Genomic DNA, 72,089 nt, shown 5'->3' with positions numbered 1-72,089 from the left:
TAATATGCCACAATTTGTTTAGTCATTACCAAGTTGATGAGCATCCACTTTGTTTCTAATTTTTAGCTATCATAAAAATGCTGCTATAAATATTTTGGAATATATGGGGACCTTTTCTTTTTGACATCTTCTTTGGGGGTATAAGCTTAGTAATAGCATCTCCAGTTCAAAGGATATTGACATTTCAGTTACTTTGTTTGCCTAATTCCAAATTGCATTTTGAAATAGTTGGATCATTTCACAGCTCCACCAACAGTGTATTAATGTGCCTCTCTTTCCACAACCCATCTAGCATTGGCTATTGTAATTTGGGGGTCATTTTTGCCAATTTCAAAATGTGAGGTGAAACATCAGGGTTGTTTTGATTTGTATTTCTCTTATTATTAATGATTTGGAGCATTATTTATCATGTCATTGTTCCAACAACCCCCGTCCCAGGACTCAGAGACTTTTCAAGCACCAAATCTTTCAGGCCTTATCCAGCATAAGTTCCTTATCTCCCTTCACCAACTATCTCTCTTCACTCATTATAGCATCCATAAGTAGAACTGCTTCTAACCCCAAAGTAAGGCCTTCTTCCTATCTTTCCCTTTCTAATATTTTCCCCCTTCTTACCCACTCTCCTGGAGGTTCTTCTCTTTCTGAGACCACAGAGGTCACTTTCCTTTCACTTCTAGTCCTTGATTTGACCCCAGTACACCACTCACTACTCTATCCCTCTGCTCTCCTTTCCCCTGCTTTTCCATAATATAATATATTTCCTCTAAAGAAACATTCACTTATAGGCAGGGTGTTGTCAGGTTCCATCTGTACTACCCCGTCCACCTCTTCACTTTTACCTCTATCAGGTTTTCCCCTATACTGTTGTCTCCTTGTGTACATCTAGAAAGAAGTTTCTTACTCATCTCTCTCTATTGTCACTTTGTTGCCATTACTGTCTTTGCCTGTGGCATTTATTCCTATTCCATTCTGTTGTTTGGGGTGTTCAAGAGGCAAGTAATCTCTTCAGTTAAGTTTTTCTCTCTAAAACTATTTCAAATTATTCTTATTGTTGAATGTTCATCTTTTATCCTGTATGGTTTATCTCAGGTTTGTGGGATATATCACTCTGGTCTGCATCCTGAGCTCCATTGCTTTTTAGAAGACATTATTCCATTTCCTCCTCCTTTTTCTAGTGGATTTTGGGGAGTAGTCTTTCATTATTTAAATTTCTTTTCCTTTGTATTTAAAGATCTTTCTCCTGATGGCTTGCAGAACTTATTGTTTCTACAATGAATTCTTAAATTTATCCACTATAGGTCTTGGAGATTGCAGTCTTTTCTTCTGGAGATGATCTGTGAATTCTTTCAATTGGAATTTCATTTTGTATGTTTAGAAGTTCTGAGCTGTTCTATTATTTCCTTCATTCTTTATTTATTATGTCCTTCATCATTTTAGGATCTTTTGTTTTTGTTTTTGTTTCTGTTGTGTTCTTCTGGGAAACTTATGATCCTTAAGTTGCCTTTGCACATCCTGTCTTAGAATTCAGTATGCTATCAGAGTGGCTCGTATGACCTAAAATGGAAAATGTTGAATATTGGTGGGAGGTGGGAAAATTGGGACACTAATAAATTATTGGTGGAGTTGTGAAATGATCCAACCATTTTGGAGAGCAATCTGCAACTATGCCCAAAGGGCTATAAAACTCTGCATACCCTTTGACCCAGCAATACCAGTGCTAGGTCTATATTCCAAAGACATCCAAAAAAGAAAAAAGGGGGAAAGAATCTATTTGTACAAAAATATTTATAGCAGCATGTTTGTGGTGGCTAAGAATTGGAAATCAAAGGGATGCCCATCAGTTGTGGTATATGATTGTAATGCAATATTATTGTGCTATAAGAAATAACAAACAGCATGATTTCAGAAAAACCTAGAAAGACTTATATGAACTGAGGCATAGTGAAGTGAACACAGCCAGGAAAACACTACACAGTAACAGCAATATTGTTTGATGAAAAATTGTGAATAACTTAGCTATTATTAGCAATACAATGATACAAGATAGTCCTGAAGGATGAATAATGAAGCATATTATCCACCTCCAGAGAAAGAACTGATATTGATTGAATATAGACAGAATTATGCTATTTTTCATTTTCTTTCTTTTTTCTTTTATTCAAGTCTTCTACAACAAAATGACTAATAGGGAAATATTTTATATATTGCACATGTATAACCTATATCTGATTGCTTACACTTTCATGGAGGGGGGAGAGAAAGAAAGAGGGAGGATATAATTTGGAACTTAAAACTGTAAGCAAAAATTAAAAAAAAAAGAAAGAATCCAGTATGTTTTGCTTGTATAGTGAGCATATTTTCCTTTAATATTGTTATTTTTTGGTTCTCTTGCTCTAGATTGTCCATCATTTTGGTGCATTTTCATTCCCAATATGCCATTCTCTCTTTTGTTTCTCTGGTAAGGCTTGCTACGATCCAGAATTCAGTTTTTAAAAGTTGCCAGCGTTGTGCAGCCACAGTGTGGATTAAAGAGGCTTTGTGGGCCAGACTCAGAATTTTGCCACCATTTGTTTCCATGAGGACATGTGCTTCTAGTTACAAATAAGTGACTTATAAGCCAACTGTAGGAATAGAACCCATTTGTAAGGTAGGTGATGATCCAATATTATCTAGGATGCATAGCACATGAATTCATTGGTACCACATTAGCATTGGTTAGTGGATTAGTTAATGTGAGCTTTGGACCTGAGAGATAAAAGTTAGATATGTTTTTATGGGGAAATGCTTAAGGAAAGGCCCAAAGCACATTTTATGCCTGGAGAGGATATGCCCTGGTTCAGTCCTACATTTAGAGCTTTTAATTACTTGGGATAGGATCTATAGTGTCACTTTGCCTACATCATAATTTTGTCTAGTGCCAGGCTTGTCAAAGATAGTAACTGCCAGAACAGATCAGATTTAAATCAGTATCATTTATAGCCCCCATTTTAAATTTAAATTTTTATAGGAAAACTCAGGAATCATATGTAATTCGGTCTTATTATTTAGAAGCAAATACAAGAACCTAGTGAGAAAACTCACAAACATCCCAGAGTAAAATAATCTAACTTCAATAGTTTTGTTTTGAGATTCTACTTTGTTGTGTGTGTTGAAAGGACAACTAACCACACAAACAGAAAACATTAAAATACTTGTCCAGCTAAGCTGAATGGACACCATTATTTTCTATATGTGGCCATCATCAACAGCAAAATTTTTGTCTTAACCTAACTTAACCACATTCCTTCAAATGTCCAGGCGACTTGCCTCTACTATTAGTTGGTGGGTACTCATCTAATGCAAAGTAATTTTAATATTTGCCCAACCTCAACATAATTTAGAAGATAAATTTGCAAGAAAAAATACATAGCTATCCTCAAATCAAATTTATATAAGCTTTGCCAATGTGACATTGCAGTTCTCCTCCATCCGTGTAGATAATTGACAATTGAGAAGAATGCACTAAGCCTGAGTGAGAGCTTCTTTTTTCCTTCTTTCTAGAGTTAGAGCGATCACCCATTTAATTATGTAGACATCATTAATCTGAAAATGTATACCATTAATTCAGTGATCATATTTCCCATCTTAATCAAACTTTTTATTTAGTGATTACCATTTGGGTGATTTCTGGGGATGGCTACCTGTTGAAGTTGATTACCAATGCCCAATACCTATACTTTCCTGAAACCCAGAAGCTTTTAAATTTCCAATAAGCAATGAGCAATAAGCAATTTTTCCCCTCCTGGAAGCCTCCACAACCTACTGATGGTGTTGTGGAAAAGCAAATGGGGGGAAAGCCTAAGTGGTAGGCTGTTTGGGTGGAAGTAAATGTGGCTAGGTGGGAGCCTTATTGTGACTATTCCTAGAAGCCTCCTACAGTAGGTACCATCATGCCAGCAATTCTTTTACTACCTCTCCTTGCCTCTTTTTTCTTATCTTGAAAATTGGTGTTACTTCTCTCCTTGTATAAGAGCATTTTTGAAATTTTATTGCATTTTTGGAAGGCAGAGTGGCATCCCTCAATGGGAATTGCTTTAGCAGTGCAAAGGACTATTACTATTTATTTATCACAACAGTCCTCATGATCACTCCCCCAGGGAAGCACTAGAAATATCTAACTCATTACCACCATATAAAATAGTATGAGATATTTTGAGCATGAATGAGACTAAAGCGAAACAAATTCTAGGTATTCCTATCTAGATGTCCAAAGAAAAAGGCTTCCTGTCAGGGACCCATGGAAGCTGCAAATGTTGGGGTGGATGACTGGGTGGAGCAGTATAAATGTGGCCCAGCACAGTTTTCTTCTGCAGTACTTATTTAATTGTTTGTTGTGCTTTTCCAATTAAAGTCTTCAGCCCATTGGACATTCCCAGACATGTTGATGAGAGATAACTGACTGAGAAGGAGTCAGAGACAACTGATTCAGCTGGAAGTTGATCCCAGTTGCTAATTTAAATCTACAGCAGAAGCATCAGTGTATCTGTGGCATTCATTAAGATGGTGGGGGAGGCCAGATGTATGGGGCAAAGCATTCTTCTCCTTTCTCTAACTAATGTTGGATCATCAATGTTTATAAACAGCTGTTACAATAGCCCTAAGCTCCAGAGAAAAATGCAATACACCCAAGAATTTGACAAGCAAAACTGAGCATTTGTTCAGAGGAAGATAGCCTCTTTCTGTGGTTTGGGGTAACAAGAGCCATAGCACTCATGGCATTTGTCACATTTGGAGCAGCTGCATCATGAGAGTGGTGACAGTGACACCATTACATACCCCACTACTACTTTAGGCATACATCAACATTTTGGCGGTCCTGGCAGTAGCCCAGCTGTGACAACTGGACCAGTAAAGACAATGTCAATCCATGGGAATTTGTCACAAGAGCAGAAGCAGCCAGTGAGTCTCTGGGTACAGAGAACCATCTAAGGTGCTGAAATGGGGGCACATCCCTAACCAACCACATTTGGATTGTGGTGTCAGTAGTAACAATCGTATTTATAGAATCATGGGATCTCAAACTTGGAAGGAGTTTGAGAGCTCATCCAGTCCAGCCCTTGGATGAAATATAAACTCCCTCTTCCACATTCCCATCTTAGCTTCTTCTCAGATAACTGCAGCAGTGGGGAGCTCACTAGCTCACAAAATGATCCTTTGCATTTTTGTTGTTGTGTTGTTGTTCAGTCACTTCAGTCATGTCTGACTCTTTGTGACCCCTTTGGAGGATTTCTTGGCAAAGATACTGGAATTTCCTTCTCCAGCTCATTTGACAGATGAGGAAACTGAGGCAGATAGGGTTAAGTGATTTGCCCAGGGTCACACAGCTAGTAATGACTGTGGCTGGAAATTAACTCAGGTCTTCCTGATTCCAGGCCCAGAAAGTCTATCCATTGCACCACACATTTCTAAATATTCCTAAGCTTTTTCCTTATATTGAGTCCTTTCTCTGACTTACCTATTCATACAAGATTTGCCCTCTGGGCCACATAGAATGAGTCTACTTTGTCTTCCATTTAACAGCAATTAAAAAAGGGTAAATAAAACTATCATATCCCAGTTCTCATCTGCTAAAAACCCTCATTCTTATGACTAATCTTCATGTGACGTACTTTTGAGCCTTCTGCCTGATTCTAGTTTTTCTTCTTTTGAAAATGGTTCCATTTTTTCCTATTGTTCCTTTTGTGAATAATACTTAAGCAAAACAAATCTCTTTGAGATGGTGGATAGTTCTTTTATGTCTGAAAAGAATGTCTATCATAGAAGGTGTATTTTGAGTATCAAGATCAATGTAGTGAATTATAAAATTGATAATAGATGAACCAAATAAGCATTCTTTAGCCTGGCATGCTTGTTTATTTACAGATTGAGGGAAATACCTTCATTTAGGCTATTTTTATGCTGTCAAAAATGTTTGCAAAATTCCAATGATTTTTTCCTTCAAACAGAATGGTATTATTGTAAATATATTGCAAAATTAATGTAATTTCATCTATAGGCTTAAAGTTGAAAGGGACTTCAGCTATTATCAATTGAAGTCTTTCATTTTTGAGGCCCAGAGGGATTAGGTGATTTTCTTAGGGTTGTGCAGGTGATAAATAGCAGAGTTGGGTTTGAACAAAATTCTTTTGGATGCTCAATCTAGGGCCTTCTTCAAAATATCACAAATGCCTGCCCAACTCCGCCAGGGCTGGAGTCAGATACCACTGGAGGACAGATTTATTCAGAGCAATATGAAATAGAGGGTTAGGAATTATCTGGTGCACTTTATTTCTGTAGGAAGTGAAGGCCAATTAATCACGTGGAAGTCAGCCATATCCCATTGAATTAAACAAGTTGATGTTGACAGGCTCATCAAATGCTCAATTGTCCCCTTCAATTTGATTGGGTGACTCTAAAGATTTTGCTGGTATCTGCATTGCAAAATTCAGATGTCTGTCATCATGTTTCCTCATCACATGAAATCTCACTACATTTTCAACTCTAGGTGTATAGAATCACCTGTGTTGAAAAACAATTCTCTAGTTAGTAAGAGATATTAGCAGATGATTAGAATCATTGCTGCTTACCTGAAGTCCAGAAAAAATGTACAACAGAAAAAAAATACACACATACATTTTGGAACCCGACTGAAAATCACTGTAGTAATGCACTGTTAACTTAGGTCACTTCATCAGATCAAAACGTCATCCCTCTACCACCCCACCCTGTTAATAATTACATAATATGGCAGGAATATTCTAACCAAGGCTGAGAATCATACTAGCCTGTTGGCTAATGTTTAGGACAGAATGATTCATTTATAACTCTTGTCAACTCTTTTTTATCACAGTTACTTAGTGAAATACTTAGGGTTCTCAGGATATGAGAAATTACAATTAGGCCTAGAATACTGTTTCAACGATGGGCTTGATCTAGAATGAACCACTGAAATGAATTGAATGAACTTAGAACCTAACTACTTTTAGTACAAATTCTCTTTCCTCCTCCACTCTCTGGTCTGCCTTCTCCCTTCCTGTACTTTTCTTTCTATCCTTTTCCCCACTTTTGGTTGCCCTTCCTCTCCCTTCCCTTCTCTTGTTTCCCTTTCCTTTTCTTTTTTTCCTTTTTCTTCCTCTTCTCTCCTTTCCCTTTTGTAAATCTTTACTCTAGTAGCCAGATTTATTATTCTCTCCATCAAAACATGATTTATTGTTGCTGTTCTTGAGTTGTTTCAGTCATGTCCAACTCTTCATGACCCAATTTCGGATTTTCTTGGCAAAGATACTGGAGTGGTTTGCCATTTCCTTCTCCAGCTCATTTTACAGATGAGGAAACTGAGGTAAATAGGGTTAAATGATTTGCCCAGGGTTACACAGCTAGCAAGTGTCTGAGGCCAAATTTGAACTTCTTTTTTTTCCTCTGACTCCAGGTCCTGCTCTCTAACCACTATGACACCAGCTGCCTCTTCAAAGCATGGTAGGGAATACATTATTTTATGTAAAAAAATAATCTAGTGACCTTTCATAGCTTATTATTTTTTAAAGAAAGATGCCATATACTAGTACTTCTGTTCATGAAAATCTAGTTAGCCCTCAGTCTCTTAGCCATGCCATCAACAATGCTAGCTCTGACTGGTAATAATTTCTAACAATGATAGAATTGAAGCATCCTCACTATATTTTACTATATTTCTCTGCACTTATTTGAAATCAAGCCAGAACAGGAATATTCCTGTGTACATAGCTGTGCTGAATGGTGAAGAAATACTTGTTATTTACACAGAAAGAAAAACAGCCTTTTGTTATCAATACCTTACTTTTTTTTTTAAATATGGGATTATCTTATTTAAAAAAAATGTTACAAATAGAACTAGTGTGGCACAGAGTAATCAAGAAAACCTGGTTTTAAGCCCTACCTAGCATATACTGCCTACGAAACTATAACCTCTCAGAGTCTCACAAAACTCTCTAAGAGTATAAGTTACAGATTGGTAGCTGACTTGTATCAGGGAATTTCTAGTCTGGGAGTTCCCCTTACCAAAGACCAACCGACCAAATAATTACAAAGAAAGAATAGAACTAGAATTCTTATGAATTAGTATTTTTTATATAAGGCGATTGTTGACAACTATATCATACACACACACACACACACACACACACACACACACACACACACATTATAAAAGGGAATCTAAATGAAATTTAGAAAGATATCAGAAAATATTTATTTAGCACTTATTATGTACTAGATACTGTCCTTGGCACATGCTGTACAAAAACAAAAACAAAAATGAACCATATCATGTTCTCTGGGGGCTTATATTAGGGGAGACAACATGTACATCTATAGATATACAGAGAAGAAACACAAAATAAATAAACATAGTTTAGGGAGGGGACATTAGCAGTTTGGAGGAGGGAAGGCTTCATATAGAAGGTAGTGCTTGAGTTTAGTTTGAGATAAATAAATCAATGAGGCAGACATGAGAGGAGGGCAGCACATTCCAGGTATGGTGATTGGCCAATGCAAATGTAGGGAAATGGGAGATAGAGTGCTGTGTGTAAGAAACAGCAAGATAACCTATTTGGATAGATCATAGAGGGTGAGAAGAAATGTATAAGGAGGCTAGAAAGGTAGGTTGGAATCATGTTGGGAAAGACTTTAAAGTCCAAGAGAAGTTTTTATTTTATTCTAGAGACAATAGAGAGTTATTGGAATTTATTGAGTACCAGTGTGCCAATGTCAGACTTTCATTTAAGGAAAATTACTGTCAGCTATGGATCATAGATTGGAGTGGGGAAGATATTTGAATCAAGGAGATCGATTAGGAGATCAAGGCAACATTCCAGGTGATAGGTAATGAGCACCTGAACTAAGGAAATAGCTGTGTAAGTAGATTGAGTGGGCACCCATGTGAAAGCCATTGTGGTAGTAAAAATGACAGGATTTGGCAACTGTTTGGATAAAAGTGGAAAGTCAAGGAAAATGCTGAGTTCTGGAACATGACTTACTGGAGCAAAGGATGGTGATGTCCTTAAAAACAATAGGGAAGTTAAGAAAAAGGGTGGGTTGGAGGAAAATAAAGTGAGTTATGTTTTAGACATGTTTATGTTGGGACATCCACTTAAAATGTCCAGTAGACAAGATAGTGATGTAGAACTCAATATATTTATGGGAATCATTTGGATAGAGATGACAGTTTTACCCATGCAAGCTGTTGAGGTTACAAAGTGACTGAATATAAGGATAGAAGAAAAGAGGGCCTATGACAGAGCCTTAGGGTATACCTACATTTAAGGAACGAGGTACAGATGATGAATCCAGCAGATGAGACTGAGGAGTATACAACAGAGGGTAGATACGAAAGACAATGTTATAGAAAATACACGACGAAAGTACTATGAAAAGAGCATCAGATTTGGCAATGAAGAAATCACTCTATGCGTACATAACTAATGCTATAAAATGTCTATCTCTGTCTATCTGTATACACACACACACACACACACACACACATACAGAACTTATACATTCTTGACAGGGGGAAAATAATAAGCGTTTATTAAATGCCTGATATGTGTCAAGCACTGTGCTAAGCACTTTACAAATATCTCATTTGAAATCATCTGCAGTGTTGGTACCTATACATACAGTTAGTAAGAATCACTAAAGAATATAAGAAAGTAGGTGACAAAAATTATTTCTTCCCCAAAAGATGATATTTACTTATATTAATAGAAATGGCTTTATTTAATTGTTCATGACATGCTTAATATAATTACAGAAATTAAAATTCTATATAGGGCTATGTAAATTATGTGGAGTTATAGTTATATTTATGTATGTATCTTATGATCTATTATAACATAATATAATTTCATGCTCCCTGTTTTTATTTTTTTTAAATTATGAAATATTTGAGATTTGTGATAACATCTCAATTGGTAATCTTACAAAAGTACACTAGTACCGGGCTGTCAATTTTTTCCTTCTTAAATTAAAAAAAAATACACCTAGTGAATGAGTTTGAAATAGCAACTGAAACTACATTTTCTGAAACTATCTAACTCGAACAAAACCAGAACACTAAGAGGGTCTTTCAGCAGGTTTTACACAGAACTGATATTCTATTCCCTTTGAATTCTCCTTTACTGTGTAGGTGAATAACAGACCACAATAATTTCAAAAAGGCATGAGCGTCTCCCTATGTGTCCTGGTGGGTAGTTTGGGAAGTTAGTGAGGAATTTTTCCAAAGAATTTCCCCTATCAATGCCTGATGCTGATATCTTCAGAGGATGCAAACCCATTTTGTATTGTATTGAACTCAAGATGGCCAGCCGTACTTCATATCACATTCAATTTAATTTAAAACATTTATTGAATGTTTATTTTGCATTTAATAAGTCATTATGGTAGGTATTCGGTGAAATACAAATTACAGATAAGACAGTCAATTCAATGAAACCAAATAAGTATTTATTAAACATCTAGTAAATGCTAAATGTGCTAGATACTTGTGATACACAATTGAAAAATGACACTTTCTGCCCTTTAGGCATTACAGTCAATAGAGAGGATGCTGAATGCATGCCAATAAGAATGATGAAAGGTAGACAGTGATAAGAATAAAAGGCAAGTCTCTGCCCTAAGGGAATTTCTAGTTTATACTACAAGATAAAGTACACCAGAGTGGTACAAGCCCAATACCCCATGTGAGGTTCAAAAAAGAAAGGGAAAATGACAATGAATGTATGTATGTGTGTGTGTGTGTGTGTGTGTGTGGTGGGGATGTGGTTAGAAATGTCTTCCTGGGGGGAATGGAATTTGAGGTTCCTGTATAGAATAAGTAGGAATTCCAATTAGGGGAAGTCTGGAGGGCAGGGAAAACAGGGTAAGACATTCTAGACGTAGGGTATGGTGTGGCCAAAGACATGAAAACAAATGTGGGGTGTTTAGTTATTGTTGTTGTTCAGTCATGCTGGATGCTTTATGACCCCATTTGGAGTTTTCTTGGCAGAGATACTGGAGTGGTTTGCTGTTTCCTGCTCCAGCTCATTTTACAGATGAAGAAACTGAGGGAAACAGGGTTAAGTTACTTGTCAAGGGTCCCAGACAGCTGGTAAGTGTCTGAGGCCAGATCTCAACTCAGGAAGATGTTTTTTTTTTGACTCTAAGCTCAGCACTCTGTCCACTATGACACCTGGCTGCCATGGGATGTTTATGAATGTTGGTAAATAGAACAATTATACTACAGTATAATAAATATGTGGAGGAAATATAAGATAAGGTTAGGGAGATTGTGAAATATCTATCAGATTCCAGAGAACCTTGAATACCAGACAAAGGGGTTCGATGGTTAGATTGACCATCTGAGCGAAAGGCATTGACCAAAGATTCCTCTTTTTAAAAATGGTCTTAAATATAGATACTACAGGTGAAATGTTTTCTATGCTTGCTACCCATTAATCTGGGGTTTGGTGGATTCCTTCATGTAGATCTGTAATTTTCTCTGCCTGGGCAGCCTATTAAAAAAAAAAGTAAATGTATCTTTGATTTTATCTACAGATTTGATAGATGTTTCTTGTTTACATTCCCCCCCACCCCAACATCTCTCTAATTCTAGCCTTAAGTTTCTCAATGGGTGTGGTTCTTTTCAGATTTATACCTTGTTCTTTGTTATTTTTCTGTTCATGTGCAATGACATTTTTGTTTTGATTTTGGCATTCACATTTTCTGAATTTTAAAATAAATTCTTTCTACTGTACTTTGTTCCTCTTTTGAGATTTGTTGCAAAATTCCAATTAACAGATTGAATAACAAAAAAGCCCACTGAACACCCACCAGATGATGTTTTGAGGTGGGGGGGAGTTCTATAAAAATCACCGAGCAGTGTAAGACACACACTGATAAACACCCACTTCTTAATGAATCTCATTGCCTCCTAAATTACATTCCTCCCTCTGCTTTTCACTCTCTTGTCCCCATCTTATGCCTGCCCCCCACCTCTGTTAAAAAAATACCACAGAACTCGGGGGGGGGTGGAGCCCAGTTTTGATTCTGAAGAAAATGCAACAAAATGTTTTCAAGAGTGAATTTCTACAGGGAAATACCTAGATACCCATTTACTTAGAAAATACAGTGAGATTTCAGGTGTCTCAATTTGCATTTCTGCTGCCATAACTGGAAGTCTTGCTGTGGATTTAAGCCATTCAACTTAAGGATCATATTTTGACTATTCTATCATTTCCAAAATTTATAAATTCAGACATGCTAGTATTCTTTTTCTTTTTAGTTAAACAATTAAGCAGATTATCTCGTAGGAGGGAGGAGAAATAGAGAAGCTTCCTAAATTGGAATGATCTGCAGCATACTACAGAGAAGAAAAATATGGATCAAAATTATTGTTTCCACAACAACTTATCTGACAGGATGTTCAATCACTTGGGAATGCAAGTCCTAGAATGTGCTAACTTTGGATGAAAGTTTTAAACTAGAGGATTAAAGCTCAGTTGCCTGTGGCTTTCTTTCCTTCTATACGACCACCCTTCGAAGATGGAGAAAGCAGATGCCTAGCATTTTTGACATAAGTGAAGTTTAGTCCACAAGGCTGTCAGAAATATCTTTTTTTCTTCTATCCAGTTAAACATAACAGGCTTTATCAGTTTTCTGAATACTTATGAATAGCTCAGAAATTCATATAAGTACATATGATTCGTAGAGCATCTGTTATAGAAAATAAAGCATTATTTTACATCTAATTCCTTTTTTCATTATTTAAAATGCTTTAATAAAGCAACAATTCTATATGAGAACATAATGCTCTAAAGGAATAAAGCAAATCAATTTTCCCCAGTGAGATTTAAAAAAATATGACAGGAATTCCTATTGGTAGAAGAATGAACTTAGAGTTTCTCTTACAAGATTTAAATCATTGAACTAGTTGGTCTTTGTTTTATTGCACTTTTACCACAGGTGTATACCTGATGTATATATGTAATTTGGTAGCACATCTCTTTTAAAAATGTCTTTTAAAAATGAGATACTAAGCCCCTCTTTTATAAATAAGAGAAGCAAAAAAAAAAAATTAGGAATAGCTTCTACTTGAAAATCACCTTTTTCACATTTCAATATTTACCGGTTGTGCTAAATGGAAATATTAGCAGTGTCATCTATTTTTAAGGCAACCTTAATTTTTTTTTTCCTTTTGATTCAGAGTTCACTTAATATGCCCTCTCCCCCAAACAGGAATATAATCAAATTGGCAGAAAGTTATGCATGTCGTTTCTAAGGGTAGACCTCAGCCAGCAAAATATAAAATGAAATGCAGGAAAAAAAAGGTGGGGGGAGAGTGAAGTAAAGAGAAAGTTTGCGGATTTTTCCTTTTTTAAAAATTTTCATATTTGATAGATTTTTATATATTTCTTACCACTGCTGTCAGGTCATTTCTCTTAGCTATACTGAAGAGACTGCCGTCAGTCTGGAGGAGGCCACCATGTGTCCACAAGTGCCTATTTAGTATGGCAAGGACAGATGGCCTGGAAGCACTGAAGAAGACCTTAAGATATATTTAAAAGTATAAAGGAAAGAGAACGTTAAGGGAGAAAAGAAATTAGAGAAGAAAAGAATCTGATGTAGAGAATTAGTCTAGAGTAAAACCAGAAAGATTAAAAAAAAGAAAAAAGAAAAAGAAAAAAAAACATGATAATCAGTCCTAACTTTTAGATGTTGATTTTGCTAAAACTCTGATTTTCATCATGCTTAACTTTTAAGTAAAATGTTTACATAAACTCAGAGTCAGATGTTTCTGTCACCCCAAATCATTTTTAGAAATTTACAAACTACAATCTAATTTATTTCTTTCTCAGACATCTTTGTATCCTTTATTCTGAGAAAGCTTAAGAAGAATTTTCAAATAATCAGAAACCATTGCAGGAGTATTATGATGACTTTCATTTGCATATTGTTCATTCCTTAAAAAGTGTGCTTCAGTGCTGATGAAAACAATGACACCAGGTGGCTTTCTTTCTTTTGTTTCCTTTCCAACCTACTCAAGCCCCAAGTCTCTGCTTCTATCTGATACATCATACTGAGACAAGGCAGTAACTTAGCCACCATCAGGGCACTGTTTGTCTCAATCTCCAGTTTTCTGTTGCTTGGAAGAGAAACATTAAAGTTCCAAATTTCTTCTTATTGCTTTCTGAGTTGTCATGGTTATCAAATGTCAGTCTCTCTAAACTCTCTCCTGATTTAATTCTTTTTTAGTGCTCTGTATGAGAAGGCTGCTTGGAATGACAAGAAGAAAAATTGCCAATTTTTATATGTTATGTAGAAGTAAAGAGGCAAGAGACAATTTTGACCACCAGTTAAAAAAAAGACACAAAACTAAAATGTGGACTAATAGAACTTGTGCAGGAACAGCAAAGTCACTAAATTTAAGGTGTCTAACCAATACCTGCCTCATATAATGGGTCTCTCAACAAAATTTTGGCAGCCAATTGACCACTTTTTTACATTGTGGTCGGGTCATTTTTTCCCCTAGGAGGAAAAGGAGGTGAGGGAATCTGAATGGTTCAAAAGTAAATAGAAAAGACATTTTTTTAATTTTTTTTTTTAGGTTTGAGGATGTTCAAAAATAGAAGAGCACGAAGATTCATAACCAGACTCCTTGAAAATATATGAAGTTTTGGCCTCATTAAAGCATCTGTTTCTGAGATGAGCATTCCCAATAGAGAGTGCTTCAGAAGGTGTGTTGGGCGGCTGTCTGCTTAGCTGGCCACAGCACAGTCCAGCCCGACTCCTCTCCCTGTTAGCTCAGCAATTTCCCAGTGGTCAGCCTGTCTTGCCATAATCACATGCTGGCGCCACAAGTGTGTTTCTTAACTGTACATTGTACCTTGTAATGAAAGCATACAAAAATACACTCAACCACTCAAATTCTGGGGTAGCCATGACCTCAGACTCAGCAGCTCAACACATGGTGTTTGCTTAGACAGGCTACCTGATAAAAAGGATACCTGCCATAATGAATGAAACATTTTCTTCCTCCCTGGTAATTTTGTGTTATATGGGGTATGAATCATTTTAGCCCTTCATTCATTCCTTTCTTTAAATGGACTCTGAAACTCTTTGACTTGCAACTGGTTATGAAATTAACTCTACATGCAATGTGACAAGCCACTGAAGTTGGCACTAAAAAAAGAAAAATAAAAAGACAGAGGGCAAAGGAAGCTTCAACCATGCTCAGTTTTTAAAACAGGCCACTCAACCTGAATCAAAATAGAGGGGATATGCATTACATCGGACCTTGGCTAGATGGACCTGTCAAATTTCACTATAGAGCTTAAATAAGCCAATGCAAACTTTAAGGACTTCAAAGAGAAATTAAAGATATCTCAACTGAAAAGAAATTTATTTCAGCTCATAGGGTGCTTCTTCCAACTCTCTGCTCTTAGCTAGTCTTTAGGTGAAAAAATATGATGAGTTAATATTTCATTACAATGTGATGTCCTTCTTTTAAAAAAAATCAACTTTAAAGCCTATAAAAGAAAAGGCAAGCACAAATATTGAGCTCAACCTGATGAATCAGATGTTGTTTTGCCACATTTTGCATACATTTTTGCAAGCTCTGGACCCACTTTTCATAGTAATGTTCATAGATTCACTGTCATAATCCTTGAAATTTGATTCTTAAAAGTATGCTGCACTTTGAATAAATCAGTTAGAGTAATTATTAAAGTAAGTAGTTCTTTGGAATCAAGTTTTTTCCCATCTTTTCAAAAGGAAAAATGATTTTTCACAGTCAAAAATGATCATCTAAAAGTAAATTTATTTTAGTTTGTCTCTAATTCTTAAATTTCACTGTCAATATTCCTTTGAATTCTTTTATGCTTTGTAATTTATCTTGTATATTGGCAATGAGATGGTGCAGTGGATAGAGAGAATTCTGGACCAGGAGTTAAGGAAGAGCTGAGTTCAAATCCAGTTTCAAATGCTTAACCACTATTTGCCTTAGTTTTCTGTAAAATGGGGATAGTAATAGCATATACCTCCTCAGGGTTGTTGTGAAGATAAAATGAGACAATATTAGTAAAGCACTTCCCAAACGTTGTACGTGTGTTACCTGTTATAATTATTAGAGCTAAAATTAGCTTTGCCCGTAGTGTGTGACTTTGCCCACACGTGTGTTTTTTTTCAAAGATCAATATGTAATTGAATCATATAATCCACTGGTTGCTTTTTAACTATTTCTTTGGGATAAAGATTATTAATTGCTTCAGCCTTGGAGAACCACTATTACTTCCAGGAATATTAGAGCCCTGAATCATTCAGAATGGCAGTGAGCAAATTGCAAGGCAACAACATGCTAACATCATGAGATCGATTTTACTTCCCTAAATACAGCTTTGGGACAATCTTGTTCCCCCATCAATTTGTTAATAATGAAATATTATGGGACTCAATTCTAAGATCATGAGTAACAGAAGCAAATAATCCCCCTGCCCGAAATTCAGAAGACTAAGATTATCTGGCACCATTCATTGCTGAGAAGCAAAAATATTTTCCAGACCTAAGTTAAACAACTTCCAGACCTAGCAAAGGACAGCCAACTTCTGTTATCTATGAACATTTTGGGCCTCGGCTGTTTTGTTGTTTCTATTCCTTCATTGGGAGAAATAGCTGTAACTGATTCCCAGACACCTGCTATATAGTCACAAACTGTGGGAACTTCAAGTTAGGCTCAGGGTCCCACTGGCAGTTCTCAGTCTTGGCCTCTCTTCTTTCCATACTGCGGCTATTTAACTGGAGAATTTTTGTTTTAAATTTCTTTAAAGAATCAGTACATTCTTTTTAAGATCAGCTCCATCCATCCCACCCACACCCCAACCTGCACCTTTACCTCCAACCCTGGAGAAATCCCTCTGTGTCCTCCCTGAAGAAACCTGTGGGCTGAGCTGTCTTTTCTTTCAATTATCTTCATTCACTTTGGGAATGGTAGTTACACCTTAAGGGTAAGCATGGCAGTTAGAGCCTAAAGGTCAAGTGTGCCCTATAATTTAGCTCCAGAAATTACTACAGAAGGAGAGGAGAAGGGAAAAAGAAGGAGGGGGAGAGGAATGAGTAGGTAGAGGAGTTGATGAGTATAGAGGAGAGAAGCGAAAATTTAGCCTTTGGTTTCTTAGATTCAGACGAGACATTTTCATTAGCATTAGCAATAGGGAACATAAATTGTTACCAAGTAATACTTATTTGGGGGATAATTGAGAACAGCATTAGGTCAATTCTTAAGGAATATGATCTCCAAATAAGTTTAAGCACTTAATAAATGCTCACTGACTGAATGAATGGCTTTAAAAATTTGCTTAAAATATCAGGAGAAGCTAAAGAAGTAAAAAGGAATGAACAAATCTGGCTGATAGCTTTAGAACTATGTGTGACACATAGCAAACACTTAACAAATATTTTCATTCATTCATTCATTAATTCATAATAACACCATCATTATGCCAAATAAATGAATGGGTGGACAAAGCTGTCCAAAGCTTGTGCCTAAGTTCCAGTTCTAGGATTAGTAGCACAACAATGGTCCTTTTATAAGCATCAAAAATATTAAAGTATAACAGATTTTGTTATATTAACAGATATGCATCTTAAAAAAATTTGAGAGAAAAAGATTTAAATTAATGAGTTTTTAAAGAGGGTAGAACCGATGTTTGGAAGTTGGAGGGTTTTATTTTTTGAAAAACAGGTAGATAGTTTCATTAGCTAAAAACAAAAGAGGATTTAAAAGATATGGAAGTACTACACACTTGTTTTTTTTTCTTTCCTTCCTCCCTTCCTTCCTTCTTCCTCCCTTTATTCTGCCATCCTTCCTTCCTTTCTTCCTTTCTTCTTTCCTTCTTTTCTTCCTTTTAAAAAAAATTACTAACCTGCTGTGTGTGAGAGTACAGCAGGGAGATTTACAATAAATAAATAAATGACATAGGATTCCTGCCTTCAGGGAACTTACACCCTAATAGAAGACAAGATATATGCATGCATAATTATATGTTACATAACACATGTAATAATTATTCTGTGATATTTCCTATTATACTTGATGAAAGTAAGCTTCTCTCCTGGATGCTGGGTACATAGGAAGGGTAATCTCAGGTAGGGAGATAATAGGTAGAAAAGAAAAGACTCATGAGTAGGGCATCTGAACCACATTTTCAGCTGGGCTTTTGTTTTACACATATGCAAATTTGTACACTACTTCATTTGAATATTTATTTACCACATTTGTAAGGGAAATTGGGGGATTATAGCCTCTTCCCAGCTGTGTTTTAGTTAATGACTGGTCACAGTGGTCATTCTATTACCCTGTTCCACTAAGCCGATTCACTGCAAAAGCAATACCTTTTTTTTCCCCACTGACTGCGAAGTGTTCATATAAACAACAGAAGAAACCACCAGCTAGCTAGTACCAGTCAGAATCACTAAAAAGTGAGGTGAATAATCTCCCCCAAATCAGAATGCCAGTTATTTGATGACAGAGGCTTTCATATTCATATATCACACAAAGTAGAAGCTTTGTTACAAATGTTGTAGGAACAAAGTGTGGTCAATTTAAAAAAAATTCCTTCAGTATGAATTGATTCATGTTGTCTCCTCCCCATACACCTCTTCACCCCCTAGGTGATCTCTCTCTTATGCTAGCTGTAATCTAGCTCCTAAATCTTCAAATTGAATGAAAGGGGCAGTGTTTTGGTTTTTTTCCCCCTCACCTTTTCAAGTGTGAATTCTCATCATTCTGGAAATGAAGCAGAGATTTCATCTCCTTTTTCAAATTCAGCAGGAGCAACAAATAATATCCATATATCCACTGACCCCAGGGGATTGCATTCACTCAATTCCATTTAATTTAGGCACATCAGTTCTGGTCACTAAGCTTTAGATTTACTCAATTGTAGTGGGAAAGACCACAACTGGGGGTTAGAACACTCGATTTCACATTCTGCTTCTGCTACTTAGTATGTGTGGGTCCTGAAGTGAATCATTTAATTTCTCATGGCCTCAGTTTCTTCATCTCTCAAAAGTAGGGGGTGTATTAAGCCAGGAGTTCTTAATCTGTTTTGCGTCATGGATGCTTTTGACAATATGGTGAAATTCATAGAGTCTTCAGAACTTTTTTTTAAGTGCTTGAAATAAAACACAAGATTACAAAAGAAACCAATTATACACACACACACACACACACACACACACACACACACACACACACACACATACACATTCCATATAATTTGACCAATGCCTTGAAATTTATCCATGGATGCCATTTCACCAAACCTCACCATTGATGATCTGAGGCCCCTTCTAGCATTAAATCTGTGATTTTATGATGTTTTAAAAATGAAATAAACATTATGTACCTACTATATGCCAGGAACTATGCTGATTGCTTTACAAATATCTCACTTTATCCTCATAATAATCCTGGGAAGTAGATGTTATTATTATTCCCGCTTTATTGTTGAGGAAGCTGAGGCAGAGGTTGTAACTTGTCCAGGGTCTCACAGACGTTTCTTGAGGCCAGATTTGAACTCAAATCTTTACGAATTCAGATCCAGCAGTCTATTCACTGCGCCTAAGATATGAATTGTAAAATATATAAGAGAGGCTTCATCTACTTCTAAATCTTGAATTTGTATGATTTTATTAATAGTTGTAGTATCGTCTTTAACCTAGATCTCAAACCCCTTCCAAATTTAGAATACAGACTTTGAGAGTTCTGAGGCTAAAAATTCATCACCCAGCAGAAAACCTAGTGATAAATCTCTATGCATTTAGCGACGCTTGCAATCATATTTACTGGAGACACAGTTTTTCCTGGGTCTGTACTCAAAGCCTTTTGTGCTTGGTAGAAACTTTCAGAGCCTGAATTCCTTTGGCATAGCTCTGGAGAACCTAGGCTCACTTGGTAAGTCACCAGAATAGAACTTTTTGTTAAGGATCTAAGCAAAAGTACTTATTACTCATGTCATTCATTAGTAATAATAAAAATAACATAAATTGTCTTCAATGGTAATAACAACTAATTCATGTTCTTAGAAATACGGTTCCTTTCAAAGGTCATGTTGTTCCCCCTCCCCCGCGTTGGTCTCTCTCTTCCTATCCCTTTCAGTGGCATTGACACTTGTAAGCAAGAGAAGACCACATATACTGATTCAAATGCATGTTCAAGGCTAAGCTGCAGCCATGAGAGAAAGCCAATATTTAACCACGAAATCTCTGGCTTTATTTTCATCAGTCTTGGAATAAACCTGAATTCCATATTTGGTTGTAGCAAAGGTGATCTTTACAGAAAAAAATGCAAATAAGTAGCTCATTTACCCAAACTTTTTAGACTTAAAATGATTTAGTAAGCAGTCCAATTATGTTTGCTTATGTAAGAGGCATTGTTAAAAAAAAAAAAGAGGGGTAAAAAGAAAACAGCAGAGAGCCTCAGATCAAGTTGGACATGAATAAATGCTCTTGGAGCAAAATGATGATTTCTCACAGTTGGAAAAAAATCAATATTATACATTAGAATAATAATTCAAATATTTACAAAGGAAAACAAGTAATAAGGTTGGGGATGTTGTCAGATCCAAGATAAACAGAAAACTAACAATTGTGCCTGTAACATAACATTATGAGAATAAACATTCCACCTAAGATTTCTAAATTTACCTGCTACAAAGCTATGATTCCACTGACATGGCACATGATACTTGTGCCCAGCTATTTATACCTTCTAAGACAGTAGCATCACTTTGAGAACTACATATTTTCACGGCAGTAAAGGTACTCCACAGTTTTGAATTAGGAGAGATTGGTGGGAATACTTCCCTTGCATCATCCTTTCAAATACAATTTCTAAATCATTTCTTAAACTCATCCGGCATGTTCCATTTTCCTTCCTTCTGTGGGGCAGAAGCAGGCAGATTGCTGGATCAGATAGTGCAATACACTGTATACTGCATTTGAAATGTGCCTTTTTTTAAAAGTAGCAGATTTATTGATTTTCTTAAGTAGAAAATATGCACCCGGACATTAGACAAACACAGACTAAACACAGACTGAGGAAAAGCTGATAATTTGATTAAACTGACTGAGCTTTTGTTGTCTGCGTTTGGGGAATTTCCAATAACATGCAAGTGCCAAGCGTCCCTCTTCTTCTGAATTTAGCAAAAATAATCCCTAAGCAGGATGAATTTTGCACTCATATTCTATTTGGAGATTAAAAATAAATGTTTTCAGTTCACATATATTGCTTGTGTGGGAGAGCAATAGCATTAAAGGAGGTCCAGAGATAACTTGTACTGCTTAAAATACAGGGTATTAGCCAGAAGGGTGAAAGTGTGGGCTAGGCAAATAAGAATATAGTATTGAGGTTTTGACTGTCGATTTGTGCTTGGAGTGGACCACTAACCCTTGGTGTTTCTATTTGTGGGAATCAATGTGCTGTTTCCCTTGGCCCCATCTGAAAGAATAATGATTTGCAAAATGTCTGCACATCGACTAAGCACATATGTGAGGGTCTGTGCATAATTTGCATTAATGAAAGGGAGACACATTAGAAATATTTGGATTTAGCATATCAATGAGTATTCCACAGTCAAGAACTAGGGGATAACACGATCCCATATAATGTATCATTCCCTTCTTTGGGCAAATGGAGCTGAATGTTTACTGTTTTTGATGCCTCTCTGGATAGGTACCATGGCATATATCTGACTAAAGTAGTTCAGTTGTGTGGAGGTGTCAAGATTGCTCCCTGCCATTTAATTTAACCTTACTGATGACTGCAGTGAGACTAGTGGCAGCAGGTGTGTGTGGGTGTGGAGAGACAGGGAGGAGGCAGTCTATCTGTATGTGCGAGAATCCTTTGGTTTTATGAATTAGTCAAATAAGGCCTTGTGAACTCTTATTGTCCTCAAATCATTTCTCTCTCTCTCTCTCTCTCTCTCTCTCTCTCTCTCTCTCTCTCTCTCTCTCTCTCTCTCTTTCTCTCTCTCTCTCTCCCTCATTAAACTGATTTGTAACCTCTTAATATGTTGAAATAGCCAATCTATACAATGATGTAAAATGATGAACTCACACATCCTTTTAGTTCTATTTTTCCATGATGTTAGTTGTGAAACTACAGGGGCTTTCATCTTTTTAAAATTTTCTATCACTCCCCTTAAAAGGATTTTTAAGAGAAAAATGCTCTTTTGTCTCTTGCTCTGTCCCTTATGGACATTCTTCCTTTACAACATCTCATATGTTTGCCCTTTCCTTTACATTCCCACTGCCACAAGCATTGTTCAAGGCCGTGTCATCTCATACTTTCATATTACAATAATCTCCTAGCTGGTGCCCCTGAAATATTACATTGGTCATGCCAGTTCCCTGCTCTAAATTCCTCATCTTCCAACTATTCGAGATTAATATTCTGACCCAAGCCTTCCTATTTAGCCTTATCTTCCACTACATCCCTTTCCCTATGTTTTTAACTTGCCTGCCTTTATGCTTTTGATCACTTCCTTACTTCAGTCTTCAATAACCTTCTCCTTCATTCCTGCTGATCCTGGAAAGATGAAAAGGATTTGCAAAGTCAAGGAATAAGAAGAGAGCATGGCAGGTAGAATAAATAGTGTTGTCAAGGTCAGGAAGGTCAAAAAGTGTTATTGGTCACCACTGTCCCTTATGATCACTATCACGTATAAAACTTCAGAAATACAGCCCAGCTGTCTGAGGAAGATGTTCAGGGTGTGGTTTTCTGGATACATAACTAAAAGCCAAAGGAGATGGAAATCTACTTCAGAGTCAAAACAATCATTGAGTTCATTGTTGACATCATGGAGAATGGTATTGACACATGAAAACATGTCAGCCACATGCTGAAATTATCTGGGAAAGTGAAAATAGGTCTTGGGGTAGAAAGGAGGCGGGAAAAAAAGGAGGTATTGGACAAAAGTGGTGGCTTGAATTTTCTGGATTACTTCTCTGAGATTACATCTGAGTCTCTTGATTATGTGTTTTTACCTGTGTCTCTAGATTCAGTTCCTTCCCTCAAGTCATAATTGAGTTCAAGCTTAACCAAAAATAGTTGATTCTAATCAGTATTATAATCCATTGGTTCATTAGTCCCTTAGAAATATTCAGCAGTAAGGCCTATCTTCCCTACAGTTTTTTTTTTCTTCCTCTTTTATCTCTCTCGCCATGAATTTAGGGATGGAAGAGTTAAAATGTTGCAAAATCATTTCATACGCTTCATGTTTATGCAGCTGCTCTTTGAAATGAATTGCAGTTAGGAATATTTCTGTTCTTTTCTTATTTCCTTTGACTTGTTCTCAAGGCCTGATCCTGCAATTATTAGTAAGATATGTATGCATAAATGAAGGTGATAGCATATGGTTTACAGTCAAATTATCTTCCCTTGATTAATCTAGGATTGTAATGACTGCTCTTAGGCAACCTATCAATGTTTGGTTAACTCATAATCCATATGAAAGACATATTTTAAAATAATTTAAGGATCTTCTTTTTTCTTGATATTCCTTTTGCAAACCCAATGGTTATTTTCTTGAACTCCCTTCAGAAGACATAAACTGATTGGGGATAGTTAAGTATCAAAAATATATACTGGCAAGTTTTAGGTAAAGGGCATCTATTGTATGTCTCAACTAACCTCACCATTCAGTGATGCCTATATTAATATCAACTGTATCTATATTGATATTGGCAACATCTACATCTAGAAAAATGACAAACAAATGCTGGGAAGCTGCTTTTCTGATATCCATATGTAGTAACCTAGGATATTAGAACTAGAATAGTCTTGACAAGCATATCCAAACACTTAAGAAACACATATACACAATTCTAACTTCATAATCAGCTTCGAGAGATGAAATAACTGAGCCATATCTACCTTACTTTATCTCCCTACCTTATCATACCTATTAGAACAAGCATGAGAACTCAGATATATAAGTAACTCTTGGCCCTAGCTGTCTTTCCACTAAATCACCAGGACTTTAAAAAACAAATTCTTGGCTCGTGAAGTGGCCCTTTAAAGAGAAGACAAGGACATTAACAGCTATCACAGGGTGATAATTTACCTATCATGTTAAATACTAACAATTGAAAGGTCAATAATTATGATGTCTAGATAATAGTTCTCATCTTCCCCAAATTAGAGAAATGGAGGAGCGCACAAACAGACAAACATTGCATGTTCATTTTCTGAATAAAGAGGCTAAATGCTTCAAAGAAGGAGGATGGAGCAAGGGAAAGAATTCTGAACTAAAAGTCTGAAGACCTCTGTATAAGTATGACCTTTGCTACTAACTAGCTATATGACCTTGAACATGCTGCTTAATTTTCCATTGCCTCAGGTTTCTGACTTTCATATATAAAATCATTATCTTAGACTTAAAGATTATTTCAAAGGTCCCTAAGATTTTCTGATCAATGTAGCTTTAGTATACACTATCTCTGATTACATCTTTGAAGTAAATGCATTTTGCATCTTCATTGGTGCACATATATTTTGTTTTCTCATCGCTGAGGTCATTTAGCAGTGATTAGAGTCTTGGAGCTCAACAATCAGGGCTCCCCTTAGTCTGTACGCTGTCAGAGGAGTGAAGCAAATTCCTCTTACCCACACTCCATCAAACCTAATTCACATCAGGAAACTGTGTTGGGGGTGGAGGAGGTGGACTCATGAGCAGCACACAGGAAGCTTTGCCGGAAGACAGCAACGGAAAGGAAACACACATGGAAATATCCTGTCACCCAGACTGAACCATACTGAAACCTCCTGCAGCTAACCTAGGGCCTTTAATGGGATCTTCGATGCATAGCCACCCACAGCTGTCCTCATACCTTAGTTTTTCTTCTCTCATTTAAAAATAAAAGCAGTCCAATGACTTTTCTCATGTGAATTTTGCTTATTGTCACCCCCTTAATATCATCAAATAGTTTTTTTTCCTTTAAAAGGCTTTTTCATGTACTATTGTACAAAGTTCTATATTTCTTAAGTATTGGCGATCAGGAATTTGAGTACCAAGGGGGGAAATAGCCCCTTTTTGTTAGGGAAATAGATTTTTGACAAAGTTGTAATAATTATGATTTCCTTTCTCTAGGAGAAAGAAAGATGTTATTTTTCATTTGATGTATATAGTAAGTTAATAGACACAAAGAGAAAAGTTGTGTTAGTGTCTAATTCTTTCACTAAAATTAAACCTGAGCAATTACCATTAAAATGATCCCACATGGGCAGCCATTATACTTCTGGTTCCTTTTGTGGAATGCTGTATAGGACATATATGCTAACAGGTATACTGGACTGGATACCTAACGTGGATAAAACACAACCTAAACTTCAGTTTCCTTTTCTAATAAAAATATGTAATGGGCAATTTGAAAACTGTACTGGTTAATGCAAATAGACACATTCATGCAAAAATGGTTACATTACAGTTACCCATCTTTCATGTAAATGTAGAGGTTTTTGAGTGAAGAGAAGGATGCACCTGTCAAGATGATTCAGTCCCACTAACTACACCCAGAAAACCAAAAAATGCTTCCCAAAAAAAAGACCATTGATACTACTTTATGGAGTAATTTATCTTCTCAGAAACACTATCTAATAGTTAAAAGTAAACAATTTTACTTCCTGTAATTGTGTTTTGTAACTATAACCTGTGGGAGAGTATCAACATGATTTTAAGACTCATGGAAGTCTGCTATCGTCCGACAGGCTTTTCTGTAGAATATTTCATCAGACTTATTTGCAGCTTATCAAATTAATCTTGTTTTCTCCTCTAAGATTACATTATGGTGATGGTAGCAAAAATAAGAAAGAAGCAAACTGAGAAATGCCCTTACTACTTTCACATAGTACATAAACAAAATTAGCCATTTAAAAATATATAATGAAAGGCAGCAAAATAAAGTAGAATCTTTATCATGGTGTTTGACAATGGGTTTAAAATTTGGGAGGGAAACATTAAATTATAACTGTCTCTAGTTTAAGAAATTTCTAATTAAAAGCTTTTTTTCTTGTAAATAAAATCAAATTAAAAATAAAAACATTCCTTAAGTTCCTAAGATGTGTCAGGTATTATGTTAAGTGCTGGAAAGGGGGAAAATAGTTCTTGCTCTCAAGGAGCTCACAGTCTAATGGGGGAAGCAACATGCAAGCAACTATACGTAGACAAGATGTAGACAGGAAAAATTGGAGATAAACTTAAGAGTGAAGAAAATAGAGAAGTGTGGCATAATGAAGATCCATCCAGCAAAATGAAGAGGTCCTACTTAGAGTCTCACCTCTGTGCCTCCATCACGTTGGGCCCTTAAACAGTCTGTAGCCTCGGCTACTCAAGGATTGTAAGTTGCAAATAAGGCGTTAACTTACATGTGGGGGATGAAGTTTTCTGTACCAATAAAATCACAAGCCTATCTGTCCATATAATGTAATAAGTAACATCACAAAAAATATAAAATATCCAACAAATAGTTTCATAATGTTGTATATGTCTTATTCTATTCTATATAAAGTATGCAAAGAATGTATTATGCCTACAACGTAATTATACCTTTTTTACTATATATTTTTATTTTCTTACCCTCCTTCACACACAGAGAAAAATGAGTATCTTATAATGTAGTAGTTAATATATGTTAGCACCTGTGTGTGACTGTAGCCAAGTCATTTCTTTCCTTGGCATTTCAGTTTCCTGGCCTTTTGGTGAGGGGACAGGGTCTCACACAGATCCCTGAGGCTATTGACAACTTGGACTTGCTGGGACTTTTCACGTATGCATGAGTGTGTGTATACACATATCTCAGAAGTTGTCTAGTTCAGTCTTTTTTGTTTTGCAGATGAAGAAACTAGAGCTGTAGAAGGTTAAGTGATTTGCACAATGTCACATAGACATTAGGGATAAAAGAGGTTTAAGAACAGAAGGATTTGAACCTGGATCCTCTTACTCCTCAGACAGCACTTTTTTCTACTATTCCACCATGGCTCATAAAATGTGGGACTGCAGCAATTTGATTTAACCTTATATCCTGAGAGTCATATTGCCAATAGAGCCACAAAGGATTGTGAGAAGTGACCTAAAATGATTTTCATTTTTGTGAAACTAACATTCTTCTGCTTTCATAGGTCAAGAAAAAAATTAATATAACTAGCTGGAATGAAATATGTGCTGTTTATTTTCAAATTTAGTGGTAACCTCTCTTTCAATGAAATAAACTGACAAATTAGCTATGAAAATTACAAGTGTATGCTTCGTGTGAAAAGAAAATGTACAATTTTCATATATAAGAATGACACCAAGGGTTCGCCTTTGATAGGACTTCCTCTTTGTGCTGTCCACACTCTCTTATCTGATCCCCATTTATGACTAACAGCAAGTATTTTCAGTGAGAGGCAGTATTAAGCTTACAACTGGTGTTCATAGAAGAGAGGATTCAGTATGTCATGCTGCTTTTTTTTTCTGTAAATAATACATACCCTTGTTTGATTAGCACTATGTTCTACTCAGTTGATTTACGTGATTTAGGCATATGAAGCAATGCTCACTCGTACTCAAATATAGTCAAATAACCTCAAACTGTCAAACAATTTGGCATCTCACACTTAATGTTAATGATGACAATAACAATCATGATGATGACATTTAGTGCTTTAAAGATTGTGAAGCCTTTTGCAAATATTAAATGATTTTATCCTCACAAAGTCTCTGGGAAGTAGGCATTATTATTTTTGCCAATTTTACACATAAGGAAATTGAGGCAGAGTTTAATTGACTTGTTCAGGCTCATATAAATCTGAGACCGGATTTGAATCCAGGTCTTCCCAGTTTGAATTCCAGCATTCTATCTCTTCTACCACGTATTTGCCTAGAAATGAAAGTAATATAGGAGTAACACCAAAGAAATGAAAATGTGATATACATATTTTATGGTTATTAATATACATGAGTCCACTACAGTCCTATTAGAGCGCCTCATTGAAGACTGTGAGTTTTATACTAGAGGATGTTAAGTCCAGAGAGGGTTGACGGCAAGAGGTGGGCTAGCAGGTAATGAATTTTCGTAGATGAAGGTGATCTACTAAGCCTTCCAGGGCTTCTCTTTGCTTCAAATAGTATCCACAGTAATCACAAGATCATAGATTTAGATCTCAAATTTGAGATAATCTATTCCAGTTGCCTCATTTTACAGAAAAGGCAATGAGTCCCATAAAGGTAAAGTGATTTGCTTAGAATCATACAATGAGTATATAGACGAGATGCAATTTAGACCCTGGTCCTCTAATTCCACCTCTGTTTCTCATTCCACCTCTCCATTCTGGTTTCACGGTAGCCTTTTGAGTCAGTGGACCAGTTGAGATCATTGAATGTGATCTCCCACATCCAATCTGGTTTAGCCTATTCACCCATTTCAATTTAAGTCTGAGCTATTGTCTACCTCTTGGGCTTGTCCAATATGAAATTGTGGATCCTTGAAATATTGAAGCATTTATGCTAATTAAGTAAGTATTATAAATTTAGAAAATTCTATTTCAGAAAATGTCTGTAATTTTTGTTAAACTGCATTTATCCAAGATGACATTTTATTTGAAATGGTTAACCAAATAGAAAACATAGGAAAATTAACAACACCATGAAAGCCAAGTACTCTATTCTTTCTGAGTTTTCATTTTTCTGAAGTTGCTGGTCTAAAACCAGTTTCAACTTTAAACTTGCCATTCAAAAAATGAGAAAAGGAAAATAAAACAACTTATAAGACATCTCTAATGCTTTGGGTATATTACCACATATTGAATTGTGTGCTTTTTATACACCACAACCACAGGTTGTGCTTAACTTGGGAAAAGGGACCTTTTAAAATGTACAAGAATCTTTTTGAGAACTCATGCATAGAACCTCACCTTAAAAACATCAATATCGGTCAACAGAAGGGACCTTTACCTCAACCTTCACTGGGATTTGTGAGAACAAAATGATATAACATGTTTAAATGCTTTTATCATTCCAGGAAAAGCTTCCACATACTTTTATATTTATAATTATTGTTATTATTAGTCTTGTTCTTATGCTTATTACCTATCATCTAACTGGAGAAAATAGGATCCTTAAAACTTCCAGCTGAGAATATTGGACTCTCATTCATATAAGTATGAGGCTTATTTCTTAACTTTAATTAAATAATATTAACAGCTAGCATTTGGCTAGTACTTTAATGTTTGCCAAATGTTTTGTAGACAGTTTCTCATTCAATCTTCACATCGACCCTGGGAAGTAGTAGGCATTATTATTATCCTTATTTTACAGATGAGGAAAACAAGGTTCAGAGAGGCTAAATGATTGTCTAAGGCTACATAGCTAGTGTCTGAGGCAGCATTCAAACCAGGCCTTATTGACTCCAAGTTTAATCCCAGCTATTATATCACCCTGCCTGCTACTTTGTGCATGGACCACCAGGACATGCAAATGTGCCTTTTCCAGCGGCAATACACTGCTTTTCTTCTATGTATATTTGCTTCTCTAGCATTCTGAGCAATCAAAAAGCTCAAGTTTTTTATTTGTGTTACTATTGTTGAAGATGGCATCTTGATGAACTTTGAGCAACAGAGAATATTTCAACAAGGCTGATGCATACCATGCTCACAGTGCCCCGCAGGGCAGTACATAGTTGCCTCATGACTAGTGGGGGATAGGAGACTGAACTTGTGATTTCATTAATATAGAGAACTTCCAGGTGAGAAAACTCCCTCTACCAGTATAGGTCAGAAGCTTTCTTCACAACTGAAAGTTTTTTGAAAGTTGACCAAAGCAATGTGACTTGCCCAGGTCACAGAGCCAGAATGTATCAGAGGCAGAATGTGAATCCAGGTCTTTCTAGCTTTGAAGTTGGCTTATTAGATAATAGCTGACACCATCAGCTATTATGGTGATAACCATCAGTTATCAGGGGATAACTACTTATTTTTTAATACGTTACCTGGAGAGAAGCAGTGGTCGTTTGCTATGTGATAGGAAGTCTGACTCTTCTGGAGGCCAACTAGCATCTGAGCATCTTATTAACATCATTCCTATAAATATCACACTGAAACGTTGGCTCTGAACTTTTAAATCTTGTAGAAAACTTAGATGAAATAGAATGACTCATGACATTGTAGAGATGAGACACACACCCATGAAAATCAAGACATTCAAAATAAAAACTGCCTCTGTTTTCCTGATGAGACCCCCCCACACACACACACACCTTCTAGGTCCTTTAACAAATTAAGGTAGGTATAGGGTAGTTTACAAAATAAAAACTGCCTCTCTTTTCCTGATGAGACCCGCCCCCCCCTCCCCTTCTAGGTCCTTTAACAAGTTAAGTAGGTATGGGGTAGCCTACAGAATTCTGACTTTTTCTCTCCCTTTTCCAAGCAGTCCGTACCAATATGCATCAGATTTTCCATTGGCAGTGAGTCTGATGATGCAAGCAGAAGGAACAGGTTGGTAGTTTGAAGAAAAAATAACCAGGAGGAAGAAGAAATAACTTCCAATTGCTTACAACTTAGAGTTTGCCAAGTAACAAACAAAACCTCTAGAGTGGCCAGCTCCCTCAAAGTTGGCCATTTTTAACTCCATTTCTCCACTAACAACTCAGAGCCATATCCACGGTACCCTGACACCAAAACCACAGGAGGGTGTGGTCCCTCCTTGTACTGGGCATTGAACAGGGAAGCTATTTATTTCGGGTGCATCTCTGTTCAGTGACTCATGTTTCGACTGGAAAATTGGCCACAGCTTTCTAGCAGCTTTTGACTGCCAGCTCTCCTGGCATACTACCCAATTCCTTCCACGTCCCCACCCCCAACTCCTCACCCGGTCTGCTTTTATATTCCTAAAGCCCCTGCTTAATAATAGTCATTGTTCCATGTTAACCTTGAGAGTCAGGGAGAAAGGACAGTGAAGGGCGTAGCTGTGTGCTATAATGAGCATTTGGTGCTATAGCAGGTGGGGAAGGCTTTGGGGATCTGGGCAGATTAGGAGGAGAGGGGGCTCTAGCAGATGTTGAAGCAGGATGATGTATTGCTGTTCACTCTGGGATTCAGACAATACCAGCACAAAAGTAGAACAGGGAAAAGGGAGAAAAAAAAATTGATCCCTTCTGATACAGACTGGGCTAGAAACCAGACACACTTGAAAGTGAGCATTTAAGAAAGACAAATTTGTTTCCAGGCCCAGTATTTTCTCCTGTCCGCTTTGGCTGATGGCAGATCAATTGCCAAATTGCTCTTTTAATTTGAATGTTAAACACCATTGAGGGTTTGATTTATTTTACATCAGCTTAAGGCTCACATTAATCCAACTTCTCTGGGGTAGATGAGAAAGGGAAAAACTGATGCACCAGAAACTCCCTCGCTAGAATGTATTCTGAAGCAAGGTATCGTTATAGAACAAGATCCTCTGAAATGAACATTTGGAAAGATTTCACTGCACTTTTTGAAAATAAGAACATAGTTTAAGCTTTGTTCTTTTGATCTTAATGAATGTAGTTTAATGATATTATTACTGTAGAAAGATGGTGTGTGTGTGTATGTGTGTGTGTGTGTGTGTGCACATCCAGGTGTGCACAGAGCTTGTGTGTTGGGCTACTTAGTACAGACCTGAGATTCTATCAGTTTAGGGAAATTCTAGGTTGGAGATTCCATCCACCATTGCAGATCAGCAACTCTTCTGTGAACCTGAGGGTAGAGACCTGATGCTCCTCAGAGCGGGGGATGTTTTTGCCTTTCTTGCTATCCTAAATGCTTTGCACAGTGTTTGATTTTGTAGAGGTGCTTAATAAATGCTGAGTTGTACTCTTAAGAGTGTTGGTTAGGGGTGACAAGAAGTTAACTGCCCTACCCACAGTCATACAGCTGGTGGAATTTGACACTACTTAGTACTGGCTTCTTGGCTAGCTTTCACTATTGTACTGCTTCTCAATAGACAGATATTATAAACAATTAAAGGTGTTTTTTTTCAAGTATAAGAAGTTTCCACAGACACCTTACAAATAATATACGATTCTTAAAATAAAATTTAAGTCACTCATACATCTTCAGGATACATGCAAACTGTAAGTACATACTAAATTCTACATGTGGGTTTGTAATGGTAAAGAAGGAAGAGTATTAGAGCTGAACTCTAAGGGTTTGAATTTCTCTTCTCCATCTGCATGACCCTGGGCAAGTCACTTAATCTCTGCAAGTCTCATTTCCCTCATCTGTAAAATGAAAGGATTGGACTATATATCTAAGTCAGGAGGGTTCACTCTGGGGGCTATGATTTTTTTAAAAAAAAATTTGATAACTTTCAACAAATTTTCATTAAACTTTCAATAAATTTCAATGTAATTTATTTTATGAATTTGAAGCATTATGAAAAAGTGTCCATAGGTTTCACTAGATGGACAAAGAGGTCTGGACATATCCCTGGTCTGCATGATCCTAAGTCCTATCCCATAGCTATGATCTAGAAGGCATCACAGAACAGCATGGTAGAGAGAGGGCTGGTGTTGGAAGGAGGAATACCTGAGTACAAGCCCTGCTGCCCTACACACACAACCTGTGTGATCATGACCCTTAACCCTTCAATGTCCCAGGCACTACCACAGATGCAGATCTGCGGAAGGAGTTTCTATAGACACTATAGATAATAGGCTTCAGACAGAAGGAAGTACAGTAGGCAAACTCCAAATGAAAAACCACCAACCTAAGCAATTGTGACTGAATGTATTTTGCTGCTGTTCAGTTGTTTTCTGTTTTCTTTCTGTTTTCTTTCTTTTTTTGGAGGCAATCTGGATTAAGTGACTTGCCCAGGGTCACACAGATGCTAAGTGTCTGAGGCCAGATGTGTATTCAGGTCCTCCTACCTCCAGGGCTAATGCTCTACCACTGGGCTACCTTGCCACTCCTCGTTCCATTGTTTTCAGTTGTGTCAGACACTTCTTGACTCCATTGGGGTTTTCTTGGCAAAGATACTGAAGTGGTTTGCCATTTCCTTTACCAGCTCATTTTACATATGAGGAAACTGAGGCAAACAGAGTTAATCCCAAGGTCACATAGCTAGGAAGTGTCTGAGGCCAGATTTAAATCCTTAAAGATGAGTTTTCCTGACTCCACACCCAGCACTGTATTTTGGGAAGCTATAAAAACATTTTTTTAAAGGGCAGCATGGCATTGTGGAAAGAGAGTTTGTCTTGGAGTCTGAACAACCTGGGTTTAAATATCACCTCTGACACATTTGACCATCAGTCAATTGGTCACATGTTTTCTGTGTGAGCATGAACAATTTGTTTATCCTCTCAATACCCTAGGACTACTTCGTAGGGTTATAAGTTGCAGAGCAGTTGGAAATTTGCATTGGTAGAAGGAGTTTCCTCACAAGAGAGGAAAAACAGATTTATATATGTAAATACACACACACACACACACACACACACACACAAAGAGCAGTCTAGAAAGGTATAGGCTGCTCAGTAATTACTGTATGCCTAACAACTTCACCCTTTTCCTCAGCCCTTCTCAACTTACTCAGAGGAGCCAATTCATGTAGAAAGAAAATGGTCCAAAGTGGAACTTGAATAACCTAAAAGAAATATAACCACAAGCTATGTCTATTTTCCTGAGACCGCTGAATCAGGTGATCCGAGTCCCCTTCCAACTCCATGATTCTCTAATTTTATCATTTTCTGAAGCATTTCTGTCACCATGATTTTGGGGTATCCGAAAAAAAATGACCAAAAGGCGAGATAAGTGAACACTCTTCAACAGGATACACTCTGTAACCTAAGAACATTGATTTGAGTAAGTCCACCTTGATGGCTTCTAATTAGTTTATGAGGTTCTTCAGGCTCCTAGCACAGATTCTGTATTAGAATTGTCCTGAATTATGTTTTTTAAAAATTATGGAGAACTGGAAAATTCTCAATTCTGAAAAGCTCTCAGTTGTTACGGGTCAATCAGGTAACAGACCTTGGCACTGGAAGAGATGAGGTGGAGGTAAGCAAGGGATCACTATGTTGATGTTGCATCACCTATTTAGCGTTGGAAGAAGGATGGAATTGGTGAATTCTATTAAAGCCCAAAGATGTGACAGTAGGTGTGACCTCTGGGTTTCTTTGCTTCACCTTCTGGTTTTGTTCCCCTGACTCCAGACCAACCGACTCTAGGGGCAAAAACCAGGGGATGAAAGGAAATAAGCTGAAATGAAAAGTAATAGGGGTGTCTACTGCCCCACTGAATGAGGATTTTGAAAAATACATCCTGGGCTGTGGGGCTGTGAGGCTGCCACCCTGCATGCCAGAACATACCATGCGAGATGCCTGATGAGGAAGACAGTAGAGCCTGCCAGAAGGCGGGACAGCCTTAGTACACTTCTCTTCTGTTTCTGGGATTGGATATATCAGAGAGGCCTGCCATATTTCAGTCAGAGGAGAAGGCAGAGTACCAGATGGGAGTGGCTAATGACATTCCCCAGAAAAAGATAATGTTTGAGATCATGATGGCTCGTTCCCTTATTCCTGTGAAAGGATGGGCAGTCTCATTTTTGTATTTGAAATCTGCTCCTAGTAGAGTGACACATACATTGAATGGGCACAAAATGCGTACTAATTTATTGATTCACTAATTCTTTAAAAGCCACTTGGGGTGAGATGAGAGACTTTTGCCTGAGGAAAAGTTAATGTCTGAACTCAAGACGTTAATTAGGCAGCAGCTGCTGGACATGGATCCTTTACCTGAGCAGAAAAATTTTTTGGTTTTATTCTATTGTCTTTAAAATTACATTTATTGTATAAAGGTATTTTAAACTATAATGTGAATATGTTTTCCTTTTTAGGCCACAAGTGGTTGAAAAGGAATAAGGATTATGATAGGAATTTTACCAGAGTCCCATGTAGGAGCAATGTAATGAGCCAAATTTGTTATAAATTTATGAAATATGAGCCAGTGGTAGATACCTTTTACATTCTAAACTCTAGACTGAATGATGGGGGTATGAGTGGGGTTATGTTCTTGCTAAAGGTAAGACAACTTTCAAAACTGCGCATAGCTACAACATTCAACTTTTACCCATGGAGAGCACAAATCCTCCCTATTTTATAGGAAGAATATATACTCTACTCTCTTATTCCTTATTTGGGGAGAGGATCCTCATTTCATTAACAATGGTTGGGATCATTAATTTCCTCACTTTTTTTTACTTTCAGAGTGCTGTGAGGTTACTATGTAACAATGTAATAATCCCCCTTTTTTCTGAAATTTTGAAGGTATGTTCAAGTAACTAACTCAGACCAATTGAAATGAGACTTGGGTTCAAAGTCTGAGTCTGCCATATGACTGAGAGCAAGTCATTTAGCTTTTCTGAGACTCATTTTTCATATCTGTAAATTGGAGATAATAATACTTGGAATAACTATCTTAGAATAACTTTTGAGGCTCAAATGCACTGATAATGTATTCAAAGTGTTTGGCAAGCTGTAAAGTGCTATGCAAATGTGAGTTATCATTATTTTCTTATTATAACTTAGACTTTTCTACTTTGTTCATTAGGATTCTTAGATTAAAAACTAGGTGTAGGATATAGAGGGAGAGATAGAGACAGACAGAGAGGATGAAGAGAGGAATAGGGAGGGAGGCAAAAAGAGGGAGAAATTAATATGCTCCAACAAAGAAAAATGTAATATTTCTGCTGAACAATACTATATAATCGTTAACGTGTATTTTAAAACACTTCACATTGTAAAAGATCAACAATAGACCTGAGTCCTGCAGAGTCTCATTGTGATGTCCAACAGCTCAACGGTCTCTCAAAGACTGTAGCACCTTACAGGTAGATTCTGCAGTTTAAAGGTCCAAGGTGTGTCAGCTCAGGAGCTACCCTTCCAGGCCCAGTGGTGTCTAGACCACAATGACTTCAACCTGTTTCTACACCAGGTAAGAATCCTTTCATTTCTGAAGACAGACACGGGAAGGTGAGAAAGGGATCGCAGGGTATCCTGCACCATAATCAAAGATAAATGAGCCAAATTAAGGAAGAGAAGGGACAGATTACACTTACACAAAACACGCTCCAAGGGCTTACTCTATTTTCCTAAATTCATGAGCATATGACATAGTACGATAAAACAAGTCAATTTTAAGGAATGTAATTGTAACATTCAAGGATTCTGTTTGCCCAAGGCTCTCTGTACTGCAGCATTCTTTCTACTTAACGTTTTCTGTGTGCTTCTCAAATGTTAGGCACATCAGTCTATATTGTAAAAATAATTACTCATTTTTAGTTGAGAAATATTACTGAGAAAACATAGCACAAAAGCTGGGTTTTAATCATGAATATCTCATCCATTTATCATTTGATCACATTTTGGAATAACTGCTTGCCAAAGCTAAAAATTTTAATCAGAGACATTTTTGAGTCAGAGAAGCAAAAAGAGTGCTTTTGAAAGCAATAATTCCTTTTTTGTTTTTTATGCTTATACAATTTTAAAACAGTCAACTGGATTTTTAAAAATTGATAAATAGAAGTGCATTTGATCCTTGCCAAGTTGAGTCATATAGTCTTATGGATGAAATTAGATTAATTAAGATGTTGTAAATTAAATGATGTTATTTATTTTACGCTTCAGTTGAATACCAAATATTAGCCTTGATTATACAATGAATATAAGAAACAATTATCTTCAGAGATTTCACAATATTTATTATGGTAATTTGTTATTTAGCATTCATATAACACTTGATATTTTAAAATATTGCATACTATAAAGCCCAATTGTCCTCTATATTCTCAGAGACCAATAGCTTTGAAAACTCTGAGTTTGTAGCAGTGGAGGGCAGGCCCTGAAACTCTTAAAGATTTTCCTGTTGGGCCATGATTACAAGCCTCCTATATAAAGTTAAAAAAGAATCTCACACTCTTTTGAAGGTCCAATCTTAACCTCTTTCTCTACTTTCCTTCTCTATCTATGAAATGGATTTGGATATATTCATCCACTGGGATCATGTGTAAAGTTATGGAGAAAACACTGTGGTTGCTGGACCCAATCTGTTTTGACTCTTCTTTGGGGGGTAAAATGAACTTTAAAATGCATTTCATTTGGGACAGATATCTTCTGGGTAAGGCAAAGAAAGTTGGTAAAGAGTTGTTAGATTAAATAATTTAAAACTCTTTAGAATGTTTCTATAAAGTAATGTTGATAGGTTAATAAGTTAGTAAATCAAGGCAGAATGAGACCAACATTTATTTAAATAACAGACCACAGTGCTGATGGAATGAAAATGCAATTCATAATTGACCTTAATTCCACGAAGTTTTTCAAGGTAGAAAATTGGTAAGAATATGATTCCATTCCTACCTAAATTATTGACTTCAGTTTCCTCAATTGAATTAAACCCTACTAATTATTCACTTATCAGCTTTTCCCATTCTAGCCTTGATTTCTTTTCACATAGTACTTCAGAGAACATGATGTAACAAAAAGATGTATGGCCTCTGATTCATGAAAGCCTAGGTTCCAACGTAAGTTATGTCTCTGACATATAACTGACTTTATGATGCTGAACAAGTTAAGACATTGTGCCTTTGGCAACTCTCAAAGATTATAACTTGCAGAGCAGTTGCTAATCTGTGTTGGTAGAAGGAGTTTCTTCATAGGGGACTCAGTACGTTGATAAAATAACAAGTCTGGCTGAAAAAATATCAATATACTTTTCGCTGATGGTAGCCTTGAGGCATCATCATCAAGAGCATTACAAGATGTCTGAATCCCAACTCTGCCTAGAAGGCTTCAGTCCGATTGATTAACTGTTCTTTGTACCAGTTTCCTCAATTCTAAAATGAGATTGTTGCATTAAATGATCTGTAATTACCCTTCCCACTCTAAATCCCATGATTTTTTTGGGGGGGCTAGGCAATGGGGTTAAGTGACTTGCCTAGGGTCACACAGTTAGTAAGTGTTATGTGTCTGAGGCCGCATTTGAACTCAGGTCCTCCTGAATCCAAGGCCAGTGCTCTATCCACTGCACCACCTACCTGCCCCTAAATCCTATGATTTTTATGGCATATATAAGATGTTGGCATCAGGAAAGAAGACAGAGGCAAAAGATACTGTGAATGAAGAACTGATTGGACTAAAAAAGTTGACTGTACTTAAACCACCTAGAGAAATAATGTATCTGCCATTTTGAGTTTCGGTAACATGAAAGGTGAGGGTACTTTGATAGAATTAATAAAGCCAAGAAGAACAGGTTTTATGGGAGATGATGAATGCTAGGTTGATAATAATTTTTTAAATCTGCTAGAAGGAAAGTCAGATGGAGGTACCAAGAAGGCAGCTGGGCATTGGTGGCTGTCTCTTGGATCCAGTTTCCTCATCTATAAAATGAGAGATTAGACTAGATGATCTTTAAGGCTCATTCAAGTTCTGAAAGTTTATGGCAAATGACTATGATATTATTTTCATCTTATTTCTGGTTACTATGTTCCTCTATATCATTTTCAAGGTGGCATGTTCAGGTAGGATTAGTACACCTGGTGTAAGGACTTGCTGAGCCCTTATCAGGATTGCTCATCTCCCTTTGGTGTCCACCTGGCACTCAACTCTCACCTGTGGCTCTAAAAAGCTGTAGCAATATGCAGCAGACACAACCAAGCAGAACAGTCTCACCAGATGGGATAAGCCAGACCAAGGCTAACCAACAGCCTTCAATATGCACAAACATATACATATATGTATACACATACATACATACATACATACATACATATGTGTATATATATGTATATATATATGTATGTGTATATATATATATATGTATATATATGGTTATCTGTATAGCAGGATATCCAAATGTGTGTACATATAGGTTATATATTCATGTATGTGTATGGATTATACACACACATATATGTATATATGCATATTGTATATATATATACACACACATGTACACATATAGTTATATATGCTACTTTAATTATAACCATTTATTTTTACAAATTTAGATATATTCAACACATACTTTTAACAGCACTAACTCTAGGCTACTCCCTCAACTTGGTAATTGCCCCTGTGGATTAGGGACCCAGAGAGTTATTGGTACTTCAGATTCTAGGGATCATTCTATGAGGCTGTACTTAAAATATTATAGTTCACCAGTCCCTACTAGTGTGTTTCCCCTTAAAAATCAACCAGTAGATGTAATCCACTACCATATAGTGTTTCTGCCTTAATAACAACTATTGTATACATCCCCTTCTCTACACTCATACAGTCACCATCTGTAGTTAGGCCCTTATCACCTCTCCCTGAACCACTACAATAACCTTCTGCCTCTAGTCTTTCCCCACTCCAATGTCAGCTCCAAAACTCAGCTGCCAAAGTGATTTTCCGAAAGGGCAAACTTGACCATGTCACTTTTACTTATTAATCCCCAAAGGCTCCTATTATCTCAAGGATCAAATATAGAAACACTTTTGGCACTTAAAGATTTCACAACCTGGTCCCTTCCTACCTTTCCAGGCTTATACACTTTAATTGCCTCCACATGTTCCATGATCCAGGTTCAACGGACTAATACTTATTTCTCATGTAAGATGTTCCATCACCAATTTCTGTGCCTCTGTATTGACTGCCTTCCTATATGCCCAGAATACTATCCCTCTTACCATCATCTGTTAGTTTCCCAGGCTTCCTCCAAGACCCAAATCAAATCTTACCTTCTATAAGAGATCTTTCCTGATCCCCAGTCCATCCCCTTGCTGCTAATGCCTTGCTTTTAAGATCACCTTCCATCTATTTTGTGTATTATTCATGTGTTATCTTCCTCATTAGAACATGAACTCATTGAGGGCAATGACCATATTTTTGCCTTTCACTGCATTCCTAGCCTTTAGCACAATGCCTGGCACATAGTGAACACTTAATAAATGCTTGTCAAATACTAAATAACTGACAATTAGCTCAAAGCTAATGATTACCTACAGCTATAGCATATGTAGCCATACCTATATTCTTTTAATATATTATATCTGTAGATATCCAAGTATCCCTAGAATATGTTATATATGGATATGGATATAGATAAAACTTTCAACTTCCTGTATCATATGTATTTATATATTAGTAGAAATAAATGGGTATTATACATGCAAGTATAAATATTCAAACATTATAAATCCTATATATACACATAAAGTATGTATGTACACATTTATATATGTTATTGTAGTATCTTGAATTACACAACACAGAGAGTATGTATGTACATGAACATATATATCTATACATTCCTAGATACATATTTGTGCATGTATAGAGAATGTAAGCTCTTTGAGAGCAGGGGCTATGCTTTTTTCCCTTTTTGTTGTCTTGGTATTCCAATTAACCAGCCCAGTACCCTGCACATAGTAAATTTTTAGTACATTCTTGAATGGAAAGGAATGAAATCTGATTGGACGTTGTCTCTGACACTTACTACCTATAAGACCTTGGGTAAGCAGTTTAAGTTCTCTGGGTCTGTAAAATGAGAGGCTTGGCCTCTATAAGACCCCAAGGATCCCAACTACCTGTTAAGTATAAAACTTCTGATCCTGATGTAGCCTCAATTTCACTGACTTTGGGTAGAGAGAACTTACTTAGGATGTCTATGACACTGTTTATCATCCTTTAGAAAGGTAAATTTAAACTAAAACAACAAGTATTAGTTTAAAGATTAAGGTACACAAAATCAGAGGATTTGAAGTTTGAAGGGAATTTCTTTAGTTCAAGCTCTTCATTTTACTGATGTGATTATTTAATACTAGAATGGATTTTCAGAAGAGGCTGTGGAAGCTTGCTTCTGGAAACCTTTGAAAATAGGATTAGTAAAATAAAACAAATAAACAACAACAATGACAACAAACTTGTTTATGTAGATTCAGTTATTTAGTTGAGGAAGTCTTCCTGAAAGAATCCTTTGACCTTTCAAGGTTCTGTCCATCCTGTGATTCTGTGATAAAATTAGAATCTTTCATTGAGTGAAAACAGCCCAAGGTTCACTATGCCAGCTGCAACCTGGAACCCTTGGATGGGGCTGATTTTGGAGTGGGATACCTCCTACAGCTGAGACAAGATGCAATTAGCAGATCTCCAGACCTCTCTTATTTCAGGCTGCACTGAGTACTCTGCTGGTTCTCAGCCAATAATGGCTGGTGTCAGTGATACAAGCAAAGTCAAGAGGCTTGTTCCGTGATTAAACAGTAGACATCTTCATTAGCTGCTGACCTTGCTTTGCACAGCATGACTTCGAGAATTGTGTTTCTACCAGTTGATATGCTTTGTTCCCTGATTTTTTTTTCATGTCAGATGAGATCAACAAGAAATGTTGATTCTGCCTACCCATTTATTTTTGTTTACCATGTTTAAGAGTAAACGATTATAAAGTTTCCCTAACTTAAGCCCTGACCCAATACATTTCCTTGGTCCATGTATCCTTACTTTTAATAAACTTTAAATTTGAGAATATAATATTAACAATATTCATTCATTCATCCAAAAAGCATTGATTGAACCCCTACTATATGCTAGCCACTGTGGTAGGTTCTGGGGGTGCAAACACAGACAATAAAAAAAGTCCTTGACCTCAAGTAGCTTATATTCATTGGGAGAAAACAATATGTATTCAGAAAATGAAGTATATTATTTTAAATTCTGCAAAGCATTTAATAAACATTTTCTCACTTGAGCCTTATGATAATAATTATAGCAACAATGACAACTAATATTTATTTAAAGTTTTAAAAATGCTTTAAGATTTGCGAAGTGCTTTATATATGTCACTTAATTGATTTTTAGTGACACAGGTACTGTTAGTATCTTTATTTTATAGATGAGAAAACTGAGTCTGCAAGAGGTTAAGGGATTTTCCCAGCTAGTAAATTAGCATCTGAGGCAGGATTTGAATTCAGGGCTTGCAGAGCTTTATCCGTTGTGATAAACCTATGAGGTCAACAATACAGGCACTATTATCTTTTATGTCATAGGGATATATTAGAATAGTGATCCTTTTCTGAGTATGGATTGAACTAGACGGTCACTGAAATCCCAAATCAAAAATTTTGAGATGCTGTCATCCTCATTGTTCAAGATTACAGAATTATTATGTGTCAGAGGATGGATTCAAAACCAGGTTTCTCCTAACTCTAAGGATTACATTCTTTCCACTGTACCTCACTTCTCACATCAGTCTCTTCACATAAGAATAAGACTGGGGCAAGAGAAGAAAGGGTTATCAGGGGAGGATGTGTGATGCAGGGTGGTGAACCCCAGAGTGGAAATCATAAGTTCTGAGTTCTATTCCTGAGTCACGTACTAGCTGCGGGGGGATGGATAAAGTCTCTTTACCCACATTAGGCCCTAGTCTTTACCTCTGTGGAAGTTAAACTAAAATACCTCCAAGATCCCTTTGAATTCTATATTCCTTGATCCCAATCAATTTTGTCATTAAGTTTGTCACTGTTTAATTTTGTGGTTATTTGCTTAATGGTAAATGAAACCACAAAAATGAATGAATGAATGAATGAATGGAGCTAGATTGGGACCCTAGTATCCAGAGGTTCAAATGTTTCCTGTTCTATCTACCTTGTTTTATAAGTGAAAATATCAGAGAACAGAAAGGTTAAAAATGACATGCCTGAATATGGCAAACAGAATCTAACAACTTCAACTACAATCCGTTATAGTTCTAAAGTTCTGTATACCTAATAGCTGCCCTCCCTTTGAAAAATATAAAATGACAATAAAATAATTTGAGTTTGCAGAGGCTCAGAGGTGATGGAAGATTGTTTCTTTCTAGCTTCTAGCCTGGCAATTGATTAGTGCACTTTGGGAGGTTTCCAGAGCAAATATATCTTTGGCTTCGATTATTGTTCCCTGCATTCAGTGTCTATTTCTCTGATTCATAATGTTCCCCAACCATGCTTAAGTCACAGTAGGAAAGACTGGTCAGGGCAAGTTCAGCCACAGGGATAGCTGACAACACCTTGTGCTTGAAGGCTTAGACCTGAGAGGTGAGAATAGCCACCTTAAGTGCAGTTCAGGCTATATTTCATGTAAAATATATATGTGTGACTTACTGAATGGCAAAGTGAGTTCAATCTCATAAGATGAAGTATTATTGAATGTGTGTCACAGGAGAATGGAAGAGAGAAGAAGGAAAAAAAGGATGAAACAGAGAGACAAAAGAGGGGAGAGGGAGAGAAAGAGATGGAGAGAGATGGGGGAGAGAGAGAAAGAGAGAGAGAGAAATGAAGGAGAGAAGATAGAGGAAGGTCGGAGCCATGGCAGGAAGAACTGTGAGTAAGGGTGTAAAGATTAGTAACCAGAAGAAATTGTATGGGTAAGGCCTTTTTTAAAGGCATAAAATTAAAACGATAAATACTAATTTGATTTGGGTGTTTGAGTTATATTTTGAAAGGAAAATGCCATAAAAATGAATGGGAGACATGTTTTCAGGGTGTAAAAGGTCTCAAAATGATAATAACAACAAAGCCAGATGGCATGAAATGGTGTCTTTAGGGATTATGTGGTATAATCCCCATGTTACAAAGTATGCTCTGAGTTCCTGGAAAAGTCACAGTCCCACACTGGGAATGCTCTGTGTCCTTAGATAGCCACATTAACTGGCTTAATGTACTCTGCCCTTAAAACCTGTACAATTCTCTCATCCATTTAAGCCTTTTGCTCTTAGATATCCTCAGTACTTCATCACACTGGCTTTGCTGTCCTTCAGTGTGTCCTTAACTACTAATGACAGTTCTCATGATCATAAGGTTTTGGATGACTTCTTTGCATACTTAGTTGCCCTATAGTATCATTTATCTCTATCCATTCATTACTCTTCCTGCACTGTAATTCCTTCTTTCGTGTTTATGTATACAATTTTATTCATTATTTTAAGCCTAATCAAACTGGGATTTACATGATTTATATTTATACATGATTTATACAAAATATATTTACATGATTCATATATATATAAATTTAATATAATATAAATTGCACATGTATATTTACATGACTTATATGCCCATGATATATGTTGTATACTATATTCTTATTGTAAATAGAGTAAGACCTATATAAATTTTTCATGGAAAAAGGATATACATATATATGTGTGTGTGTGTGTATACACATATATATGTACATATATATCTATTCCCAATTTGAATGTTATCTATCTATCTAGGCATCTATCTGTCTGTTCATTTATCCATCTATGCATCTAATTATCTAGCTCTCTAGTTGATGCTAAGTTCTAGTAGGATTGAGAGAGGCAATTTCTTTTCAACCTAGATAAGATTAAGTTTCCAATATTACCAGTCCTCCACCTCTACCTGCTTCCTCTGTATTAGCTCTTCCTTTCATGCTCCATTTTTTACAATATAATTGCTTCTTTTTACCTTTTCCTACCCAATTTTGTTTTTTAGAATCACCCCATCAAACAGAACGTAGGGTCACATACCCAATAAGTACGAGAGGCTGACTTTGGACCCAGGTTTTCCAGATTCTAAGTCCAACGTTCTATCCATTACGCTATGTTGCCCCATATTGGTATGGTGGATTGAAGCTAGAAACACCTGAGTACAAATTCTGCCTTTGACACATCCTGACTTTGACCCTGCACAAGTCACTTAACCTTTCAATGATCTGGGAAGCTCTTTCAGTCTAGAATTTGCAATGAAGGTGCCAACCTAAATTGGTGGAGGAAATTTTGTTTACTTAGGGGTCCCCTATAACAAACCAATCCCAAATCTCATCTCTGTCACTGTCCCTAGTAGGATATGGAACATCACCATATGTCCAGTTTTTTTACTTTTTATTTCCACAAACACTGAAATTGCCATTACAGAACCAGTTATTTAGAGTGATCATAACAGTCAGTAGCCACTGCTTTTCTTATAACAATAAATCCCTCTGCAATGATTTAAACCCCCCCCCAAAAAAAGTGTATTGCAGTTAGAGTAGTCTGTCAATTGAACCTGTTTATTTGGGTCAAATTGTTAATATTTGAAACAGCAGACAGTTTTGCCTCATCTGTAAACAAGAAATCTGAGCTGAAATGGAGAGCAGTATTGTCCAATAACCTAAGAATGGGTCTGGAAGTCTACCAGTCTAATGGCTTCTAATTCTGGCTATTCTATCTGCTTGTCATTTGTGTCTGAATAACATCATCCTCAATTATTAAAAAAAAGTAAGGGACTAGTATTAGATTGTTCCATTGGGAAGGAAACATTTGAGGATGTGATGGGGGAGGGGATAAGACTGGGATTCTTATAAAAGAAAGAATTTTCTAGACACAAGTCTGAGCACCTGTTCAAAGACCATACCTTCCATTGAAACCCAGCACAGGACTGAGCAAAGGAAAGAGAAAGAGAAGGGTATATAAACCTCATGAGAGTCAGGACTGGTCCAGTTCCTTCCATCCATTCTCCTTCAATCTTCAGTGCTCACCTCTTTCATCAGCTAAATAAAATGTGCTTATAATAATCTAAAACTTACCTGCAATCTTTTTCTTTTCCTTCTCTCATCTAGATAAGCAAGTATTAAGTGTAATTCTCCCCGTCTGACACTGTAGAAAAGGTTGTGCCCCATGATTTTAGCTATGGGAGAATGTGTTTAAGTGTGAGAGAATTATTTTCTTCCACATTAGTCAAATTAGTATATATAGCCCTAAAAGAATAACTGAATAAGATAATGCTGGTGAGAAGCTGTAACGGTGGCAAAAACCAGAATAGTCACTTCAGAAAAAAAAAGAGGTGTGGAAAATTGTGCACACATCTAGAGGAATCACACGATACCAACTAGAAAAGAGTGGGTGGACTTGAACAACAAAGGAGGAGCTTTCCAAAGGTCAGACCTCAAAGATCTCTAAACCACAGCTTCTTCATTAGAGCAAATGATCCAAAGCAACCACAGTGTAATAGAAAGAATGCTAGATCTGTGTTCAAATCCTGGATCAGGTGTTAATACCTATGTGAACATCAGCAAGTCTCCATAACCCCTCTCTGCCTCAGTTTATTCATCTGTAAAGAGATGATGTTGGACTAGGTGACCTTTAGTATCTTTCCCAATTCCATATCTTGGATCCTTTGGTATTCTTATAAGCTCCAAGTTTATTTACACCTCAAAATTCTATGTATCTCCAGGGGAAAAAGAAATTTCACATCATTACTTTGCTTTTGAAATATCCAGTAAGCTTACTCTACTGATACCCACATAGGACTGCACTGGAATTTTTTTTTTCTATCAAGGGAAAAGGGGCATTTTTTTTCCTTTATGACTTAAGAAGCATATATTAATAACATGGACAGAAAGGTTAGGCTTGGGTATTCTGATTCTTTCAACATTAAAGCCTCATTCCAGATGTAAGTCAGGGAATTTTAGAAACCAGATTATCTGTTTTGTAAGGCAACTCATGGGTAGAGAGCCAACCTCGATATCTTGAACACCAGGGTTCAAGCCCTGTCTCTGATACATGCTGGCTGTGTGATCTTTGGCAAGCCACTTGGCCCTTAGCACCTCAAGTGACTCTCCAAGACCATTAATAGAAGACAAGGTTCAGATCTGAATTACTACAAGGAGATTCCTATACCCATGGCATCATAGGTTATGTTAACAGCAACAACAAAAATTATAACTTTTTTTTTAGGCAATTGGGGTTAAGTGACTTCCCCAGGGTCGCACAGCTAGTAAGTGTCAAGTCTTTGGTCTGAGGCTGAATTTGAACTCAGGTTCTTCTGACTTCAGGGCTAGTGCTCTATCCACTGTTCCACCTAGCTGCCCTGAAAAATAATGACTTCTTTAATCTATTACCTCAGGTTCCATAGTTTTCCAAGACCTGGCCATAGAGTCATGGGTTGCCAGGGAGGCAGCACTGTGTAATATGAAGGATTTTCATGCTCCAGCAAGAGATGATGCATCTCCCCATCAACCATTTTGAAAGTAAAACTTTCATATCCCACTGACAATATGTAATGTAACCTTGTAGACTCTAGTCTTCTTTCAAACATGACAGTCTTATAAATTATGTCATAGGAGCCAGGAAACCTTATCTTTTAGGAGCTTGTCAGAAGCCAGGACCAGGCAACCTATTAAAAGTGCTCATATGCACACATGCACATGCATGCTAGGGAATTTTTACTTTATCATGTATGCAGTAGAGAGTCATTGAAACTTTTGGGGTGAATAACTTATATTGTTAGACCTGTATCTTAGGGGAAATGAAGGCACTCATCTTTGGAAAATTAAGGAAATCATAACCTTCACAATAGTAGCAAACATCTTTGGTGAGCATATTACCCTCTTATGTATCAAATCAATTCATTTCAAAGAATATGAAATTCCTATCACCCTAATATGTAGGTACTGTGCTAGCAATACAATACAAATATTCTCTCATTTGACTTCAAATTTAAGCATAGTGTAAAGGATTAGAAGGGCATCCTTTGAGTTTGGAGATCCTAGGTTCAAGCTATTCCACTAAACCATATCAGTTATAGGACCCAGGGTGTGCTAGAGCTAGTTCTAATCTAGGAGTCAATTGTTAAATTTTTAGTGAGTGCATTACACCTTAGAAATTGGCAGTCATTACAAATCAGGTCTTGATATTTTTAGTTATTAAATACAAATTAAGTTTAAAAGTGTGTGCATACTTTTTTTTTAATCCTGAAGAGCCCAGTTGTTAAACATTTACCAGTACTCTCCCCATATTGTTCTATATATTTTTTGAGCTCGGCAGGAATGCAAAGAGAAGGCTAGGGGAATGAAGTTAACACCAGATTTGAGGACTGGTAGCTATAGGCTTATGATAATAAGAACCACAACCACCACCACCACAACCGCAACTGATATATACATATATGTATGTGTATATATATATATATATATATGTGTGTGTGTGTGTATATGTATATATATACACACACACATATATACATATGCATACATACATAAATATACATATATATATGCACACATATATATACACATATATATACACACACATATGTATATATGTGTGTATATATATATATATATATATATATATATATATATATATACACATATATTTTAAGACTTGAAAAGTGCTTTATATTCATTCTCTCTTTTAAGTTCCATAACATCCATACGCTAAGGTCACTGAACCTATCAAACACCTAGTCAGCTTTTTTCCCCCTTTTTTCTCTCTTTTTAAAAAATTTTATTAGTTTATTTTGATTTATCAACAATCACTTCCACACGCTTTTGAGTTTAAAATTTTTCTCCTCCTTCCTCCCTACCAGCCTCCCCAAGATGGTGCACAATCTGATATAGGCTATACATTTACATTCCTATTAAACATATTTTCACATTAGTGAAGTTGTAAGTAACAATTAAAACCAATAGGAGGAACCATCAGAAAGAGGAAACAAAACTCAACAGAAGAGAAAAAAAATGATAGTGATTCAACTTCCATAGTTCTGTCTTTGGATGTAGATAGCATTTTCCATCACGAGGCCTCTGGAGATGTCTTAGATCCTTGTAATGCTGAGAAAGGTTAAGTTTATCAATATTAGTCATCACACAACATGGCTGTTATTGTGTACAAAGTTCTTTTGGTTCTGCCTAGTCAGCTTTTTAGAACCGTAAGTTGAAGGTGCATTGTCTATCTGCATTGGTAGAGTATGCAATATTTAAACTACATAATAGAGTAGATACCATTTAAACTCCAATTTTTTAAAGACTTTACTATTCTGATCATGACAACAATCCAAGACAGTTTCAAAAGACCAATAATGAAAAATGTTATCCACTTCTGGAGAGAGAACTGATGAAGTCTGAATGCAGACTGAAGCATACTTTATGTTTGCTTTATTTTTATTCTTTTATTTTGCATTTTCTTTTGCAACGTGGCTAATGTGTAAATATGTTTGGCATAACCTCATATGTATAATTGAAATCAAAGTGCTTGCTTTCTCAAGGAGAGAGGGAAGGGGAGGAAAAAGAGAATTTAGAACTCAAAATTTTAAAAAATGATTATTAAAAATTATTTTACATACAATACAAATATTTTTAAATGCTATTATTATTATTAATTTTTGTTGTTGTTTAGCGATAGTGGGAGTAGGAGTAGTATTAGTATATACAAGATAATTTGAGGGCAGATGGAGCCAATGTGGAGGAGTAAAGGCAGGGACTCACCTGAGCTCTCTCCCCTAAACCCCTGTAAATACCTTTAAAAAATGACTCTAAATAAATTCTAGAACAGCAGAACTCACAAAAAGATGGAGTGAAACAAATTCCCAGCCCAAGAAGACTTGGACAGAAAGCAGGAAAAGTCTGTCACACTGGGGTGCAAGAGGAATGCAGTACAGCTTAGGCCACACTAGTATATACCAGGCCCCAGCAAACCTGGAGCAGGCCTCAGGGCAACTGAATCATTGTCAGCAATGGTAGTTTCTAGTCACCTCAGCCCACAGAAATCAAAGACAACTTAGAAGATCAGCAGGAATGCTGATGGGTGAGAGAGGAGCACAGTGCAGTGCAGGCTGGGCCAGTATACCCTCAGCCCTAAGTAATCAGGAGTAAGCCTTGGAAATGACAGAGTTAGCAGCAGCAATGGCTGCTTCCAGAGCTTTCATCCCACAGATGATAAAGGGGTCAAACAACTTGTCATAAGGAGATTACAGGGGTCTTTTTGCTAGCACTGAGGCAGAACTCTGTTGCTTTGCCCATACTTGGATCTGGGCCCCAGTCCTGGGTGGTAGTCCCAGGGTGAGGAGGAGTACTAGCATAGCAGAGGTTGTGGCCACAGCAGAATTGGAGCCCTTTTCACAGTTCCAGGGCAGAAAAGAGTGCTTGTGGTTACACATAAACCAGAGCACAAGCCACAAGAGTAGTAAATACCTCTCCTTAGATCATACTAGCTTGGAAGAACTGAAAACTTACAGGTCCCTAGAAGTGACTCTGAAAAAAGCTGTATAAAACCCCTGAGGCTTGGGACAGTATGCCCTCCACACTGGAAGCAGAGCCCTGCTATAACAAAGACGTCAAAGTCAAGTAATAGACTTGGAATGTGAGCAAACAATGGGAAAAAAAAAAAACTCTGACTATAGAAAGTTATTATGGTGACAAGTAAGATCAAAACACACACTCTGAAGAAGACAACAAAGTCAAAGCTCCTACATCCAAAGCCTCCAAGAAAAAATATGAATTGGTCTCAGGCCATGGAACAGCTCAGAAAAGATTTTGAAAATCAAGTAAGAGACAGAGGAAAAACTGGGGAGAGAAATGAGAGTGATGCAAGAAAATCATGAAAAATAAGTCAAAAGCTTGGTAAAGCACACACACACACATGCACACACAAATACTAAAGAAAATAACACCTTACAAACAGACTAGGCCAAATGGTAAAAGAAGTGCAAAAAGGCAATGAGGAAAAGAATGCCTTAAAAAGCAGAATTGGCCAAATAGAAAAGGAGATCCAAAAGCTTACTTAAGAAAATATAATTATATTATAAATTATAATTGAGCAAATGGAAGCTAGTGACTTTATGAGAAATCAAGAAACAATAAAAAAAAAACCCAAAAGAATGAAAAAAAAAGAAGACAATGTGAAATATCTCATTGGAAAAACAACTGATCTGAAAATAGATCTAGGGAAAAAAAAATTGGACTATCTGAAAGCCATGATCAAAAAGGAGCCTCAACATCACCTTTCAAAAAATTATCAAGGAAAACTGCCCTGATATTCAAGAATCAAAGGGTAAAATAGAAATCAAAAGAATGTACTGATCATCTTCCGAAAGAGATCCCAAAATGAAAATTGCCAGGAATATTATAGCCAAATCCCAGAGTCCTAGGTCAAGGAGAAAATATTCGAGCAGCCAGAGAGAAATAATTGGAGTATGGTGGAGGCACAGTCAGGATAACACAAGATTTAAGCAGCTTCTACATTAAAGTCTTGGAATATGATATGCTATAAGGCAAAGGAGCTGAGATTACAATCAAGAATCACATACCCAACAAAGCTGAGTATAAGCCTTCAGGGGAAAAAAAGATATTCAATAAGATATAGGACTTTCAAGCATTCTTGATGAAAAGATCAGAAATGAATAGAAAATTTTGCTTTAAGATACAACACTCAATAGACGCAAAAAAAGGTAAACAGGAAAGGGAAATCATAAGGGACTTAATAAGGTTAAACTGTTTGCATTCCTACATGAAAAGACTATATTTGTAACTCATGAGACGTTTCTCATTATTAGGGTAGTTAAAAGGAGTATATATAGACAGATGACACAGGCGCAAATTGAATACGAAGGGATGATATCTAAAAAATGAAATTAAAAGGCGAGAGAGGAATGTACTGGGAAAAAGTGAAAGGGAGAGGTAGAATGGGGTAAATTATCTCACATAAAAGAGACAAGAAAAAGCTTTCACAGTGGAAAGGAAGAGGGGGGAGGTGAAGGGGAGTAAGTGAACCTTACTCTCATCAGAATTGGCTCAAAGAGAAAATGATATACACACTCAATTGGGTATAGAAATCTATCTTACCCTATAGGAAAGTAAGAGAGTAAGTGAGGGTGAAAGAAGGGAACTATGTCCAAAGGGCTATAAAAACATGCATAGCCTTTGACCTAGAGATACCACTACTAGGTCCATATCCCAAAAGAGATAAAAAACAAAAATTAAAATGACCTATTGTACAAAAATATTTCTAGCTACTCTTTTTTGGAGGGCAAAGAATTAGAAATTGAGGGGATGCCCATCAGTCAGGGAATGGCTGAACAAGTTGTGGTATGTGATTATGATGGAATATACTACTATACTGTAAAAAAATGATGAGCAAGGTGCTCTCAGAAAAATCTGGAAAGACTTGAATGGCCTGATGCAAAGTGCATGTACTGTGTACAAAGTAACAGCAATATTGTAAGATGATCAACTGTGAATGACTTAGCCATTCTCAGCAATACAATGATCCACATCAGCCTTGAAGGACTTATGATGAAAAATGTTATCCATCCCCAGAGAAAGAACTGATGTTATCTGACTATAGATTGAAGCATACTTTATTTTTCTTGAGATTTTTTTGTCTATATTTTCTTTCACAAAATAACTATCACAAAAATGTTTTGCATGACTACACATGCATATTGTGTATTGAATTGCTTGCCTTCTCAATGCAGGGAGGGGAGGAAGGAAGGGAGAGTATTTGGAATGCAAAGTTTTAAAAGAATGTCAAAATTATTTTTACATGTAACTAGGGAAAATACAAAATAAACCAAAGAAAGATAATTTGAGAACAGAGTGATCAATAATGACTAAAGGGTGTCAAGAAAGTCTTCATGAAGGAGGTGCCTGAGCTAAATCTTGAAGGAAGCTTACGATACCAAGATACAGAGAAGACAAATGGAACCATAACATTCAGAAATGGAGATGAGCTAAAGAGTTGAGTTTTTTTGGGAAAAAAGCAATTATACCAGTTTGGCTAGAACATGGCGTATGTTGAGTCATCTGGAAGAACTCTAGAAAGCTGGGTGGAATCCAGATTAGAAAAGGTTTTAAATGCTGGGCTCTAAATCCTATTTATATCTCTCCAAAAATGAAGCCAACATTGTTGTTCATAGGATCATAGACTTAGAACTATGAAACAGAGGTGTCAGACATATGGAAACACTCATGCATGTGCCCAACAGATTAAAATGTAATTAGGAAATATTTAACAAAATGAAGTACAGTAAAACAGAGATAACATTGATTTTTAAAAGGAAAGCAATATGTGGCTCACAGGGTTCCTTACGTATAGTTCAGTTGCCCCCATTTCTTTTTGAGTTTCCAACCACTGTTATATAGGACCTTGAAAGATGTTGAGTTCAACCTCCTTGTGTTGAAGATCAGGAGAGTGAGGCCAGAGAGTTTAAGTGAGTTGTTCAGTTTCAAACACGCCACATGGAGCAAAACCAGTACTCAACCGCTCGGTCTTCTAATACCGTATCCGTTGAAGAAATTGCATTGAACCCAGGAAACAATACCACCGCCCCAACAAGACAAAACAAGACGAAACTTCTTCAATGAAATCCACACCATTTTGAAAGGAATTGTTCTAATGATTTACACCAAAAAACAGAGTGTATAAAGAATTCTGATTGTCTGGACTATGATGTGCTTTTGGATGGGGCCCTTTTAGCTAGTCTTCTTATCTATGCACAGACATATGTGAGCACATGTACGTGTGTATGTGTACACACATGTTTATATATCAACATGGAACATATGTGTACTTATATACAGGTGTAAATGTATGTGAACACATGTGGAGATATGTATATATATATACCCTGCACATTTTGACACTGCAGATGTACAAAGAGTTGAGTTCAGAATTAAGTTGAAGGAAGAGAATTAACATGATCCCTTTTAGGGAAATACGCAGTGCTTTCGGTGATATGTAACTGCTACCACAAAAGCATCTCGCCACTATTTCTTGAGTGATGTTATATAATTACAAGTTAAGGAATACCATGATTTCAGAACATTCAACATTCTAAATAACCAAAGAGCAATGGAAAAATGCATGGTTGGCATAAGTACATTGCAACATATTATCAAAAATGACTTCAGTGTGTGTGAGAGGTAAAATGTGTCATCTAGAATCTGTATGACCAAACTGATAGTATGTCAATTTCATAGTAAAAACAAGACAATAGATGACTTCACTCATACTCCATACGAAAGAAAGAAAGAAAGAAAGAAAGAAAGAAAGAAAGAAAGAAAGAAAGAAAGAAAGAAAGAAAGAAAGAAAGAAAGAAAGAAAGAAAGAAAGAAAGAAAGAAAGGAAGGAAGGAAAAGAAAAATCCCTGTAGTGAACTGGCCAGACTTCCTGTGGAGGATTTAATGAAAGATGTGGTATAGAAAGGTATAGAACGAAAAAGTCCTGGGAGTTTACAACACCATTTTATGCACACCAATCTCCACAGACGCATTAAAACATTGAAGTGAGTATGATGAATAGCATAGGAGCACAAATAATAAAGTACTATATAAATGTACATTCTTTTTTGTCTGAAACTGTTATGTTTTTGGTGTAGGGAATTCTGAATGAAAGAACTACATTGATTAATCCACAACTATTCTGCAGCTTATATTCTTAGAGATTTTCCTGAATCACTGAGAGAGTTGATGTGATTGACCCATATCCAGTGTCAGAAGTGGAACTTGAACTCAGTTCTTTCTGACTTGGAATCTGTCTATTCACTATATGATGTTTCCTTTACTTTTCCCCTCTTTTTTTCAATTCTCTTCTCCCTTTTCTTTGTCTTCTTCCTCCTACTTTCTTTCCTCTTATTTAAAAAAAAAAACAAAAACTTGTTCTTTTCATCTTTTTAATGACATTTAGATGGACACTATCCAGGCATAAGTCACCATTCTACATATTGCACAGATGGATAAGATGACTACTTTTTGTGATTAAATACAAGTATTGAGATATTAGTTCATCTTCTGTAGACAGGTAAAGGATAATGCCAATTAACAGCCCAGATGACAGGAATGAGACATCGTTCTTTTCCCAAGTGATTTGTATTTCTAGTTTTCTTTTTTTAAAGGCTTTTTTGTTGTTGCTCCATATATATAGCTTGGAAATTATTAAAATTTGTAATAACCATATCTATTAAAATGTTGTTCTTAAATTTTGACAATTCAATGTTATATCTGGGAAATTGCAGGACATGGTTTGGTCAGTAATAACAGGCAAGTTCCAGTATACTTTATTTGATGAATCCTTAAGAATAGTTTGAGTGCTATATTTGCAGTATGAAAATATGTTGCCTCTGTTTAAGAAAGATAAGGGGCTTCTGCTTTAACTTGGGTTGTTTTGAATGGCTCCCTTTCATCTTTTCCTATAGCCAGCTATCTCTACCTGACCCAGATTTTTATACCCACTTGAGACAACTGGACATCCCTCAAGATGTTGTGAAGTAAAGGTTCTGAATTAAGAGTCCAACGATCACTTACCTAGAGTGAATGCTACCTTATGGTAGCTGAATTAGATGATCTGTCTAGTCCCTTCCAGCTCTGTTGTCATATAACTTCCCCCTTTCTAGTCTCCTTACGATATTTTAAACTTATTCTTATTCAATTCATTTTATAAATTGAAAAACTCTTAATGTTGCATGGTGAGGTCCACAGTAACACAGGTGAAGCAGCATGATCTTGGATACATGCTCACCAGTAAGCACATGAACATGAAAACAAGGTGGAAAACTGCCTGTGCTTTGCCTTGCACTGAGAATTATTTGAGATAAAGGGAATTAATATTTCTATATCTCATTTCTGTATATCTGAACCAGTGTGGGGAATTATGTCAAAATATGCTTGATAAAGTCCAATACATTTTTTTTAGGCAGTTAGGGTTAAGTGACTTGCCCAGGGTCACACAGCTAGTAAGTGTCAAGTGTTTGGTCTGAGGACAGATTTGAACTCAGGTTCTCCTGACTTCAGAGCTGGTGCTCTATCCACTGTGTCACCTACCTGCCCCTCAATCCATTTTTTCAATAGGTTTGGTTCAGTACTTTTCAGTAGGTTTCAATAGGGCCTTAGAAGTATTTTGAAGACCATTTAGGCTTAGTTGAAGAACCAAGTCATCTCTGTCATTTCCTCTTTCAAGGGGATCTTGTATTATTTGAACAGATATATGGGAGACACATTCTTGAAGGAGAGACAGAGTCATCATTTTGGTCTATTGAATCAAAAGGGTTTTGTTTCTTTGTTTGTTTGTTTTGATTATGTGTTTTGTTTTATACTTGTAATACTCCTAAATGTTAATCGTGATTCTCTGGCACCTACTTGCATCTATATTCTTTTGCTCACAATTACCCTCTTTTCCTCTAAAACACTCTTCAGACCAGCCCAGATTAATTATGAAACATTATAAAAAAGTAAAATCGCATTCATTAAAATGGCTTACAAGGTGAACAATCTAGGGTTAATTTAAACAGAAATTACTCTGACCACTCACCACTCATTTCCCCAAACCACTTCTTGCCATTCCTCTACTCCCAGAGTGGGGCTAGTCCACAAATCCCATTGCCATGTTGGTTCAGCAGCAGAGGGATGGATGCAAGAGAATATAAAGGGCATAAGAATTTATCTGATGGATGAAAGATGAAGTCTTGAAGCCTAGAAGACAGTTTGGTTTCTCAGAATTGGAGGTGAACCCTCAGAGTTGGCAAATCATTATTTTCCTGGCACTGGAGTGGTGTAGTCTCAAGGCCTACAAAGCAATTCTGTATCAATGTCTCAAAGTCTGACTGCCAAAAATATTAATCTCTGCAAACAGCTCTGCCAAATCACCCCCTCAGTCTTACTCTGACAGGAGAGAAAGTGCTAGTTGCCATAGGCTCAATGTGTTGAAACCACTGGTTTCATCATCTTCCATACCTGTGTATTTTAGCTTCAGTAAGTCAACAAGCTTTTATTAGGTACTTATTAGGCACCAGGAACCATAATAATCACCAAAGACACGTAAAAAAGACAAAAACAAACAAATGAAAAATGAAAACAACACAGTCCCTGCTTTCAAGAAGTTCGTGTTTTAATGAATGTGACTGAGATCTAGATGCTAACACCATTTTACTCCATCTCTGACATCTCCTCTCTCTTCTATCTTTTCCAGAATTCATTTCAAAATCTTCCCCCTCAAAGAATTCCCAGACTACATACCCATGAACCACCTCTTGGGACAACTAATCTGTGAGTGGGAGATATTCTTCTAATGATTGAGTATCTCAGGTCCCAAATAACTGAGGCAAAATAGCAATCTCCAGAGAAGGACTGAGAAATAATAATTGGGATTTTGTATTCTCTATATCTTTCAGTCAATTGTATGACTACAAAAATGTGTTCTGCTCTAGAATATTATTTGTGGAACTTTGCCTCTTCTCATACTTGATCAAAGATGTTCACAATACATTAATCTATTATTATCGTAAAGATTTTGTAATGATGGCAAGTTAGAATATAGGATTGATATCTCAATCGCCTTTTAATGTAATAGGAATATCATTTTGCAAGCATTTGAGATTCTTTTTTTTTTTTGGTATCATGATAATTGAACCCTTGTATGGCCTCAGAAATATACCAGTTTCATCAGGGCTTCCTCTATAGACAGGTTTAGGCCATTTATGTTTTCTAACTCTTTTTTCTTTTGTGTGTAGCATTTAAAAAGGTTTGAGAGACATAATTTCAGGGTAATTTAATCATTTTACTAATAATGCCAGCATTTTAATAAAAGGCTGGTCATGTGGCCATCTCTCTCTTAGACCAAAGACAATCATGATGGTAGTCTCACAGCTCATATGCCCATTGGAAGAGGAATGTTCCTGAGCATGGCAATCAACTCTGATTAGTTAACAGTTAATGAAAGAATGAATATTACAATGAGAGGCTGAACATAAACTTTAATTATATCATTAACTTCTTAAGTTACCCCCTACCCTTAGGCAATCTATTCAAAGAACTTATCCCCACCCAAACCTGAGTAGAATCCAGTGACTTCCCCACATGGGTGGGATCTTGATAGAAGAGAAAGAAGGTTAGCTCAACCTTCAGAGACCCAGATCTTGAAATAAGGATAAAAGAAAAATGAGGAAATCTGAATCTTTCCAAATCATTCATTATTCATAATCATTTTTCTCAAGTCTTACTTCTATTTCCTCAGGTAGTAGTTCAAAGATTATGTGATGTTGGAGTCCAAATGTAGTAGCTTCATTGTCATTGATTAAGAAATATTTGCTACTGTCATGGAAGCTATCCAGCATGGAGTTTAGATGGCAGAGGAATTCTCAATAGGTGGTAAAGAAAATCCCCCAGATACTTTTGATTTCAGATTACATTGTGCTGATTGCTTCTAATCAGGCATCCATTGAAAAGACTTCTACATTAGATCTAGTCATTCAAAGTGCATCGACTTAGCTAGCTATAAAGGGAAAACTAAGTGAATGAAAAATACATAATTTCTAGTCTATGATATGTAGTTAGATGGACAACTATCAGTACATATATATTAGACTAAAACAGCTGATGAACAATGATTGGGAAAAGAATTGAGTAGAAGGAAGTGAGCAAGCTGGATTGAATTTGGGAAATCAAATAGTACTTTTAATGACCACAAGTTTCTCCTTGGAAAATAAAAAGTCTTATCCTTTTAATATCAATACTCTCCCAGCAGTTGCTACATGGTTGTAAACTCCTTGTGGGCAGGGACTGTCTTTTGCTTCTTTTTGAATCTTCAGCACTTAGCACAGTGCCTGGCACATAGTAGGCATATAATAAATGTTTACTGAATTTGATTGTAGAGCATTGCATACTTCAACACCATAATGAAGGGAAAATAGACAATAACTTTCCAGAAATTTGTAAACATAGAAGATGAAATACCAACTGAAAGAATATTCATATAACTTCCAGAAACAGAACAAAAACAAAAATAAATTTAAAAATTCAAGGTTGTAAATTCTAATACACATAGTGATTAAATGTAACAATCCAATTCAGAAACAACAAATTCCATAAACAGTTCGGAGGAAGACTTTCAAACACAAAGGAGAGGATATTTGAAAAACACAAGACTATTCTGCACCCTTCAGAAAATGTAGAAGGGAATGGAATATGTGTTCCAAAGAGCAATGGAGCTCACAATGCAGCTCAGGCTGACCTACTAAATTCTGATCTCCACTATTGTAGTAGTGGACACTAAATCGGTGTCTACAGAATTCATGACCTACTCTGAAAATGTGAGCTTAATAAGAAGAGTGAATAAATGTAGCACACAAGGACAACAACAGTGAGACAAGTAAGACATTTCTTTCTACCTTGTAATGATTATCATATTGATTCAGGCTCATGAATTGAAGAAGTGTATTAGCTCTATGAGTATTCTCCTATTCAAGACATGGCTTCTTGCTTGTTTTTCCTAGGCAGTGAGGTTAAATGACTTGCCCAGGGTCACACAGCTAGTAAGTGTTATGTGCCTGAGGCCAGATTTGAACTCAGGTCCTCCTGACTTCAAGGCCACAGCTCTATCCACTGCACCACTGCACCAGCTGCCCCAAGACATGGCTTCTTTAGGAAGATGAAGGACTGAAATATTTGTAGTAGCCCTTCTAAGGGAGCAAAGAAGTGAAACCAAATTCAATGCCTATTGACAGGGAAATGGCTAACCATATTATGGTACAAAATATAATCCAATATTACTATTCTATGAGTAATGAAAAATATAGAGAAATATGGAAAGATTTACACAAAGTAATGCAGGGTGAAGTAAGCAAAGCCAAGAAAACTATATATATATATATATATATATATATATATATATATATATATATATATATATATATATACACACATATATATATATCTATATATGTATATATATATGTATATATATATGTATATATATGTATATATATGTATATGTATATAATTTACATATGAAACTACATATATAAGCTCTCTCTCGCTCTCTCTCTCTCTCTCTCTCTCTCTCTATATATATATATATATATATATATAGTTTATGTGTGTGTGTATGTAAATGGAGTGAATAACCAAAACATAATAGGAAACAAATATTTGCAAAATTGTAGGGAACAATGAGGCTTCAAAGAAGAGGTATGAGCAGCTATCCACTACTACATTTTAGAGGTGGGAGGTCCACAAGTTTGCTACTTTGAACATATTTTCATATTTTTAATGTATTGATGTGTTTTCTAGATTTTTTTTCTCTTCTTTCTCTTTGTCTTTGTTATGATGGATGGCTCATTGGAAGGGGGTACATGGGACCATTTTGGAAGAAGAAGAAAGGAGGAGAACTAAAAAGTGTAAGTCAGGAGCAGGAAGATTTTTCCAAGGACCTGGTACAATGCACAGAGAGCAAGGGAGAAATAAATAATTGGAGCCCTGCCAATACCTAAAGGTAGATGACAAACCATACATTTAACTTAACGCTTAAGACTACCTTAGCCAGAGAGTCTGTGTAGTCTATGTGGTATAGAGAAAACTCTGGCATTTTAAGGATATGAATGTGGGTTAATGAATAAATTGAAGTTATTCTCTGAAGAATATAATGACATGGTCTATTTTAACCCAGAGATGATGTATGAATTAATTGTTCATATTTCACTTTAAAAAAAGGGAAACTGATCTTTTGGGCAGAAGAATATCATTTTTAATGCTGTGATAGTAGGACAGATTATATGCTTAGGTAGCATGGACAATCACCTATGTTACACATATTGCAGTGCATAAATGAAAAACTAAAATGATATAGTGGAAAGATGACTAGATTTAGGTAAGTCCTCATAAACAGTGCCTTATAAACATATAACTTGATGATTTTTTTTTATTTATCAGCATCATTAATCCAAAGGTGAAAAGATTCTCAGAGGCCACCTAATCTAACCTCATTTTACAAATGAGAAAACTGAGGTCCAGGAAAGGTATATGATTCATCTAAGGTCACGCAAGTAATATATGCCAGAGATGAGATTTGAGCTCAAGTCTTCTGATTCTAAAATCAGAGTTCTTTACATTATACCATAGTTTTGATTCCTAGTTTTGCTACTTTCTACCTGTGTGAAATTGGTAATCAATCAAGTTTCCTTAGCCTCAGTTTCCTTCTTAGTAAAATGAGCTACTGAATACTATGTTTCTGTGACCTTGAATTCTTCAAATGTCCTCTGACCACTGCTGTCCAGATATGTTAAGTCCTTAGATTCATAAGGACAAATCAAAAATCAAGGGAAAGTGGTAGGCAACCAGAGACCTGGAGGAAATGACTATCAATGGCATGCCAGGGAAGAAACTTAGAGGGGATAGGTGGGCAGAAAAAGGATGACTACAGTGGGAAGCCTTGAATCCAGAAAGATTCCACAGATAGTCTCTGCTTATCCTAACCAGCAACACTGGCTATTCATTAAGGTTTGTGTGTGTGTGTATATGTGCTTGTGTGTGTGCACATGCGTGTGAGTGTATGAGGAGGTATGTGCTTTCTGATAAATATATCTTACTCTCCATTTTCCTACCCTATAGTTCAAGTCCTCATCCCATATGAAACTGGAGACCTCTAAATGTAATTCAGGTCTAAAGACTTAGTTATAATCATGCTGATATAGTCAAATAACATCAGATCCAAAACAAAACAAGACAAATTTAATTGGAACAGAAAAATGAAAATAAAAAGAAAAGCAGAAATGTTATCAAGAACAATTTACCAAATGAATGCATGCATTCTAATGCATTCTTGCTCTCCTCTTCCATGCCATATTCTGGATATGAAGTTCTTTCTAATCCAGATTCATGCCAGTGAACTGTGAAAAACAACACAATACCTTCCAATACCTGTGCCCTACAACTTGTCACTAATAATAAAAATATATAACATTTATATTTAATTCTTTAAGGTTTGCAAGGTGCTTCACATATTTCATATGATCCTTACAACAACTCTATGAGGTAGAAACTATTATTATTATCATTATTATTTTAGGCAATTGGGGTTAAGTGACTTGCCCAGGGTCATGCAGCTAGTAAGTGTCAAATGTTTGGTCTGAGGGTAGATTTGAACTCAGGTCCTCTTGAGTTCAGGGCCAGTGCTCTATCTACTGAGCCACATAGCTGCCCCTATTATTTCTCTTTTAAAGATGAGTAAAATGAGGCTGACAGAGATTAAGAGACTTGCCAGGATACTTCTACTACTACTACTACCACTACTACTACTAACCAGTTAACATTTATATAGTGCTTACTACATGCCAGGTACTGTGCTAAATGCTTTACAATTATTATCTCATTTGATCCTCAGAACAATCCTATGAGGTAGATACTATTACTATACCCATTTTACAATGTGGAATCTGAGGCAAACAAAAAGTTAAATGACTTGTCCAGAGTCATACAGATAGTAAATGTCCAAGTCTGGATTTGAGCTCAGGTCTTCCTAAGTAACACCTGCCTAGTATTCTATCCGTTGTGCTATCTAGCTGCAAAGGTAATCATAATCACACACATAATAAGATGTAAGGACAATTTGAAGTCAAGCTCTCCTCACTCCAAGGTCCAGCACTCTATCTGTTATACCACATACCTGCTAGATCCTGAGATTCACTCTGTCCTCTGACTACAGTTTTGCTCACATCATTGATGTCATTACTTAGAAGTGAATTGGATTTAAGTAAGGGTGGGCTGTGCAAAGTCACCCACTCCACTCAATCCTCCAGAGCCATCTGGGTCCAAGTGGCAAGATACAGATCAGGATGACTCACAGATTGTCATTTGTCCATCTATCAGGAAGAAGGCCATGACAACAATGAGTCTCAGCCTAAGCCTCACTAGATCATTGTTTGGGCTCTGACAGCTCAGGGTGAGTGTAAATATCAATTGTTTCTGTTTTGGCCAGAAACCCTGAGAGTCTTCCCCTCCCAGATTGATTTTTGTTTTTGTTTTTTTGTTTCTTTCATCTGGTCTCAGAACTTCTATGTACTTTTCACAGTCTAATTTCATACTGTACTATTTTTAGTAGAGGTTTTATCTAAATTGTAATTATCTTAAAAATCAGGAACAATGTTTTACTTGTCTTTATATCTTCCCTGCATTCCAAGTGCCTTAATAAATATCTATTGAATAAATGAATGAATGTAAACATACAGGATGATATGGCAATAGAGGAAAGGGCTGACTCCAAGGCCAGAGCTCTATCCACTGTGCCACCTAGCTGCTCCTTAACTAAATAATTCTTAAACTTGGGATTATCCATGAGCAAATTCCATAAACTGATGCTGTTCTGGATATCTCCCTTCTCTGCCTCAAAAGCTAGAGTCCTTGATAAAATGGCCCAGAGAATTAAAAATCTCCATTCTTCTACATATAAAATTGAAATCATGAACATTTTATATGTACTTGTCAGAGAAAGGCAAACATATGATCAACCTTTGCCATGAACTTTTACTAAAAACTCCCATTGCTCCTGCATTGGAAGAGGGGAATGCACAGGTTTCCCTGAAACACAGATCTGTTCTACCATGTGCTGTGTTTTTTATGAGGAGGAGAGGAGAGTGAAAGATAGACAAAAAGATAGAAAGAAAAGAAGAAACAGAGGCAGACAGAGAAACAGAGACAGAGGTCAGAAAAAAAGACAGAGAGACAGAGGCAGAAACAGAAAGTACTCTCATCTCACAGTTTGCTTTTATTGACCCCAATATGAAGCTGTTTCTCTAACAAGTGGTCATCTCCTTCCATCCTAATCAATCAAACATCTTGGAAAAAGTCCCAGTTTCTGAAAATCCAATAGTAATGCACCAGTGGGCAGGTAAGCCTACATTGACTAAATTGTTCAAAGAATTAATATAATTGTTGAGAGATAACTCAAATCGGCCTCTTTACACATGAATGTTCCTACATCTATGTTACCTCCTCAATAAGAAGGAATCCTTCTTCTTTTGGGACTTCATAAAGGATGTTCTCAAAAACAATAGTGAAATATCTTCAAGGCCATTTGGTGAGCTTCTATGTCCTAGCTTTATGCTTTACGTCATGTTGATGCTCAGTAGATCATTCAATAAAGTCATCTCTGTAGTTACATCTTCCACAAAATCTTGGATGGTTTGAACATATATATGGGAATCACTCTGTAGAAGGCCTTTACAGCTACATTTTATTCTACAATGGAAAACACTTATGAAGCACTTACTGTGTTGTGTGCAAAGCATTCTGTTAGGCACAGGGTGAATTACAAAGTTTAAAAAAGACACAATCCATGTCCTCATCAAACTAACATTATAGTTAGGAATATGACGCATAAACAGAAAAATAAAAAATATAACATGGTAAGTATATTAGAGAGTTACAAAGCAAATGGTTACATAAATTCTGAAGAGAAGGTCCTTATTAATCAGGGACATTAAGACTTCCTGAAGAAAAATGATATTTGAGTTTGGCTTTAAAGGATGGGCAAGAATTGAACATGTGAATAGTTGAAGGAAGACATCCTGGACAGAACAAACAGCATGAGGAAAGGTTTAGAGTTTGGTGAGTAAACGAGATGCCCAGTTTTGATGGAGTATAACTATATGAGTAAGAAAAATACGAGATAAGAATGAAAAAAGTAGGGTGGTGACAGATTGTGAAGGACTTCAATGCTCATCAGAGAAGTCTGAATTTGATTCAAGAGGCAAGAAAAGGACAATGAATATATCTGATAAGAAGAGAAACATGACTAGTTCTATGTATAAGAAAATTATTCTGTCAGCAGTATCAAGGATAGATTGGAGAGGGGAGAGAGTAGTGAAGGGAAAACCTGAAAGGAAACTGTTATAACAGTGCAAGTAGGTGCTAATGAGGGCTCTTCTTGGAGTGGCGACAATGAGGATAGAGCCCAAAAGATAGAGAAAGGAGATTACAATATAGGATCAATATATCTGGCTACTTATTGGCTCTCATATATCAGGAAAAATAATAATAACAGTATTTCCATGTTTGCAAAGTACTTCACATGTATTATCTCATTTGACTTTCATAAAAAGGATAGGTACTGCAGGTATTGCTACACCCATTTTAGATAAGGAAATTTGAGGCTTAGAAAGAATGAACAATTTGCTAATGATCATATAGCTTGTAAATATCAGAATCTGAATTCCAACATAGGACTTTTCTGTTCCTGCATCCAATGACCTTTTCTTTACATCACACATTTTCTAGCTTAAAGCTTTGAAATATTAGAGACTTAGTGAATGTTGGTGCTATAAGCAGAACTAGTAAAGTTAAAAGGATGAGCTCGCTTGTGAGAAAAGAATATCCAAGGGGACAGAATTCTATTTCCCGTTTCAGATATCTCTGAACAGCAGCCTCCACAGTAAGGTCTGTGCACCTGAAGAAGGACATGTGGCATGATCCAAAGAGGCATGTGATAAACCAATCTGAGGATGGGAATATGGGCCAAATCCCACCCTTCCTATGATTATCAATTCTGGGCTTATCTTCAATATAGCTACACCATCCCCTTTAAACATTACAACTCAAGACTCATGCACTGTTACCTCACACTACTAATCTTCCATGGCTATGGCAAGGCTTTGACCTATAAAAATGGTAATAGCCTGTAACTCAAGCATGTGCTGCAGATGCTCAGGAAAAATTTCCCCACCTCATTCCAGTATCCTCATACCTTGACTGACTCCCTTGCCACCCAGATCACATCATGACTTTCAGCAGTGGTCTTATGAGCCAGGGGAGTGTCTGGTGAGTAAGACCTTTTCCCTCTTCCTTTTTGGTTTTGGTGGATATTTGGAATTTTATAGGATAAGCAGGCATAGAAAGGTTGTTTCAGGCTTCATAGCTCTCATTATCTCTTCTTTCTCCCAAAACCCAACTTTTTCCAAATTTTCCTATTTCATCAATCAGTCAGTAATATTAATTAAGCACCTATTGTATGCCAGGCACTATGCTAAGGTGTTGAGGATGTTAAAAAAAAAAAAGGCAAAACACAGTCCCTGACCTCAAGACTCAAAATTCAAAATCTAATGGGGGAGATTTTCTACTGTCTTTTTCTGTTGAAGGCTTCACTATCTTTTTAGTGAACAGCCAAGTAGCCATCTTGGTATCATACTTAACTCCTCACTCTTGCTCACTGCACATATCCAACCAGTTGCCATATTTTGTAGCATCTAGATCCACAAGATCTCTCACATCTGTCTAATTCTCTCCACTCAGAAAACTGTAGTCATTCCTTCCACATTGGGAGGGTTAGGAGTACAGCACCCCCACCATCTGGAAAATCTGTATAAGTTTTTTTTGGCTCCCCCTTCATACCAGAGAAGAAATTTGAATTTTTTTCTTCTATGGATTATTTACAATACCTTATTATAATATGTGGGTTAAATATTTGGTCATATTTTAACTTTTTAAAATTTGTGTATATTTGTAATATTAAAAGATAAAATATGTTGGTATTATACAATACTATACACATATTTTATGCATTTCTGAGTTTTTTTCTGTGTCATCGGCTGGCCTTTGCATGTTGTCTGTGGCTTCTACAGAACTCCCTCCATTTAATTTCTTATGCCAACCCATGATATATCAAAACCATGATGGGGAAAGTCCAGATGTGGAACAGATAACTAAAATGCCCCCAATCAGGTCCTCATCACCACTTACATGGACTAATGCAGTAGCTTTCTAGTCGATTTACCCCTGTCTTTAGGCTCTCCTCTCTCTAGTCCAACCTTCATCCAACTGTCAAAGTGATATTCCTCAAGTCTGACTGTGCCTCTCTACTTTTTACTTCTTGAGTCTCATAGGATAAGGAGGCATAAACTGATTTCAATCTTCACTGTTGGAAGAAACACACCTATTAATATGATCATTGCAATCCATTCTTTATATGTTTCTACATTAGTTTTGTTTTAAATCACAAGTTCTTAGATGACTAGGGCCATTATAAAATTTTTCTTTCTATGGTTACCACTGATGCAGTGTACTCAAGTAGACAGTCTGGTTGTACTGTTTTATAGTTGAATGGCCACTAAGCTTCAAGTTAAAAGAATTTGGATGTACCCCTTAGCTCACTAAGCCTCAGCTTATTCCACTTATAAAATGGTATCAATGCATCTCCTACTTTATGACATTGTTGTGAAGTTCAGATTGGATGCAAAGCGTTATAAAAATGTGACTATTATGAGAAATAGCCATTTTGTAATTTATTTTATTGCATTTTAATTAAGAATTAATTAGGAAAAAAGAAACTATTTTGACTATATGACAGTTAGGTAAGATCATATCTGTGGTATCAAATGAGGGTTTTTTTTTCCTTTTGTAATTTCTTTTCTAGAAACAATAGAAAGAACATTGGATTTAGAGTCAATTCAAACCTTGGCTGTGCAAATTATGAGTAACATGATTTTGAACAAGGCATTTTATTTCTCTGATCAATACTTTCAGCACTGATAAAATAGCCATAAAAAAACAATATTTACATCAGGGGCAAGTGTGAGGGCAATATGAGTGAGTAGGTCTAAAGTGCTTTGTAATCATGAGACACTATGTAAACATGAATTATTATTGCCACTGCTGTGTTTTTATCTCATTCTCATCTTTTTTTTAAGTAAAATTCAGATAATGTTGTTATCTGCAGCCATGGGAGATCAGTAGTACAAGGGAACAGAGTGGGTAAGTGTTGAGTTCTAATAGTTAAATGGGATTGTGTAGCTGTACTAAACATAAGCCCACAATTTCATAGCAAGTCACTATGCTGTTAGTGTTGTCTGATAATCTCTTATATATAATGTTTTGTTTTCTGTTACACAGCTGGGTAAAATGACTACTTTTTCTAATTGAATAAAAGTATTGAGATGTAAACTCATTTTCTACAAACTCACCAAGGACATCTTTGGACAATGACAGTATAGTAAACAATATGAAGAGTTCCACTCTTCCCAACTTTCAAATTAAGATCAAAGACACCACCTTTCACTCTCCTACTCTTGTAACCAACCTAGGTATTAACCTTGACTCCTCACTGTAACCCTCCCCTACCCCATATCCAATCTGGTACCAAAGCCTGTTGATTCTACCTTCATAAGTCTTTGGTATATGTCCCCCTTCTCTCCTCTGATGCTGCTGCCACTTTAGTGAAAACTCTCATTACTATTGCAACAGTCTTCTGCTTGGTCTTCCTCAATCAATGCTTTCCCTCTACCAGTCCATTCTCTACTCAGCTGTCAAATTAAGCCTTCTAAAGTTCAAGTCTGGCCGCATCACCTCCTATAAAAACAATTCCAGTACTTCCCTATTGCCTCTAGAATCAAAATACAAAATCTTTTGTTTAACTTTTAAAGTTCTTTATACCTGTCTCCTTCCAACTTTGCTAAACTTCTTAAGCCTTACTCCCTTCCACATATTCTAAGTTCCAGTGACACTAGGCTCCTTGCTGTTCTTGGAAAGACATCAACCTTCTGATGTGTAATTCTAGTTAATAAGTCATGTCTTGCTAGCTATTCAGTAGGTGTTGGATTTTTTACAGCCAGCAATGATGTGTTACAGTTTCCACTATTTCCTTTCATAATCTACACTGATTAATAAGTCCAGGCTCTTTAAGGATGACCTTTCTGTCATATCTGGTGGCCATGACCTGGTCCTGAAATATCATCATAAAGCTCTTTTTCTATAAGCAAGTGTCTTTTCCCGTTATTGTCATCATTATCATTATTGTTGAAAAATAATTCTAGTCTTGTTTGATGGCATTCAGATAAAAATATTCCTGAGAGAAGTTGATTCTCTTCCTTTATATCCTAAAATGTTCTGTGGACTACCGTATAAGTGGATAAAATAAACTTTTTTGTAGTTGATATATATTTTAGGATGTAAATTCAACTTCTGTTGTTGTTCAGCCATTTCTCAGTAATGTCTGGCTCTTCATGACCTCTTTAAGCTTTTCTTGGCGAAGATGCTAGAGTGGTTTCCTTCTATAGCTCATTTTACAGATGAGGAAATGGAGGCAAAGAGAGTTAAGTGACTTGCCCAAAGTCACCCAGCTAGTGTCTGAGGCCAGATTTGAAGTAATGGAGATTAGCCTTCTTGACTTTAGGACCAGTCCTTTATCCACTGCACCTAGTGGACCTTCAACTTCTCTAGGCCCACAGAAATATCTCTAACACAACTCTGGTGAAAGACAGGGTGACAGAGGAGCATAATCTACACTGATTGCCAGTACCTGGTTCCTTAAGGATAATTATTCTGTAATTGCTGCTGGTGATTTTGTCTAGGTACATCAAGTAATTAATAGGAAGTTTTGGTTTTAATCCCTTGTTAAAATGGAAGTCATATTTAGTTCTTTAGATGATAAGGGATTTAAAGGTAGCTAGAATAACAAAGAAATGTTCTCTTTCTCTGAAAAATATTACGTTTTATGTCAGTTCTTGACATTATCATGTAGATTATATTTTTAAACAGATAATTTTCCATATGAACATCAAAAACTCTAGTTTTCTCACTATGCTTGGGCCTATTTTATATATTTGAGGTACATGAATAAGCCATGGATGAGGAACTGAGTCAAAGGATTTGTAATAATCAATAAAGACAATTTAAATATCATGAAGATTTGAGGTGGCTTATCCTCATCTTTTTTTTTTCAGTAGATGTAAGATGCCTTTCTCATAATATCAGGCCTATGTCTAAGAGGAATCTGGTAAAGTACTTTGATAGTAATTCATGTGCCATTGTGAAGCTTTTGAGCAAATAATTATTGATCTTATTTCACCTACTGCTTTCCATTTTGCAGAGTAATTAGATTTTAGTCACCTCCTTTAACATTCTGTTCTCTCACAATTTTATTGAAATTGTACAAGCTTTCTATTTCTCATTTAAACCAACTTGCCTTTGAATTATGGTGGACTTTCTGCAATCATGTAAATGACTACAATTTCCCATATCTTCTTTATTTAGACCACTTCCTTGTACATACCACTGTAGTAGAATTTTTCTGTTGAATTGTTTATTTATTTGTTTGTTTTTGGTATGGTCTTTGTCCTTTGACTCCTTTTATTGTTTTTATTTTTTGACATTTTCTTTTCAGTTGATGATTAAAAGAATCTACAATTTTTTCATTTGCTTTCATTTTTTAGATAGCTTTGTGCATATCATCTTATTGTTTTCTTTATTTGACTATCATGACATTAAAGTTTTTTATTGTGCATGCCAGTCAGGTATTTTTATCTTTGTCTTTACCTTTAGAAGTGCCCCACAGATGCAAAATATTGCATATAATATATTATTTTTTTTCAAAGTATCGATAAATTTTGCTGAATTTTTTCCTCTTTTATTCTCTTTAAAAAAATAATTCTTTATTATAAGGAATGATTCTCTGGGATGGGGAGGGCTACAAAGAGGAATCAAAGCAATAAAAAAGATATAAATAAACTTTTCCAAGAAAATTGTTACAATCTTTTAGTACCTTTCTACAGATATTCAATAGTTCCCTCAAGTTGCTTCTGCCATGATAGTATTTGATGCTTGTCCTTAGACTTCCTTGAAAGCTCCACTTATCCTCTTATGATTCTTACTATGGTAGCAGTCTTATACTTCTGTGTGCAAGTCCTGAAATGTTTTATACTTTCGGTCAAGTGCTGTGGCAGAAGAAGTCATTTGTGATAGCAAATACCAATTTTGTCAATTGCTCTGTTTTTATATAATTTATCTGATAATTAAACTCATGCCACTAAAGAAATTCTTGTCTAAGTATGCCCATCTTCATTTCAAAATTTATTTTGGCAATGCCATTATTTCTGTCATCAAAACCCCCGGGTATTTGTATATCTGCTTTTATTTTTTCTAGTTTCTCTTGCCTTTTTCTGGTACCAGAAAGTGAATAAGCACCACTTGTTCTGTAATCCTTCATATCAAGCTGATAACCAAAACTTTTCTGAGTAAAGTCAGTTTACAACTCCTAGCAATTTCTTTGCCTTGATTGGGCATCGCACTACCCAGGGGTGATAACCCAATCCGTGGTATTACCAAAAGTGTTATTACTAAAGCCCAATTTGTCAAAATTTCAGGGTTTCTGCCAGGCCACCAGAGTTATTTAATGAATTTAGGACATAAAATGTTTACCTTGCACAACATCCAGACAATATCCCCCTACTCTGCTATTGCACAATATTATTATTTTTTTTGTCATTTTCATGTGTATCAGACAGAACTGGTCTATCTTTATTGTTCTTTTAGGCTTAGTATTCTATAGACTGTTGTACAGATGCATAAAATATTGATTTTTTTGTATTTTCATCAAAGTGTTAGATGCATTCTCCTCTGTTAACTCACTGAGAGTAATCTTGGTACAATAAAAGTAATAGAACAACAGAAATGATACATACTTCATCTTATTTCAATGTGTTGATTTTTATCTCCTGTTTCATAACTATATATTTAAAGCCTTTCATTCCATGAAACTTAAGGATTAATTATTAATTTAAATACTAATTAAAATTATTGATTAAATTAACATTTGGTAGAGTGATCTTTTAGAACATATTTTTTCTTAACTTTTTTAAGCAGTCAATATCATGTCTTGGCAATTTTGATGAAGGTCAGCATCTAGCATAGCTGATTGGTTAAATTTTTCAAATATTTTGAGCATTGTATTTGTAGTATGAGTATTTGCTTTCTTTCAGTCCATGAAAGGGAATGAGCCTCTAATGTGCAATCCTTTGTCTAGCTTTGTCATGTCTAACTGGATATTTAGTAAATGTTAACTTTTTACAGTCTACAGGAATGAGTTACACAGTTTTTTACCATTTTCCTGGAATAACATGCGTTGTTCATCAAGTCCAGGGCCCTTAAAGTTAACCCTTCTGTAAGGTCTAATGGTGATAGACTAGTCTTGAATTGCCCATAGAAATGTCGACATGCCCATAAACAAATGCCCATGACAAAGACATTTATTTGTTCATAGCTTCTTTGACAATATATTTTTGGCTGTTAATGTGACAATCGTCAGTGGAAGGCTTTTTGATTTAATTCTTGGATCTTAGCCATTTCAGAGGCTATCTCTTATGATTACTATTGTCATCATTAAGGGAGAATGAAGGAGGCAGCCTTTGAGACAAAGGGCCCTGAGTTAAAGTTCCGTTTCTGATGCTGCCTATATATGCTGAGTTTTTTTTCCTCTTTAGGCAATTGGGGTTAAGTGACTTGCCCAGGGTCACACAGCTAATAAGTATCAAGTGTTTGGTCTGAGGCCGGATTTGAACTCAGGTCCTCCTGACTTCAGGGCTGGTACTCTATCCACTGCGCTACCTAGCTGCCCCTATATGCTGACTTTGTACCTTGGGCAAGTCACTTATACTTTTAGTGACAGGGACAGCTCTTTAACTCTGCAAATTGCAGAGTGGTTGGTGATATGCAACTGACTGAAGGAATCT

This window comes from Phascolarctos cinereus, unplaced genomic scaffold (assembly GCF_003287225.1).
Source record: "Phascolarctos cinereus isolate Bilbo 61053 unplaced genomic scaffold, phaCin_HiC Scaffold_4;HRSCAF=312, whole genome shotgun sequence".
NCBI lineage: Eukaryota > Metazoa > Chordata > Mammalia > Diprotodontia > Phascolarctidae > Phascolarctos > Phascolarctos cinereus.
The sequence above is the reverse complement of the archived record's forward strand: the minus strand, read 5'-3'. Positions refer to the sequence as shown.